The sequence below is a fragment of the Solanum dulcamara genome, chromosome 1 (assembly GCF_947179165.1).
Source record: "Solanum dulcamara chromosome 1, daSolDulc1.2, whole genome shotgun sequence".
Lineage (NCBI taxonomy): Eukaryota > Viridiplantae > Streptophyta > Magnoliopsida > Solanales > Solanaceae > Solanum > Solanum dulcamara.
Genome location: NC_077237.1, coordinates 83,768,975 through 83,829,922, shown reverse-complemented (window position 1 = coordinate 83,829,922; position 60,948 = coordinate 83,768,975). Strand labels below are relative to the sequence as shown.

At 32.7% G+C, this 60,948-nt stretch overlaps 4 protein-coding genes, 1 non-coding gene and 2 pseudogenes across 5 annotated transcripts; 6 read left to right on the top strand and 1 right to left on the bottom strand.

Annotated features, from left to right (window-relative positions):
* Nucleotides 1-333: 333 nt before the first annotated feature.
* LOC129880763 (low-temperature-induced cysteine proteinase) lies at nt 334-4,651 on the top strand. The gene is made up of 5 exons (XM_055954958.1): nt 334-883; nt 2,863-3,098; nt 3,220-3,360; nt 3,593-4,042; nt 4,190-4,651. Exons 1-5 carry the CDS (start codon nt 400-402, stop codon nt 4,283-4,285), a joined length of 1,407 nt encoding a protein of 468 aa, XP_055810933.1. The 5' UTR covers nt 334-399; the 3' UTR covers nt 4,286-4,651.
* Nucleotides 4,652-6,562: 1,911 nt separating this feature from the next.
* LOC129880758 (mannose-P-dolichol utilization defect 1 protein homolog 2-like) lies at nt 6,563-13,347 on the top strand. The gene is made up of 8 exons (XM_055954943.1): nt 6,563-6,923; nt 8,752-8,905; nt 9,285-9,357; nt 9,515-9,581; nt 11,350-11,409; nt 12,062-12,122; nt 12,211-12,252; nt 12,907-13,347. Exons 1-8 carry the CDS (start codon nt 6,768-6,770, stop codon nt 13,008-13,010), a joined length of 717 nt encoding a protein of 238 aa, XP_055810918.1. The 5' UTR covers nt 6,563-6,767; the 3' UTR covers nt 13,011-13,347.
* Nucleotides 13,348-21,675: 8,328 nt separating this feature from the next.
* On the top strand, nt 21,676-24,659 carry LOC129880747 (cyclin-D3-3-like). The gene is made up of 4 exons (XM_055954932.1): nt 21,676-22,323; nt 23,027-23,228; nt 23,329-23,459; nt 24,072-24,659. Exons 1-4 carry the CDS (start codon nt 21,892-21,894, stop codon nt 24,294-24,296), a joined length of 990 nt encoding a protein of 329 aa, XP_055810907.1. The 5' UTR covers nt 21,676-21,891; the 3' UTR covers nt 24,297-24,659.
* A 10,613-nt stretch (nt 24,660-35,272) lies between these two features.
* LOC129889971 (probable carbohydrate esterase At4g34215) lies at nt 35,273-40,110 on the top strand. The gene is made up of 2 exons (XM_055965461.1): nt 35,273-35,986; nt 39,752-40,110. Exons 1-2 carry the CDS (start codon nt 35,396-35,398, stop codon nt 39,956-39,958), a joined length of 798 nt encoding a protein of 265 aa, XP_055821436.1. The 5' UTR covers nt 35,273-35,395; the 3' UTR covers nt 39,959-40,110.
* Nucleotides 40,111-45,998: 5,888 nt separating this feature from the next.
* Nucleotides 45,999-46,771, top strand: LOC129889962 (probable carbohydrate esterase At4g34215; annotated as a pseudogene).
* Nucleotides 46,772-50,886: 4,115 nt separating this feature from the next.
* On the bottom strand, nt 50,887-50,958 carry TRNAP-UGG (transfer RNA proline (anticodon UGG)). Its single transcript has one exon. It is a non-coding gene; the product is annotated as a tRNA-Pro (tRNA).
* A 6,102-nt stretch (nt 50,959-57,060) lies between these two features.
* Nucleotides 57,061-60,948, top strand: part of LOC129895033 (transcription factor MYB44-like) — a 7,137-nt pseudogene continuing 3,249 nt past the window's right edge.

Here is a 60,948-nt window from a genome sequence, read left to right as displayed (position 1 = left end):
AATTTGAAAATATAGTTTTTTTATTTGCTAAAAATAATAAATAAAAGTAAACGAATGAAGTTCTAATAATTTCTAATCTATTTTTTAAAATAAAATAATTTATAATAATTAAAAATAATATAGTACTTAATATTTTTAAAATAAAGTGCTAAATATAAACAAGTAAATAAGAACCTTTTCACAAGTTGAATTCAGTCACTAATTTATGTTTTCTTCTTTCCATTTTCATCTTTTCCTACAAGCCGTGAAATACGTATACACAATAATTATACACACACTTCTACATTTCCAAAAATACCCCTTCTCCTTTCCTTTATAACACTCTACCTTCTCCACATTTTCTCCCAATCCCCTTCTTCCCCAACAATCCAGGGAAAAAAAAATAAATATCAACCAATCATGGAAACTCACAGCTTCAGTACTCTCACCATATCCCTACTTCTTATGCTCCTCTTCTCCATCTTATCCTCCGCCTCCTCCGACATGTCGATCATAACTTACGACGAAAGTCATATTCACAGTCGAACCGACGGTGAAGTTGCGGCGTTGTACGAGTCGTGGTTAATCGAACACGGAAAATCGTACAACGCCTTAGGTGAAAAGGATAAGAGATTCCAGATCTTCAAGGATAACTTGAAATATATAGACGAACAGAACTCTGTTCCGAATAAGAGTCATAAGCTCGGATTGACGAAATTCGCCGATCTGACTAATGAGGAGTATAGATCGATTTATTTGGGTACGAAGAGTTCAGGTGACAGGAGGAGGTTGTTGAAGAACAAAAGCGATCGGTATCTTCCTAAAGTAGGGGATAGCTTGCCGGAATCAGTTGACTGGAGAGATAAAGGTGTGCTTGTTGGTGTAAAGGATCAAGGAAGCTGTGGTAAGTTAATTAGCTACTACTACTATTGTTTATCTTTTTCGTTTATTAACTCTGCATATATTTTATCGTACTCGATTTAGCTTTCGAAAATAGTCTTTCTAAGGTCTGTTCTTTCTGCAGATCTAACTCGTGGGATTTTACAAATTATGTTACTGTTAATGTCTTTTAGTTTAAGATGAAATTATCACGATTTTAATATGTTATCAAAGTATATAGAGATGAGTTTAATATATAGCTACAATAGCAACATACTTGGGATCTTTTTGTAGGTTTTATAAAAATAATTCTAAATAGAGTGTATTAGTAATGCTTGCGTTAATTATAGATAAAATATTTGTTATGCATTGTTTGTTTAGTGTATTAAAAATAGTATGCATTGAAAAAATAGTATGAGGGGTAAGTGAGTCTTTAATCATGTCAATGCGTTCATAAAATTTTGTTGCATTACTAATATCTAAAAATCCATGATACACGTTTTACATAACATGAAAAAGTGTCCCAAACAAATTACTACTAATACACCTAATTAATGCATGCATTAATTTTGCTAATACACACTATCAAACAACCCCGTAATATAGTTTGTAAGTGTATAAAAAGTATAGCCTGTATACACACCTTACTTTTACTTGGAGTGTGTTACTTTCTAACAGCGCACACACAAGTATATGCTTGTTATACAAGTAATAAATTTATTCAAACATGTGAATGTCGAACTCGTAGGGAGTTGTGATTTAGCAAGAATCTAGTTAGATCTAATATCGTTAAATCTAGTATGATTTTTGATCGAAAAATTATTTATGATAGATGATCCCGGCTCAAGAAAAAACATATCAAAGCATATCGAAAAAGAATAATAAAAGTGAAGAAATTATGACAAAATATTATAGAAAATATTCTAAAGAGACAATAACTATGACAAAATTGTGCTACAAAATTGTAGTAAATAGTAACAAAAGTTGAAGTGCATATATTGATAGTGTCAATACAAAAGGATAAACGAGATAAAACTCTATTACCTGCTCCTACCTTATCTGTAATTTTAAAAATAAAATAAGGTAACTGATATCTACTTTTAACATATATGATATTGTAATGTAATTTTGTTAATCCTCTTGTACGGACTAGAGTGTATTTAATTTAAATTCTATAGCGAACTAGTTGGTATTCCATTACTATATTAATTAATATATAGTCTTACCCAACTTACTTATGACTTGAAAATATAAGAAGTATTCTAGTCTAGTCTAGTAGTAACAAGAAAGAGTTGAGATTTTAAAAAATTTATCTTGTATTTTGATGGTGCAAAATAATTTTGACTACACCATTGTATGGTCACAAATAATTGTTAAAGACTGTTCCTAATAAGTTAAATCATAATAATAGCATGCAAATTATTTACAACAAGTCAAATCAAATAAATAAATTAAAGTATTTGAGAATCTTATTGTCCGTTCTCAAAATATTTCAGAATTAATATTTTTTTTGAATAGTGTAAAATATAAACACGACAGATAATTTGAAATATATGGAGTACATCTTTCTATGTATGATACATCCAATAGTAAAAGAGAGGAAAATAATTATGGTGAAAAGCTTTAGTCAACACAACATGATAATGATGGAAAAACTTACTAATTGATGTTAATAGAATATATTCTATATTTAATTTGCAAGTCGATATAAACTTTACATGAAGTGACCCAATAATGTCACTTTCTGCCTTCTTATAAATACCATATGACATTGATATTCATTGTAAAATTAGAAAAATATCAACAACAAAAGAAAAATCCTATTTCAAATGATAGTAATTTGGCAAACTAATTTGTTCTAAAATGGTTTTGACATTTTTCTAAAAATAAATAGATAAAGTTATACCCGCAGCCTCTTTGGCTTGTTCTCTTGTAATCCGTCCTGTAGTAGATTTGTTGTATGGCTGAATATTTGTGTCCTAATCAATCAATGAAATGAACCAGGGAGTTGTTGGGCATTCTCCGCCGTTGCTTCCATTGAAGCAATAAGCGCTATAGTAACCGGGGATTTGATATCACTATCAGAGCAAGAGCTGGTGGATTGTGATAAGTCCTACAATGATGGTTGCGATGGCGGTCTTATGGACTACGCCTTTGAATTCGTCATCAACAATGGAGGAATTGACACTGAAGAAGACTATCCTTACGAAGAACGTAATGGCGTATGTGACCAATATAGGGTCAGTATAACATTCTTGACTTCAACTGCAACTCTTGAAATGAACTAAATACGAGTATAACATTTTCTTTGTTTAAAGTATTGAATTGAAGATTTATTTTTACAATACTATTGTGATGCAGAAAAATGCCAAGGCTGTTAGCATAGATAGTTATGAAGATGTTCCTGTTTATAACGAAAAGGCGCTGCAAAAGGCTGTTGCAAATCAACCTGTGAGCATTGCCATTGAAGGTGGTGGCAGAGACTTCCAGCACTACAAATCAGTAATGTTTCTATTCTCACATTGGCCTTTCAACAACTACGCCTCAATTAATGTCTTTCCAGTAAAATGTAGCCTTTTGATCAAAGACTTGTAGTTTTCTTTCTACCAAAGAATGTAACCTAAAGATAACTTTGGCTTTATTAGTTGACAGACTTCTAATTGGAGGTCGAAAACTATGATATAACAATGATCACATCCAATTATTCACGCGATTATCCTACTTGTAATTTCAGGGTATCTTTACTGGAAAATGTGGTACTGCAGTGGATCATGGTGTAGTTGTTGTTGGATATGGTACTGAGAAAGGCATGGATTATTGGATCATTAGGAACTCGTGGGGAGCTAAATGGGGAGAGAAGGGCTACCTCAGAGTCCAACGTAATGTTGCCAGCTCTAGTGGCTTGTGTGGTTTAGCCATAGAGCCTTCATATCCAGTAAAGACAGGCCAAAATCCTCCTAAGCCTGCTCCATCTCCTCCATCTCCAGTCAAGCCACCTACAGAATGTGATGATTATACTCAATGCCCTGTGGGCGACACTTGCTGCTGTGTCCTTCAGTTCCGTAACTCTTGCTTATCTTGGGGATGTTGCCCACTTGAAGGAGCCACTTGCTGTGAAGACCACTACAGTTGCTGCCCACACGACTATCCTGTCTGCAACGTTCGTGCAGGCACATGCTCAATTGTAAGTAATTTAAATTTGTCATTCGTGCAGCCACCTCAACGTAATGAATTTGGACATCAGTGTAATTTAACTGGTTGTAGATGTTACTAACCCTCTTTCTAAGTGTTTTTCTTTTCTTTACTTACGCGATTGCTTTTCTTGATACAGAGCAAGGGCAATCCACTGGGAGTGAAGGCCATGAAGCACATTCTTGCAGAACCAATCAGGGCCTTCAGAAATGGAGGAAAGAAGAGCAGTTCTTGAAATTCTACAAGCACCATCACTGTGGAGTGAGGTGAAAGCAGGGCCAACAGAGGATGTATAAATTATGCTGATGCTTCACTTGACGACCTCAATTGGTACATTGATTAACAGACCTCATTTTCCAGCAGAAAGGTGTAGAAACAGATAAATGCATTATCAAGATTAAAAGATGATGATTAATGATATGTATATATTGCTTCTTTATTGAAGGATTATTGTTCTACTTTGTCTAATTATCAAGTAAATGGTCCTTGTATCTTATTATGATGACTTCAAGTAATGCCTCCTTTCATCAGGCTGTTTTATTCTTCCATTTGTACTTGGTTTCAACAATAATAACAAAAAGACCATCTCTTGTACCTTTAATTTACCTCATTTGTTTCGTCCAACTATGTTTACGCATTTATGAAACTTTGCTTACTAGTTTGAAGTTGAAGAATATATTTGAGCATTTGACATAGGTGTTTCGGGCTTATTAATCTACGAATAGGAAGTGCTTATTATTGATCAATCATAAGACTCTATTCAAAGTTTAAAAGAACATGAATTTGATGCATTGAAGCACCTCATCAATAATTGCCATACATTCCCTAGAGAAAATTAACTGTTATTGTTGCACATATATAGAGTGTCATGTCCTAAACCATTCAACAGTTATGTTTAGATATCAATACTTTTATGGAGTCAACAACAGAAGCAAAATTCCAGTAGTGAAAGTGCAACATTATTATACAATTCAATTTCTACGTCATCACACTAAAGGAAATTTAGATAGGGAGGATCATCTATCAGGTTGATTTGAAGTTGAAATTGTGTGGATAAATAATTTAAATTTTTTAAGTTGCATTTTTTCTTATAATCATGAAAACCTCGTAGTTTGTGAAAACTATCAAAATTTCTCCAACTCTTTTACAATCTTACCAAATGAGCAAATTATAGTTCATAAATATAGTATTGAAATATCCTAAGGTGTTGAATAATACATCACATAGCTCTTATTCATTTTATAAATAAATATTTGTGATTATATGTTATTACAAACTTTTAAATACAAACAATTTTATAAAAATTTAATGGTCCAATAAATCAACAATAGAAGTAACTATTTATTATTTGATAAAATCTTACCACATGGTACGGACAATCTCTTCATGTCGAACTTGAGTCTTTTTTGTAAAATTAAAATTATGAGTCTTTTCTTGTAAAATATAAACTTATAAGTCAATTTTTATTTATATATATATATTATCATAATTTCGAGTATTTAAAAGACTCTATGTTCAACCATTAAAGCTTCTTTAAAACTTGATTTTAAAATTCAATGTGTCGTAAATGTGAATCATTTAGAGTGAATAATATATCAAAAGACACGAAATCTCGAGAGGAGCCCATATCTAAAATTTGAGACTATTTAGATGAGATTTTGAGTTTGTCGAAGTGAAAGACTCCACTAGCCGTTAAAGCTTCTTAAGGCTTGATTTTTAAATTCGACGTGCTACAAATGTGAATCCTTTTAAGTGAATAGTATATTAGAAGACTCAAAATAAAAATATCGAGACAAACTCTTATCTAAATTTTGAGATTATTTAAAGGAAATTTAAGTTGGTTGGGTATTGAAAAAAAATCAACTCCTTGAAGAAGATGAAATGATGCAATGTAAAAATATTGTATAAACTGCGTTTGTCAATGTATAGGTATACATCATATATATAATGTTCTATACTATTTATACAATATTGACACATTACATTATTATTTATACCGATACATTACATATACATGCCATGCACACCTAATATATGTTATAGTCATCATCATGGGTTATGGTTGGATATTTGAGATTTGTCGTCTTCATTAAAGATCTCATATTGAAGCCCTTGAAAATGAAGAAAGAAATTCTCTTGGAGGAGTCGCTCCAAAAAATAAGTCATGCAATACGTGAATTCAAAATTAGTGGTTCGTCAATACATTTATTAAACATTCAGTGAGAATCTAAAAAAGAAAAGTTGATATATACATGAAGTACTACTCCAATCTCCAAAATAATTGTCATCCCAACAAAAATTACTTTCATTAAAATATCACTAAATATGATATATAATTTATTAAATTATTTTTATTTAGTAGTGTTTTTTGAGAATTAAATACTATTAAGAAATTTAGCATAAGAGTATAGTTGAAAATATATAATTCTTTTTTTTTTTAAATTTCTAAAATAACACTTATTTTATTTTATTTTTAAAAATGATACTTATTTTGAAACGCACCTAAAAAAATAAAATTTGTGGGGGAGCACAAATTGCCCCAACCTAGAAGGCTGCCACCTAACTGTAACCATTTACAATTCTTCTTCTTGAAATTCGTACCCCAGAAATAATTTGTCCCCCCAAAAATAAAAGCTCAAATCATTATCTGAGCAAATTTCTTTACATTAGGGGCACAACCCAGAAGAGTTCTTGATCCATTAATTGATAGATCAAAAATGGTGGAACTAAAATTTCTTGGAATGGACTTTGGTTGTGCACTTGGATCTCTCAGCAATGGTCAATTCCCAGAAAAAGATTGCTTGCTTCCCTTAATTTCCAAGCTTCTTGGTTATGCAATCGTTGCTGCCTCCACCACTGTTAAACTTCCTCAGGTTATTTCCCTTTAATCCCTGTTAAAAATTGAGTTTTTTTATGTATTAATTCAGTGTTGTTGTGATAGTAGTATTGAATTTGCTCAATTTTGGATCCAGTTAAGTGATGGGTGTTTCTTAATTACTATGGGTTTTTAATTAGATATATAAATTTAGTTCATGTTATAGTCCTTTGGTTAAAAATAGTGCCTTGGTGAACAGAGTTATCTGTTGCTGCTGTGAGATGTTAGGTATCCTGTAGAATTAGGGGAGGTGTGCAAAAACTTGTCCCGACATCTTGGTTATAAAAAAGGAGGAGTCTTTATGTATTAATTTAGTGTTGTTGTGATAGTATTATTGAATTTTCTCAATTTTGGATCCAGTTAAGTAATGGGTGTTTCTTAATTACTTTGGATGTATAATTAGATATATAAATTTTTACTTTCATGTTATGGTCCTTTGGTTTAACTTCCTCAGGTAATTTCTCCTAAGCCAGGTAAAAATGGAGTCTTTATGCATTAATTGAGTGTTGTTGTGACTTGTGACAATAGTATTGAATTAGCTAAATTTTTGGTCCAGGTTATGTTATGGGTCTATCTTGAATACTCTGGATTGATAATCAAATATATAAGATTTTAGTTTCATGTTATAGTGCATTGGTTAGACGTCCAAAGGCTATTTTCATTAAGCCCTGTAAAACTCGAGTCTTTATGTGTTAATTGAGTCGTATTGTGGTAATAGTATTGAATTAGCTCATTTTTGGGATCCATTTATGTTATTGGTCTATCTTGAATACTCTGGATTGATAATCAAATATATGAACTTTTACTTTCATGTGATAGTGCATTGGTTAGACTTCCCAAGGCTAATTTTGTTAAGCCCAGTAAATTCAAGTCTTTATGTATTAATTGAGTCTTATTGTGGTGATAGTAATGGGTGTTTATTTGTTACTTTGGGTTTTTAACCAAATATTCTTCAATGTGTATTATTTGTTGCTTCGTTTGTTTGTATCTTGCTGTTTTGCTATCATTTTTTCATGCAATCCTGCGTCGAGAACTTTTCTTTTGAGCCGAGGATTTATCGGAAACAACCTCTCTCTCCCACCCAACAAACATAGGGGTAAGATTTAGGTACATCCCACCCTACCCACACCCTAGTTTTTTAACCAAGTATATACACTTGTGTATAAACTTTTACAGTCATGTACATTGGTCGTTCAATTCAATTGTACCTCTTAGCCCGTTCACGAATTAATCAATCAACTACATCTCTATCCAGAAAATAAATAGTGCGGCTTTATGAATCATCTGTGTCGTTCACTCTATTTACGTTCATTTCATTTCATTATTAAATAATTTTTCTCTAGAATTGAAGATCCTATGACCCGTTCCTATGTGCTAAAAGTACTTCTCGGAAACCCCTTTTGCATTTCTAAGAAGTCTGACGTTTCATTAATTGGTTTCTTTTTGGGAATGTCTCTTTCTCTTTTCCTTTTCGTTTTTGGTACTTTGGGTGGGTGTTTGGGAAGAGAGGTTGTTTGGGTTGTCAATGGTTGTATTAATTTGTTTGTGCATTGGCTATAGTAATGCGTTTTTGAGTATTTTTGTTTTGATTAGAAACTTGTATGTTTGTGTTGGTAAGTGTGAGTTTTAGAAAAAAATTCTAGGTTTAGATAACCCGTAATTCGCCTTATGTATGTATTTATTTGATTAGTTCATTCGCTATAGTGACTACATCCATAAGGATGCCATTTAGTTTCTTGTCCTTAACTTCTTGCTAATGATTCACGGAAATATGTGATTCACTGATTGAACAAGGGCATGCCTTATTGTTTCTGTTCCTCTTGCAGATACTTAAAATTTTGCAACACAAAAGTGTTAGAGGGCTTAGTGTTGTGGCCTTTGAACTCGAACTAATTGGTTATACCATTGCATTGGCATATTGTCTTCACAAAGGGCTCCCGTTCTCAGCTTTTGGCGAGTACCTTTTTCTTTTGATCCAAGGTACATTTTTGACATGCCAATAATACATTAACTGGATTCTTAAGTTCCTTTTGCTATATCTTGATAAACTAGGGCTTTGTAGCTTCTCAAATCTGTATCTTCAGAGGTGGTTGTTTTAATTGATTAGACACCGCTTTCTATTTTTCAATTTCATTGAGCAGAGGGTGCATTACCTTCAAGCAGCTCTGCCAGAACCTTTAATAAATGCTTCTATTGCGATTTTTTATTCTCATATCTGCTATGCTATTCTGGTCAATGAATGATTCCTTTGTGGATGGAGTGCTTTACCTTCAGTCGGTGGCAGTTTAAAATCTCATTTTCATACTTAAATGTGGCGAGCTCAATTTCTCTAATATCTTATGCTTTTTTCTTGTTGCAGCTATAATTTTGGTTGCAATTATCTACTATTTTTCTCAACCTTTGGGAATGAAGACATGGATGAAAGGATTACTGTATCCTAATTCAAACCTGTGCTATCTTTCATGATATATATTCCCATACACATGCACAAAAATATAATTGAGCCATTTATTTTAGATCACTCATGTTTATTGATGTCGTTCCTTCCATGAAGTTAGAATCTACAGTTCCTCCTTATGCTGTAAACAGATATTGTGCTGTAGCCCCAACTGTTTTGGCAGGTCAAATTGATCCTGTTCTTTTCGAGGCTCTATATGTAAGTTATAGCTTTTAACTTTGATCTGTTTCCCTAGCTCTGTTTGTATTGTGGGATAAAGCATTGCAAAAGATTTACATTTCTCTTCATTTAAGGGAGTCCAAATGAACACTTAACCGTTGCTTATGCTTGTCTGAAAATTATGAGAAATTAGAGAAGTGATTGAGAGAATGCATGACAAGTACCTTATGCTAGAAGTTCTTATGAATTATTTATACTATATACATAATACTTCCTGTGTGGTTGAGTCACCTTGAGTTCGCAAATTGATGCTGAAGCATAACACTTGGAACAACTGGTGCTGGTTAATTGCACTACTCATGGTGCAACAGTTGTGGGAATAGTTACTTAACAGAAATAGTTTTGGAAGAATGATCGAAACAGTCTATGGAATATTGATAGAGTAGTGCTGGTGGCTCTAAGGCAGACTAGTATAGGTTTAATGCAATCAGAACAGTCACCGGTAAAGGTACAGTGAAGAAACAATCAACTAGAAAAAGATGCAGCTGTGGCCACGGTAAAGGGACCAGACAAGTGAAATTAGGAAGGAGTGGAAATTTTAGAGGGCTTATACGTTGTGAGAAATAGGGAAGAGATTGGAAGAATGCGTTAACTTAGTATTCCTATGCTTAAGAGTTTTTTAAAGGCATAAAATCTCTCCCTTGAACTATGACCATATTTCCAACCACACACTTAATTCTTCATAGGGGTCCTAATACCTCCTGAACTTTTTTAAAAACGGAATTATTGTTGGTGAGCCGAGGAACCGGAGAATCAAACGCACCAAATCGCTGCACCATCACCACCATTGTTGAAAACACCAGCTCTCTCCTCCATCACTTCTATAGCCCAAGATCCATCAATATTTGCACTACACAAACACACAGAAATCTCCTCTGTTTCACTTCGACGTGAATTTTGCCGGCCACCATCGCTGCACCTTCTTCCCCCCATCAAATTTCACCCCTCAATCCCTTTTCTCATCTTCTCTCTCTATCTTCCCCTCTCTCTCAGAATACCCAAATAAAATTTGAACCAAAATTTAAAATAAAGAACTCGGAATATGTAGTTGTTGGAGTTTTGAATCGCCGGAAAATAGATGGTTGGCATAAAAGCTAGCAATCAGAGGTATGCTACCGAAATCTTAAAAAACAAATATGGAAATAAATTGCGCCCAATAGGATTTGTAGGAGTGACCAAAGGTTGAAAGTAAACAAATAAAATAAAATTATGGAGATGTAGAAATCTGTTGGGGTAGATGAAAAGGTGATATAGGAATGAGATAAGGTATGGAAAGTTTCTGGAAAGAAGATTGAAAAAAATAATAGAAGTGAAAAATACACATGTTAAGCGAGTGTATTGCACCACTTGACGAACACTCTAAGTTGGTATTATTCCATTTTTAATAAGTTCAGTAGGGAGGGGGAAAGGGCGGGGGGGGGGGGGGGGGGGTAGGACCCGTAAAGAATAAGTGTGTAGTTGAAAACACGATCATATCTTAATGCCTTTTCCCTATGTGATGATGTCTTCTGATGTTGGATAATATGTCGAGGTAATGGGTGAATATAGTCCTTTACACATTGAATTGAAGAAAATGACCTTGCAAAGATCTCTTATGTAGTTATGTGTTATTTCATAACTCTTATCTTATAAAAATAAGTTTCTTTCTTAAAAGATATAAAACTAAAAATAAATTTGTAAAGGCTACAAAATCAATTGACCCTAATATATCTGATCTAACAGTCTTAACTAAATTAAATTGTTTCAGGCTTCCCAACATGCAATCTTTCTTTGTGCAAGGATTCCGCAGATATGGAAGAACTTTAAGGTACTCATTTATGCCATGATGATTCTCAGTTTCAAGGTGCTGTTGGTATATGTTTGAAGTAACCTGATTTATTTGCTATGTTTTGAAATAATGAATTCATTTACCTTCTATTATGGCGGTTCATATGTATGTATATGTCACACCTTTTTGTTCTGTTAATTTACATGGAAACTTGAATTTCATACCAAACCAAGATATATTATTGTGGATCGACTGGGAAGTGTAATAGCTCCTATATGCTGTGTAAATGATGCCAATATTATGATGGATTGAATAGAAAGAAAGTGCTGGTGGCTCTAAAGCAGACTAGTATATCTTCTCCTATGTGGTTTGCGAGCTATTGCATAGGAGCAGGGTTTTTACCTTGTGCGCACCCAAAGGGTTGCGGCTGCGGGTTTCCTTGTCATTTAAAAAAAAAAAAAGCAGACTAGTATATGAAGTTGATGATTGCTTTGACCTGAATAGTTATTCCTGACAGAATTGTTATAATCATTCATCAAAATGATTAGCAACCACCTGTCACTATATTTGCAGTCCCCTTTTATTTGACTTCTTTCCGAGATCATTTTGCGGCTTCATCCTATAATGTTCAGTTGCTTTCCTTGTTTCCACTTTATTTTATACCTTTTTTCGACTGTTTTTATTTGAGCAGTGCAAGAGTACTGGTGAACTGAGCTTTTTGACCTTCTTTATGAACTTCGCCGGTTCCATGGGTAAGTTAACTCCGACTACTAATTTCTGCCTGCAGATTCTTTGATACCAAAATGGAGTTCTCATATCCTTTACCTTTATATGTTGCAGTTAGAGTTTTTACCAGCCTCCAGGAAAAAGCTCCCATGAGTGGTAAACTCTCTTACTTTGTTTGATCTGTACCTTCATATGATTTTTCAGACTCCCGACATTTGGAAACATCAGTACCTTATTTCGTTTCAAATTTATAAGCCGACACATTCTTTGTACTAACCTAGTTTTGTCAAATGTGTGTAATGATTAGAATACTTACTGGTTTCATGAGAGTTATGTTACCCACAATGTGACTGCCAACCAGTTTATAGTCTGCGGTTCTAGTCGAGTATGTGATTAGCTCAGTTTTCCCAGTCAAAACATTAAAATATATTTTTTTTATTGATAGTCTTTAAAATATTTAGGAGGAAAATGGAAAAATATTTGGCGTCTTTTGAGATGAGCTTGCAGAGTGATATTCTCAAGATCAAATACATTCGCTTTTTAGTTCCCTCTTACAGCTGCAGCTCACCGATCCCCCCTCCTTCTTGGGCTTACAATTTACAATGATCGTTTCACCATCTAGAATGTCAATTTACCTACTATAACTTAGCCACCATCCTTACCTTGGAACCCAGCGTCAACGGTTCCGTTCTTTTATTGTTTGCCATCATTCAATTTCTTAGTAGGACTATCTATAAATAATTTTCATATATGATAGTAGACCATGAACATTTGAAATGCTTGAACCAAGATTCCTTGACTTATTTGCAGTTGCCTTGGGATCTGTGATCGGTGTACTGATGAATGGTACCATCTTGAGTCAAATTATCATATATCAAAAGCCAACACCTCAGAAAGAGAAGAAGAAAGATTAGATGTTTCAGCATAGCGTGCTGCACCTGGAGCTCACAGTCATGATCGTCGAGCACAAAGAAAAACGGCGATAATTCATCCCATAATATACCCTCAGAATCTGTTTTTCCTTATTTCAAATTTTAGATTGATCAATCAGTTACAGGATTTTTCCAATTTTAACATTTACCATTAGTCTCAGTATGGGATTTTTTATTTTTTTTTACATAAAGTATGCTAACACATAGGTGTAACAATTTCTTTTGTTTCCATTCCTGATAGTTCTTGCAAGGAATTTGGTAAAAATATGCTCATAGGGGACTTCCTTGTGTTGAAGTCACCATATTGTTTTTCTAGTCATCTACTGCTGTTGTATAGTTGTGCATTAGTTGAGGGTATGGATTGTCTCCTTATATAATTTTTTCAAAGGAAAAAGCTCAAACATGCCATCGAACTTTGAGAAAAGGCTCGTCTGTGTCATCTGTTAAAAGTTTGGCTTATTTATGTCATTTCCATCTAAAAAAAGGTTCATTCATGCCATTATTTGTAAACTAAAAATATTTTTCGTTTTGCAAAATTATTTTGTATACGTGGTTAATTATGATTCGGCCACGACATTAAATTATTATTTAAAATGAAAAAGGTTCAAATATGCCATCGAATTTTGAGAAAAGGCTTATATATGTCATTCGTTAAAAGTTTGGCTAATCTATGCCATTTTAGTTAACAAATAATGGGATGAATGAGTTTTTTCTCAAACGGAAATGACATAAATGAGTAAAACTTTTAATGAATGACATAAATGAGCCTTTTGTCAAAGTGCGATGGAATATTTGAGCCTTTTCCCCTTTTTCAATAATGATGGTGGAGTTCGAGTTAGCTGCCTATACTTGTGTTTTTATTAACCAAGAACACATGCACTTTGTTGGCACATTATTGCTATGTTTTCCGATTATGAGCATTGTTGTGTGGTCCCTTTCGAGCGGTTCCTTCTTTTCTTTTTTTGATGATTTAAAGGTGAGAAAAATAAGCTTTTTCCGAAACCAGAACATGAAGACCAAAAAATTTTGACTTTCTGATGTAATTGAAGGCAAAGAGGAAAGATTTCGTGAGACTCTGCTTGGCAAACGAGTTCCATAAAGTCCTCGGTAGAATTGGCAGCATCCCCCTCAAGGCACGATTGCGTGTGCTTTAACTATAATGCTACTTCTCACCAATACAGGTAACATATTATGGCACCACCACAACTATCCATTGGTATTTGTTATTTGATGAAATACCCTCCATTGTTCAAGAAGCTTCTAAGTAAGTTTTTGATAAAGATGGACCAAACAGAAGAGTTGAAGCAGTTTGATACATGTTCAACAATTTTGGACCAAACACATTTGGGCTTCTAAACTTTCCACATTATTGGGCTTATATTAAACTTGGTCCTGTCTTGGGCCTCCAGTACATACCAACTGAATTACTTTCTCTTCAGCCCAATAATGTGATACACAGTATAATTAAGATACACTCTACATACAATATAAAATGGCACTTGAATGAGACAAAGTTAGTTAGGATAATTTTTAGATTTATTTTATTTATTTACAATCCTTGTACAGTATAGAATTTATATTTTCAGTCCCTAGTTTAATAGTATAAATAAATACAACAGTGTATACAATAGAACATACAGAGATATACAAGAAAATATTCCCAATCGTGTTTGTTACTCTCATTTTTTTTCTTTCATTATTTTCACCGATACAGTACCAGATAACTCTAGCAACTATGGGCATATTCTCACATTTGAAACTAAATGTGGTGGTTGAGTTTTGCTTTGGGCATTCTCTAATAATGAATATTTGTGTACTGCAAATTAAAGAAACCTCTGACAGTACCTTTAGTCAATGTAGTAGCTAGGACATTGGATGACCAGCATATCATGTCTGTTTATTTGGTGGGAAGCAGGAAAAGGACTTAAGTAAATATATACATATATTAATGGACTATTGATTAATTGAGATATTTAAGGGGAAAAATAATTAGTACTGGTTTAAATAAAAAGTTTAAGATTTATGCAAAGTAAAGAATTTTTTATATTTTTAGTGTCATTTGACATGTTATAATAAATTACTTACTACTCCTTCTGTCCCATATTAGATGAGCACTTTGCATTTTATACGATAATTAAGAAATCATTAATAAATTGTTTAACTTTACTATTTTGCCATATGCTCATATTAACTAACCTCTTGAAAAAAGAAGTTTTTGGATCTTCAAAATTTGTTTAAACTTCCAAAGCATATTAATTGTAGGGGTAAAATGAGAAAAAATTAATTAATTCTATTTTAATTTAGTAAAATGTCCATCTAATATGGGACGGAGGGAGTATCATTTATCATTGAAATTACCTGCAATTACCTTTTAAATGACTTGATGGCAATGTCGGAGCTAGGGGCCGCAAGGGGTTCATCCGAACTCTCTTTCTTGAAAAATTACATTGCATATAAAACGTCAACATGTTGTATTAGTCGTATTTTTATAGTTATTGTGTTTTGGTTATCACACGGTTTTGTTGTTGTTGTTGTTGTTCCTTTCTTATAGGCTTAATATTGCCTCCCTTAATAGTTGTTATGTTAACTTCTTCTTCGTACTTGAATTTTTCTGCACCTGAATCGAAGGTTTTTCGGAAATAACCTCTCTACCTCTACGAGGTAATGATAAGGTCTCCATACACTCTATCATATCCGGATCCCACTAGTAGAATTTTATTGGATATGTTATTGTTTTTGTATATATAATAGATATTGAATCCCTTTATTGACTTCTTTGTTGTTATTTCTTTATATTTTAAATCTCTTTAGTAAAACTTCTGATTCCGCCACAGATGGTATAAAATAAAATTACAATGTCAAGATCTTATAAGGTTCATTATGTTTGAATATCTTAGTGATCAATCATGCATGCAGGTAGTGGATAGTCATGATAGCCAACAAACTCATGCTCACTTGTGTTTTGTATGATACTCTTAAATTTTCAAAAGTTCTTATGCCTTTTATTTACCTTGACTATGAACCTAGAATTAATGTACCAAACTCATGTTGCAGTTTTGTTCTTTTGTGGACTTTTATTTTCCAAAAGTTGTTGCTATGGTGGACTCTATGATTACCCTCATGCATATTTTAAACTTGAAATTATGAGGACTGTGAGCCTATAGTTTCTTAATAATTAAGATTGACTGAACCTGGCAAACTTGAAAATTTGTCTTTAGTGACCGACTCTACTTGTTTTGATACCACACTTAATTACAAATCAAGTTCATAATACGTATTGTTTGCTTTTAGTTTAGTTGATCCCTCGAAACATGTCTACGAACTTGAGTCATGGCTAATAAACTTTTTTTCCTTTTCTCTCCCATGCATTCTGATGAGAGATTTCATCTAAGATCTCATGTGCACATCATCTTCAAAAGCTTGTCACATCATCTTCAAAAGCTTGTTAGTCTAGAAATCAGTCAGTTCTGTTTGACCCGCCTTCAACAATTCATCCTCTGTTAGGAGTGTCACAATTAAATACCACAATTTTAAGAGTCCTATAGCCTTACAAATAAAATGACATGCATATTTGACTATGGTGCCATTTGGACTTGCGATTTCAAACTATAATTTCAAGTTTTGATAGATTTCTTTCTGTTTTTTGTGTTTATGAGAAAAAAAAATTAAAATCCAAATTGCTTATTCAAATAAAATTTCAACGTTTGTTATATCTTTGATCCTTTATTTTTGTTTTTTCTCATTGGAGATTGAGCCTCTAAAGGGTGGATGAAGAAAAGAAGAAGAGAAGCTCAAAAGCAAAGGTCAAGAAAAGAAAAGAAAAGAAAAGAAAGAAAGCAACTTATCATAGCAAAATAGGAGCTACCTCCCAACACATTAATTTAATTATTATCATGTCTGTTGACTCTAAACATATTGTATACCAAGAAAAGGTGTGCTAGAATTATTTTTAAAAAGACTCCCCACTCAATTTCGAGTTCTGAAAATTAAAAACTAATAAAATCTTTCAAATCTAATTTATATTTATATCATGTCTCAAGTTCGAGTTCTAAAATATATTTTTTTTCAAAGACACTTATTGCCTCGTTTAATGAACCTATATTCAAGATAAATAGATATTATTGATTTAGTTGTCATGTTCGTTGATTTTAAACAGTCTACCATTAAAGATTGTGGTAGAACAAAAATGAGGTTTGACATTTGAAAATAAAAAATATTTTGCTAGAAAGTGCATTACCCTCGTTTAATATATATAAATTTTTCGATGCAAAAAGACTTTATATATATATACATCACATTGTCAATTAAAAACTCAATTGGTGTATTTTTGGTAAATAAAAACCTACCCATATATTCCTTTTTTGGTACAGAGAATGGTAGATACCTAGGGGAGACACAATAACACTTTTTTTACGGGCGTATTTACCATACAAGTTAGGAATTTAATAAAATCTAGTAATTTAGACTTAGATTCTATATTTAAATTAAGAAATCCACTTAAAATATGCAAATATCCAATTTCGTACGCAATAAATTGTAATGTTCTAAAATTTAGAACTCATAATATCTAAATATTATGTTTGCTATGAGCAATTCAACGACGAAATTTGTGGCAATGATGATGGTTTAAGAGTCTACTCTTTGAAGGCTACATATGTTAGGCATGCAGACCAATTTTTGGATGTTTCTATTTCTTTCTCTTCTTTTCTTCTCTATCTTTTTCTTTTATTTATGGCTTATCACACTTTAATCAATACATTTTTTATAAAAGAAGAGATTCGAAGGTATATATGACTATTCCACCATAGTATAGTGTTTTGAAAATATTAAGAAAAAGCGATTGCTTTAACCCCTTTTCTCCTTTCTAAATTAACCTTATAAAGAAGTCAGGAATGTGAGAATTAGTAGATGGGAATTAATCACTCGTCTATATATAATTAAGGTGGGTTCGATATTCAATTTTCTTTTATGTTCGATTGATTAAAATTTATGTTAAAATATTTTTTCATAAATAGAAAGTATTTTCCTTCATATCAAACACACTCTTAATGCGCATTTAGTATTTACATCAAATTCAACATATTCGTAACTATAAAAAACTTGCGAACTTCTCACAGAGGTCCATTGAAAATATTGATTTTCGAGCTTCCAATGGGCCATTGCCGATGGACTCCCTCGAAATACCCTTTAGAAATTTTCGTATTTTAATAGTTATATACAAACACATTGGAAAATCTTACTAACTCAATTGATTGACTATTTGAACTTTCGCTTTTGTGAGGGGCTCGATTCCCCACCTTATAATTTCTTCTCACATTTCCCTTCTCCTACCCCCTTTTTAAAAAAAAATAAATAAAATACAAAATACACACATATAAACAATTATGACACATAAATAGAGCAAATATTCTTAAAGATTATAAGTATATCAATTATGACACATAAATAGAAAGGAGCTTGTTTGGATTAGCTTAAAAGTTAGTCAAACCAACTTTTAAATCATTTTTAGCTTATGAAAGTGTTTGTCAAATTTAAAAATGACTTAAAATAAGTTAAAAATCAAAAGTAGGTACCTCCCTACTTTTTATATTTTAACTTATAAGTCATTTAAGTTTGACTTTTTTATTTTTTGACTTGAAAGCTAACTTTTTCAGACAATCCAAACAGGCTCTAAATATTACTCTCCATGTTCCAAAATATTTGTCATCCTTACTGAAAATAGATAATTCATAATACTTGTCATTTTAGAAAACTAAGACAATTAGTTGTCTGTTTTCACCTTTACTTTAGTCATAAATATGAAAGTGATATTAATATGTTGCAAAATAGGTAATATTAAATAGAGAGGATCAATGAAGAGAGATTAAATTTTAAGATATAAATAAGGGTAAAATAGTCAAATACTTTTCTTAAATAATATTTTTTTGAAAAAACGTGTAAATGAAAATTTTGACAAGTACACTCTCTATTTACTTTTACTTGTCCATTATGAACTTTGTGTCACTATCCGAGTTTACGCCCTAGACGTGACATGGTACTTGAAATCACGAGTGGTCCCAAGCTAACCCTTGACATAACTCATCAAAGCATATCATAAGAAAACTAAGCAGAAGCTGAAAAATATGCATAAAAGGTCTCATTAAAAGATACTATATCCATGAAGATTGAAAATCAATGTCTGAAACAAGTCTCTAACATTTGAACTAAAAGAAATAATTTTTTTGGGACATGGCCTCCGACTACCATTGCTTAGGAACTAACTAAAACTGCTTCATAAAGTCCCCGAATAAGGAGGACTCACCAACTGCTGACTGAAAACTAATGCAACCATTACTAACCATGAGTCTGAGAACGAGTGTCAGAATCTACATCGTAAAAGAATGCAACACAGAGAAAGTATGCGTCAGTACGTGAAATGTACTGAGTATGTAAGAAAACACTACCATAATCATATAAATAACATATGGAGGAGCAATGAAATAGGATTTTCAAAATCATAAGACATAATAAAAGAAGGAAAGAAAACAGTCATAGTTCATGCATAAGTACCAATTAAATCTTCATTTAAAAGCATATGTAAGGATGAGTCTAATTCAGTATTCTTGCATAATCATATTCATAAAATAACATATTTAAATGAACCATATAAATTTAAGAATATATCATAAAAATATGCATAAACTGGGAGTTTCTTATAACCGACATAGACCATGTGAGCCCATGATGTCCAACAGCTAACCCGGTTGGGTGGGAAACTCTATACCTTGTCAGGGTATAAGACCATATCATAAATATGTGTATCCACTAGTATGTGCCTCTCAAGGCCATATAGAGTTGTCCGACAAAGTGATATACCAAGTCCTGCGGTGGCACGTAGTTATGAGACTTAGGAATTGCTACTAAAGGTCCACGGAAGCTAACGAAAACCTTCATCCCTAAAGTCCACTCGGTTCTAAATAGTCCTCCCAAAATAACATAAATACATATTAATGTTCATAAGTATAAAAACTGTCTATATAGCTGAATCATATGTGAGACTAAGCTCAAAAGTCATATCATAAATCACAGGTGAGGCTAAGCTTAAAAATCATATCTTGAATCATAAGTGTTGTGTAGCATACTCAAATATATCTTCCATAAACATATCTTTACTTCTATGCATATGACTTTAAACATGCATATGACTTTAAACATTAGACAACTTACTTGAAATCATGCATAACCTGTAAATACTCAAAAGTAGCTTTCATAACTTCATAAATAATCTTGACACATGTTTGGAGAATCATAATCATATAATAAATTAAGCATATGGTTCATAGCAATTCAGTGAGATGCATAAGAAATCTTTCATAAAAACTCTAATTTTGCATAAAAATCATAGCTTGAAGAAGATTGGGCAAAACCCTAGATTTAAATATAATTCATCATATAATCAGAATATTTTAGCCATGAGAGTGGAAGGAATACTCTCATTGAAGTCTTACATACTTGAGAGAATGAAGCTTAAAAAAAGAACTTGCTTGAAAACCTTGAAATTCTAGCTTTTTGCTTTTCTTGTGGTAGTTTCTGAGTTAAGAAATTGAGAGCATAGAAATTTAGGAATGAATGAGAGGTTTTAGTAATGAAAATTGATTTCCTACATGTTTAGGGCCATTTATATAACTCCCCAAAGGTTTTAGGACTAAAATGCCCTCTTAAAAACTCACTCGCTTGGGTGACGAGCTATGATCCAGATCGTCATAACTGGCCTAAAAATCGACCATTCTGCCTAAGTGTGACGGCCAAGTCTAATGGGCCATCACAGGTCTGACAGGCCGTCACTTTTCTCATCGGACACTGACAGCTTTTAGTGTCTCTAGTAAAATGGTCATAACTTTTTACTCAAAACTCGGATTGATGCAAAATTGGCGGCGTCGAAAAGAAGACTCAAAGAACTTTTATTTGATAGGTCATAGGATACTAATCCTTTATATTCTAGAAAATATGGTAGTTAGAAGTTGACCCTTATATGAACTCATGCGAAACTTAGTCGGTAGGAAAGCTTTGAACTTGACTTAGTGCTAGAGGTTCCTTATGACTCTAACTCACCTATAATATACTTCAATTACTTAGGAATGAACCTTAACATACATATACAACTAATAAATCTTCAGGTTCAGACCTATACGCATATGAAGAATGGTTTGAATCTTTGCTTAGAAATTGTGGGGCGTTACACTTTGCATGCCGATAAAGGAACAATAATTAATAATACCGAATGAGTAAAAATGAACGTAGAGGCAATTTTGAGACATATGACGTATCTCTTTCTCCTTCTTTGGCTTTGACCATATGCCAAATAAAATTAATTTAATATTTTCTTCGTCTCAAATTATATTTTGTGTTCCTTTTTATATGCTTTTAAAAAAAAATCACCAAAGGATTATGAAATGTAGTTCAATGCACAAAATATATTGCCTTGTTAGGGGATTCGAAGGACCCACAATGTCATATTTGTGCAAAGAAAAATGTCCTGGGAATGCAAAAATCTTTGTGGATACCCAATGAGGTTTTAGGGGTACCAATTCAAATTTATCGGACTTTTAATATAAATATCGAACATCAAAAAAAAAAAAAAAAAAAAAATGAGGAAATGCCCTCACGAGTCCACGATAAAAACACAACATTTTCCCAAACAATACCACTCCGCCCAAATACCTTTCTTCTCTTCCTCCCAACTCTACAAACACAGAGAAAACAAAAATGGCTCAAATGAGCCTATTCATCTTCCAATAGCTTTTTCTTCAAACCCCCAAAAAAATAAAAAAAAAATGAAGTAAATGAAAACCCCAACCATCCCTCTTCTTCACAGAAGAAGAAGATGGCTCATTATCACAATCAAAAGCTTCCATTTTTATTAGATTCTTTGTATTGCAAAGATGAAACCTTTCAAGATTTTGAAGTAAATCCCAAATCAATTTCTTTGTTAAATCAAGATTTGATATGGGGAAAAGAGGAATTTGACTCTTTGTTGTCTAAAGAACAAGAAAATCAAATGTATAATCTTGTAATAAACAACCCATTTTTGTCTGTATTTAGAAACGAAGCAATTGAATGGATTCTTGAAGCTGTTGGTTTTCACAATTTCTCTGCTCAAACTGCAATTCTTGCTGTAAACTACCTTGATAGGTTTCTTTTTAGCTTACAATCACAAAGTGAGAAGCCATGGATGAAACAACTTGCTGCTGTGACTTGTCTTTCTTTAGCTGCAAAAATTGAGGAGACCCAAGTCCCTTTACTTCTAAATCTTCAAGTATGCTCTTAACAAAGTCTCTTTTTTTTTTTCTCACTCCATGTCTGGTACTCGTTTTTGCTTTATGATCGGACTAATTTAGATTCGCGAGGCTTAAAATCATTAAAAAGTGAAATTACTTGCTGTTTGGTGCTTGCTTTTGGGTCTAGCCTGACTAATTCAGATTCACAAGGTCTAAAAATCATTAAAAAGTGAAGAACTTGGTGTTTGGTGCTTACTTTGCGGGTCTGGTCGGATTAATTCAGATTGGCGAGGCCTAAAATCATTAAAAAGTGAAATTACTTGGTGTTTGGTGCTCGTTTTGTGGGTCTGGTCTGACTAGTTTAGATGCGTGATGCCCAAAATCAATTTAAAAGTGAAATCACTTGGTGTATGGTGCTGGTGTGACTAATTTGGATTTGCGTGTAAGACCGTTAAAAGGGAAATGCTCCACCATTCCTAGGAACCCAACCCAAGTTCTATGAATAAGAGTGGAGCAATCTTATTCATTTCACCAGAATCCTCAATGGTCTTAGAAAAAAATGATTTTTGTAACAATTTCAATGTTGGGTTATTGATTTGGGTGTTTTCTTGATTTATGTTTAGGTGGAGGGACTTATCCACCCCACCAGAACCCTCGATGGTCTTAGAAAATCTTAACTTTTATAACAATTTCAATGTATGGGGTTATTGATTTGGGTATTTTCTTGATTTTTTTATTTAGTTGGAGGAATCAAGTTACTTGTTTGAGCCAAGAACAATTCAGAAAATGGAGCTATTGGTACTTAGTACACTCAAGTGGAAGATGAATCCAGTAACCCCATTTTCATTTCTTGATTACTTCTCAAGAAGGCTTGGATTAAATGACCACATTTGCTATGAACTTCTTAGGAGATGTGAGAGGGTGCTTTTATCCACCATTACTGGTAATTTTGAATCAGAATTAATTAATAGCTCTTGATAAAGCTAAGATTAATTCTTGGTCCTCAATTATTTGTTAACTGATTAATTTTTTAAAACTAGCAGATTGTAGATTCATGTGTCATCTTCCTTCTGCTATGGCTGCTGCTACAATGTTACATGTTATTGATAAGCTAGAGCCTTGCATTGGAGAAGAGTACCAAGAACAACTTTTGGGCATTCTTGGAATAGTCAAGGTTAGTATGTTTATCACTTCAAGTCTTTAATTCTAGTTAAATATTTCCCAAATTTGTTGTACTAGTTGGTAGTGCTTCACTTGTGAGATTACAGTGGGTATGTTATCGTTGTTGTACTAGTTGGTAGTACTACACTTGATGAGATTACAGTGGTTATGTTGTTGTTGTACTAGTTGGTAGTACTCCACTTGTAAGATTAGGTATGTTTGTTGTTGTTGTTGTTGTACTAGTTGATAGTAGTGGATCATATCCAATAATGTGTTATCGGTTTGGGAGAACCCCGTGCTCGAGGATCAATGTGACAACTAACACCCTTGTTTTTAGTATTTATGTTTCAATTTGTGTTTTGCGCCTTTGGATAATTCAACATTACCATATGGACTTGTTGGCATGGTTTGGGTTGAGAATCGAGGGGCTCGGCTGAGTTTCTGCTGAAACTCAGTTGAAATTACATATTTTTCTAGTGTCAGATGACTCACCCCGATTGCAATTTCATGATGCAATCTCGGTGAAGGGAATTTGTTGTGCATATTTTAATAAAGTTAAGTTGTACATTTCAGAATTCACGACGTTTAAATTCTGTTCTGATGGGAATCAAATCGTGTGAAACAGGACAATGTGACAGATTGTTATAAGCTAGTCCAGGAGGTGGCTTCCAACATTGATTTCTACTCAAACAAACGCAAATTTGGTGCATTGCCAGGAAGCCCCTTAGGAGTTCTGGATGTGTCATTCAGTTCTGATAGCTCCAATGACTCATGGGCGGTGGCTGCATCCGTTTCTTCTTCTCCTGAGCCATCGTCAAAAAAGACTAGAACACACGAGAAGGAAAAATGATGTTGCATCTGGCACGAGATGGTGGAAGTAGTCGAGTAGACAATGTAGCTACCAGTTCCCTTAAACTCAATCAGTGGATTCTCAAAATTTGTCTATGAATTAGTTGCTGGTATTTTATTAAATGGAAATCAAATGTTTATGAACAGAGTTGAAAATAATTTCATGTCAATTCTTCTTTGTATTACTTCATTATCCAGGGGCCATATAAATTGAATTTTTTAAACTCTTTTTTCTGCTACTATTTTCAACACAAGGCCAGGGACTTGTGTGTGAGGAAAATATGATACTAAGGGAAAGGGTGTATTTTGTTCTCATTGTGGGAAATAGTAGTGGAGTTACAATTTTTAATTTACAAATTTTGAATCACCATCTTGCATTTCTTTTAAACTTGTTCTGAAATTTTTTCTTTGAGCTGAGAGTCTTCGGGAAATAACATATCTACCCTCATCCTCTTCCGACCTAACTTATGGGACTATATTGATTATATTATTATTTTTGTTGAATTTTGAATCACAATCCTTTTGGCTCATTGAATTCAGGATATCAAAATAATCTTTTAATACAAATATAAAGTTTGAATCAAAATTATTGAATTCTACTTTTAATGCTATTTTTGCACCTTGAAGGAAGATTCTAGTGTCTGCATGGGGTTCATCCTAACCCTTGTGAAATATTTACATTCAACTATATGCAAAGTTAATTATTACATATTTTTTTTACGTATATTTAATAAATATTGAATCTCTTTAACTTCTGTCTAAGTTTATTTTATTTATATTTTGAATTGTTTTGATAAAAATTTTGACTCCACAATTGATAGTAGGCCACTTATTTATGTGGGAGTTGGAATTGCAATAGGTTTAAGACATTTTTGACTAACAGGCAGAAGAAGTGGTAAATTTAATCTAATAGATTGAAAAAATATATTTTTTAATACATTAAGAATATTTTTGATAATTTTTTGAAATAACAATTATTTTGAAGCGAAGGAAGTAGAAAAGATAAATGGAAAATTATGCATCGGGCTGCGCATAGCGGGAGCTTAAATACACTGAGCTGCCCTTTTTATGCGAGTAAGTAAACATATACTAGTTGCTAACATAGTTATAATTTAAAATAATTACGGCTTGCAACAAACGTAAATAGTTTAAAATAATTACGGCTCGCAACAAACATAACTCTCTATTTACGTCTCTCTTCCTCTCTCTTGCCTCTCTCCCTTTTATACATATACAAATAGAGAGTTTGTATAGCTGGCCTTTTTTGTACATATATAATTCACCTTTCTCCACACTCTGCCCTCTCTCGCTCGCCTCTCTCCTCCCTATTCCAATCTCGTTTGTATATCTGGCCTCTTTTATATATATACAATTCGCCTCTCGCCTCTCGCCTCTCTCCACTCTCTTCCCTCTCTCGCTCGCCTCTCTTCTCCCCTCTCCCAATCTCGCTTGTCAGATATACATATATATATGTATATCAATTATCATTATATAATTTTTTGACAAATATACATATACAATTCGCCTCTCTCCACTCTCCTCCCTCTCTCACCTTTCTCCTCCCTATCTCGATCTCGCTCGCCTTTGTCATCCCTCTAACATGTAGATACGAATCGTAATTAGCAAACTATAGTTATAAAATATAATTAAGATATTTTTGAGTTTGTATATGTGAAAATTTCCATAAAGCAAAAGAGTTGGAAAACAATGACACAAAAGCCAAGAAGAAGGTTTAAAGGGTGTAAAAATGAGTTTATCGAAGGACATAATATATAAATATGATCCTTAACTTGGTTTCAGCTGACAATTATGATCTCTAACCTTATTAATGTACAAGTAGACACTTTAACTTTTCAAAACTTGAACAAATAGACACATTCGTCTTACATGGCATCTTTCATGGTAATTTTGTTTCCTACGTGGCGTCCTACGTGTATTGTGTCATGTAGGACAAATGTGTTTATTTGTTTAATTTTATACAAATTTAAGCGTTTGCTTGTGCATATCCAAAGTTGAAGGACATAAATGTGAACTGAGGCCAATATTTATATATTATGTCTTACAGAAAAGATTAAAAGACTATTTAGATGCAATTAGATTCAATGTAAAAATATGCACGGAGAAAAAGGGACAAAAGGTGAAGTGTTGGGAGTTAATTGGAAAATTGGGGGACATTATATGTCTCTTGATTTTTCTATGATGTGTCATTGTTGGTACTTTTGTTTCACTGTTTTTGGTAGTTGGAATATAATGGACTTCAATTTTCCCAACCACTTAAAGAAAAATGAGAAGAAAAGACGATTCTAAGAAATGGATTGTAGTAAGAGAAATGGCTATTTTAAGAGGGTTATTTAGGTCCATAAATATTTATTTGCATTGAATATTTATATTAAATTAAATTATTTTCTTCATTCACTTTTATTTATCATTTTTAACATATTTAAAGAAATAATTATTTTTTTTACTCTTAATAATTAATTATTTCTTCCTCAAATCATTTTTCAAGATCTAAGTTTATACATTAATTATTATGAGTATTGCGGTAAAATATTCATATTAATTATTACTCTTTCTAATTCATTTTAAATAAATTAGTGAGACAATGCGTATCTATTTAAAAAATAGAACATAAATCGAACACCACTTTTCACTTTTGTCCATTTAGTTATATTCAAACTATTCTTGAAAATAGAAATAATTCAAGATAAAATCATAAACATGAGCAATTAATTTTTTTGAACTTATCACCTAAAAAAATAAATGAAGGGCAAAAATGAAAGAAATTTTCAACAACTCTCTTAAACATTAAACAATAAACTTTATTTTGAACATTGAAAAAAAACTCAAAAATTCACTTAATATAGATTAGATGAAGTATTCTTAAGAGGCGTGTAAAGTAAAAATGGACAAGAAAAAGTGAAAGGTGAGAGTATTTAATAGCCCAAATCTTGAGAGTAGGAATTATTTAACATTATAATTTTGTAATAAATGTTTATACTAATTAATTAATGGCTCGTTTGATCGGTAACAAGTTGTTTCGAAATTAATTATCTCAGGATTGTTACTTCATTTTTATGTGGAATAAAAATAACATTACAATTTCAGAATAACTAATTTCGAGATAAGTTATCCCGTAACTTTATTCCAACCAAACATGAAATAAACTCATTCTAAAAGTAATTTTAAAATTAATTATTTCTTATCCCTCGTACCATACGAGTCCACCGAGTGTTTAATTCCAACGGCGACGAACGTTCCAAAACACCTATTGCCGCAAGCTATAGCTGTAGTAGAATATGACAGTTGCTTAACAAATACTACTATTATGGACTACGTACTTTAGTAGATAGATAAATAAACAAAAAATATTATTCTTCATAAATTCTTCTTACATTTGTAATCTCACTGTCTCAAATTATTTATTGTAATTTTTAAAAATAACTATTTTAAATATTTGTCATTTTTTATTCTACTCCTAAGTAGTAATTGTACAAGAAAACTACAAATATTTAATAAAGAGAAAATTATTATCTTTTTTTTCGTGAAATTGATCCCAACAATATATTGAATATGTTTTTTTTTTAACTGGCAGCCAGCGTGTTATGGTACTTGAATAAGTAGTGAAATGGTTATGTACTTATGTATCGTAGGCAGAATACTTTATTGTACTTGAATAATAATAATGAAACGATTATCCTCTATGTTTATTTCCTACCATTTGTAGAATAATAATAATAATAATAATTGTACATATATAACACAAAAGCATATAATTATATCAACAATATAGACCAGCTTTTTGAAAATAATCCCTACTCTCACCCAATTGCTTCTTTTTTAATCTCTATGATCGAAAATATTTTATTTTTCTTGTACGATGAGATTTAAATATAAGTGGACTTTATTATTATTATTATTATTATTTACTCAGTTGACTTTCTTAAAGCTTCTTTTTACTTCAAAAATCTCCAACATATATTAAGTAATATAATTTTTTTTTTTAAAAAAGGTCTCTTCTCAATTATTATTCAAATCAAAAGCAAGTACATCAGAATTAAAAGCATGAGCAACTTGATTTACTGATTTTCTAACTAAAAAAAAGATCACTAATTAAATCCCCTTCATCTGTGTCTTACCATCGTAAACAAAGAGAATCAAAATTAAGGGTTGTCAATTAAAATTTTAAATTGTTATACAAAATTTCTTAAAAGAAAAGTCAGCATCAACTGTACACTGCAAAAAATATTTATTGAAAAGGGTCCATTTTCTGTCAATGTATATAGTATTTGATTAGAACTGGACACACAGGCCATTTCATCTATCTATCCACTCTTGCCACAACTACATACGAAACAAATAATATTACATCATATTAAAATTATCTTTAAATTGTTTTAGCTAATGAGAACGAATGAAATCAGATGATTCTATTTCTCAATAATATCACAATTAATGATTCAATAAGGCGAGTATCGAAGTATGAAAATGACAATAATAATTATGTGACATGACTTGGTCTCTTTATCCGTCTATGGCAAGTTTATACTACATTTACCCATAGTTTTGGAGACGTACATAAAAAATAAGTTAATGAACTCTGATTGCTATTGCTCATGGTAAAATTCTGGCTAGAGAACAAAATAAGAAAAAAATACTTAAATCCACAATTTATTTTATCATATTTTTAAAATTTTCTTTAATTTGGAAAAACTATAAAAATCACTTCTCTCTTCTATTCTCAAATACATTATTTTAGTATGCCATCATTAAAAGTCAAGATTTTATTAAAAATATCTTGAGGCTTCAATTGAAAAACTTGATTAGTGCTCTATCAGGGAGAAGCAAAAGAATTGAGAAGATAATCGAAAAAGTGTAAAGATGTTAGAGATATATTTTTTTTAGCAAACACACACATAAAAAATTGAAAATTCACAAAATAAAAATGTTAAAATTATAATAAATAGTAAATATGAAATTATAACTTTAAGAATATAATGAGTTAACGCAAAAATATTATAAATCAAACTAATAAAATTTAAATTTTAATTCTGTCTCCATAAAACTTTTATATTATGGAGCTTAGAAGTTTTGGTATTCATCATGAATATTTTTTTGTAGGGATTACACAAATCTCATAGTGTTAAGACTTAATTACATCATATCCAACTCTTTTTTTCAAATTACAAAAATCACTTAAAATTCCAAAAGTGCCCTGATACATCGCGTCTCGGTAACATCCCGATACATCACGTCTTGATTCTGGATATATCACTCAACGTTCCGATACATCACGCATGTCCCTATACATCACATCGATCGATACATCGCGTAAAGTGATATATACGATCGATATATCGCGTAAAGTGATATATACGATCGATATATCGCGTAAAGTGATCTTTTTAGTAAGGATATATCCACTCTAAATCGCAAATTTAAAGGGTATATTTATCCGTTTTCTCTTTTTTTTTTTTGTTTTTTTAATTTGGTGGGGGAGGGGGCAGCAGATTAAAGATTTGGTACCATATCTTGAAAATCCAATGGGGTTGTTATTGTGCTAATGCAATTACTCACTCTCTGCAGGCCTTGACTTGAAAAGTCTCTTTCTAAGGAAAATGCCAAATAAAACATTCAATCTTACTGCAGAACATTTTTTGCTATATATGTTTATATCTTTGTGTATATATATATTATTAATAGTTCTGTTTTTATTTTGCTGGATCCAGTGTGTTTTCTAGTGACACATCTACTGAGATTAGCTCCATTTTATGGAAGGACTACACAAATCACATAGTGTTAAGAGTTAATTATATCATATTTCTACTCTTTTCTAAATTACAAAAATTTCTTAAATTTGGTGGAATCTGAATACATCCCAAAACGCCGTAATACGTCGCGTAAAGTGATATATCCGAGAATATGAAAGAGTAGGGATTTTGCATTTTTTTCAAATGATAGAAAATTTTAAAAAATATGATAAAATAAGTTGTATATTTAGGTAATTCTTTGGAAAACTTACATAAATATACAATATTAAGAAAATATTTACCATCTATACCAATAAAAAAAATTCACTGGATATTTATAATACAGTTTTAATACATATTGCAGAGAACTATTTATAAAACATAAATAATACAAGTTTTATAGATGAATACTACATTTATCACATACTTTAATGGATTTATAATACATTATTTTAGTTTCTTACTACACAAACATAATATATATTTTAAAACACTTATAATACATTTATATTGTATGCATAATTCACTTTTAATACAAGTGTAGATTTATCATAGTATTACTATAAATGATAATAAATAAAAAATATTGCTAAAATCAGTAATTAATTTTTAAAAAGCACTCAATCAAGTAATTTTTCTTAATTTTTTCTTATTTTTGGCAAGGTTTTATGGGCCAGGATCGACGCATGGTCCAATTTGAAATGGTCCAGTATATTTGGATCTTCTATAAGGCCAGGGATTTATGGAGGGAAAAATTACTTAATTGATTGTTTTTTAAAAATTAATTACTAATTTTAGCGATATTTTTTATTTATTACAATTTATAGCAATATATAACAATATTATGATAAATCTACACTTGTATTAAAAGTGAATTATGCATACAATATAATGTATTATAAGTGTTTTAAAATATATATTATATTTGTGTAGTAAGAAATTGACATAATGTATTCTAAATCTATTAAAGTATGTGATAAATGTATTATATATGTTTTATAAATAATTCTCTGCAATATGTATTAAAACTGTATTATAAATGTATTATAAGTATTCAATGAATTATTTTTTTATTACTATAAATAATAAATATTTTTTTAATATTGTATATTCATGTAAGTTTCCTTTTATATGGAGGGTCCTAAGTAAACTGACCCAAAGTTCCAAGTCAAAACAATTATGGAAAAAGAATAGAAAAGAAAAGAAAAGTTATTACTCCATTCAATCATATTCACTTGTCTATATTTGATTTGACATGTCTCTTAAAAAATAATATTCTATTATATCACTCATAATTACTACAAGTCATCTACTTAATAATACTCAATGACTAGTATACTTAATAATCCTTAATGACCAGTATACTTAATAATAAGAGTAAAATAGATATAAAGGGTTTGGAAGAACCAATTTACTCCCTTTGTCTTAATTTTTTTTTTGTCTATTAAAAATATTTATCTCAAAATATTTTTTATTTTAGAAGTTCAAGACAAACTAAATTATGTTTTTCTTCTTTGTAGTAATTGTTTTTGAAGAATATAAACATGAAACACCTCAATTATGACACAAATATACAATGAGGAGCGTTTATATCTTAAGACATAATCAAGGGTAAAATTTTGGGCTAGTTCTGACTTTTGTCTCCAGTGGAGAAGGGGAAATTCATATCAATAAGTGGTAGAAGGTAAGAGTCAAAATACACCGTGGAAAAGAGTTTATTGATGAGCAAAAGGATAGAAAAAATACCCTTCCTAATTCATATTTTTTGAAGGATCATGTAAATAAAAAACACTACAAATATTTTGAACACTAGCACATTGGTTTTAACTTGAATAGTTCTAAAATATTTTTCTAATAATTGGCTATTGGGTACAATTTCTACCTGATGATTCGGGTGATGTTATTGGGCCTCCAAGAAGAAGTGGACTACGAGATTCAATTGGGCCAATGGAAGTGGCATGTGGTAGTGACCTTTTAAGGGAGTCTGAAGTTTCGTACGGGTGAAGTTCAGACATTTTTGTTTGAAATTCATCGGGTTAAAATGGCTACTTCAACGTGAAGTTCATCATGCAAAAATGATTAAATGTCAATCGTATGTGTACGAACTTCAGGCAAAAATATCTGAATTCAGTCATATGAAACATCAGACAAGTCAAACCTAAAGTCAAACATTGCATATTTGATGTAGCTCCAAAGTAAGTGAACTTGTAAATTTTTAAGTACAATGACTGTGAAATGATGATCCTCAAATCGGGTATTTACGAACTTCGGCCTCAAAATTTCAAGCTTACATTGGGCCATCTCTTCTAGTTGAAATATCAACATTATAATTAGGAGGAGGTTCAGGTAGATGCCCAGGTCAAGATCGAAACTGTAAACTGAAAGAACAAGTAAATAAAACTAGAGGGAGTCATCACAATAGTTCAACAGGATTTTCTTAATTTGTCACATTTTTGATATATAACCTTATGTATCTTTAACAAATGGATTTTCTTGTCACATTTTTAAAGAGTTACAATATGGGTCAATTGCACTTTTACTCTTAATTTTTGCGTCTCAACAATTTTTTTGGGGGCATATCGAGTGCGTTTCACCACTTCTTGTCATGATTCTTGTCATGAATCACCACTTCTTGTCATGATTCAGTTGCTTGTAATGGTTTAGAACCTGAAGCCACTGTGTGTGGTTTACTTTATCTTACCAGACTTTAACTAGTTTATATTTTCGCATCATAATATCCTATAAGTTATGTCTTGCATCCTTAATTAAAAACTTATGTCCAGTTAAGCATAAATTCAATTGTGAAGAACAAAATTTAAAGATCAGTTTATTTGAACGTAAAGAATTAAAGATCAATTCATTTGAAGGATAAATAATAATTAGGTTGTGTTTGGTATGAAGGAAAATGTTTTCCATAAAAAATATTTTCATAAAAAACAAGTTGATTTCTTACCTATTTTCTCATATTTGCTTGGTGAATGAAAATTATCTTTTAGAAATATTTTCTAATGTTTGGTTGGTGAATGAAAATATTTTCTAGAAAATATATTTTATTTTGAGTACAGAGTAGAAAATACTTTTTGAAAAAATAGTTTTTGACCTAGGAACCAACACTGATGATCGATTGGGTCCTAGTTCAAATGTCGGATCTCGAATTGAGTGCTGAGATTGGGTTCCAGATCGGGGGGGGGGGGGTTGGTGTCGAGTCCCGGGTCGAAACTTGGGGTCGAGTTCCGAATTAGGTGTCAAGGTTGAGTCCTGAGTAGGGTGTCGGTTGGATTCCGGAACGGTTGACTAGGTTGGGTCTTGGTGTCGAGTCTTAGATTAGGTATTAGTATCGAGTCTCAAGTCGGGTGTAGGAGTCAGATCCCGAATCGATCCTTGGAGTTGGATCTAGTTTCTAATGTCGATGTCGTGGTCTGGTCCCAAATTTGGGTGTTGAGTCTCAAGTGGATTTGAGGTCGGGCCCTAGTTCGGGTATCGATTTAGGATCGGGTCCTGATTTGGGGTCGTTCCCAAGTCGAGATTCGGGATCCGATCCCTACAACTGACTCAGGATTCGGCCCCGACATTAGACTGAAGACTCAATCTAGGATCCTACCCCGACCTCGATACTGGCACGCGACCCCAACACTAAAATCAAAACCCAGCTACAATTTTTGATCTAAGATCCGACCTTAAGACCCGATCCTAACACTCGATCCGAAATTCGACCCCGAACTTGGCATAGACACCCAAATTGGAACCCGATCCCAGACCCGATACTTGACCTTGACATCCCGACCTTGACATCGACACCCGACCCCGATAGGATCGAACCTGAGATCTATCCATAACACTAGATTCGGGACCCTACATTTGACCCCAATGTCGATATTCGACTTGGGACTCGATTCTAACACCCATATCTGAATTTGGATCCGACCTCAATGACTGATTCGTATATCGATCTTGAGATTCGATCATAACTATCGATCTTGGACCGATTCTGACCTCGACACTGACACTCGACCCCAGTACTGATATTTGACCCTAACACTCAAACTAGGACCCGACTCCAACAATCATTTCAAAATTTAATTTCGACACCGGCTCGAGACCCAATCCCGACTTTCAACTCGAGACCCAATACCTGAACTAAGATTCGAGCCCCACTCAACCCAAGACTTTATTTGGGACCTGATCTGGACACTTGATCCGAGACCTGATCTTTGATTCGACCCCAACATCGATTCGAGATCCGACACTCGAACCAAGACTCGATCAATATCAGGGTTAGTTTCCGGGTCAAAAACTATTTTTTCTAAGAAGTATTTTTTACTCTGTTGAAAGAGAGTTTTGAAAAATATTTCCTTATATTTTGAAGGTAAGTCGCTTTTCTTAAATTTGAGGAAAATAAGTTGATTTTGAAAATATTTTCCAAAACATTATCCAACCAAACATAAAAAAATTGAAAAACATTTTGTTTTCCTTCATACCAAACACACTTTAAGAGTTAGAGCCAACATTAGGAGTTTGGGTATTCTAAAGAAGAGAAGCTTTTGATGATAGTAGGGTTTGTACTAATAACTCTAGTGTGGGAAAGCATTTCCATATCCCTTTTCTTACGACTGAGCCATCAATTAGTTTGTTAGAGGATTCACAAGTTAATATACATATATATTTATTTAATTTTATAATACAAATATAATATCTATGAAAAAGCTATTAAGTTTGTCTGAATCCCAATCCCCCACTTAGCTCCGCCCGTGTATAAATGTCACAATATTCTCTAAAGTGCCAAAATCATAATCCTACGAAGTCAAGCAATGAGTCAGCAGTACTACTAATAAAACCAAAACCAAAACAAAGTTTTGCTCTTCACGGGTATTTCAAAAAAGTGTATACAGCACCTTTAAAAATCATATGATTTGTTCCTTCACTTTGGCTTCCATTCTTCTACCTACCTACCTTGGATTCACGGAAATCCAATATACTTTGATCCACTCATATATATATATATATATATATATATATATATATATATATATATATATTTGGTGAATAAAAAGTGATACGAAAAGTAATTTGTTAAATTACTGTATTCCTATGTAATTATGACTTAAACTAGCAAAATTTGAGTTGTTTCCTCTTATAAATATCTAATTAAAATTTTAGTTGATTTAATTCAATATAGCTTCAAGGTTTAGTCAAATTGATTCAAAATCTATGGTCAGACGCTAACTTAATTACCTAATTTTACATATTTTCTTTCTTATATCTCTTTGTCAAACTTAAATAATCAATTCCATCAACAACAAGTCACATTTGCCTCTTATTCAATTTCATCCACCACACCTCCAAGAAAAAAAAGATGTTTTTGCCTTATATTTTCTTGATTCTTTTGGCACATCCCTTTTGTGTCAGACCTGCAGACACAACCCCATCAAATGGCACCAAAAACATATTCATTTTAGCAGGACAAAGCAACATGTCTGGCAGAGGAGGTGTAGTAAACAACATTTTTGATTGGTATATTCCACCTGAATGTCAGTCCAATTCATCAATTCTAAGACTAACAAAAGGACTTTCATGGGAAGAAGCTAAAGAACCAATTCATCAAGACATTGATTTCTATGCAATTTGTGGGATTGGTCCTGGCATGCCATTTGCTAATTTTGTTCTGAAAAATGATCCAAACATTGGTGTGATTAGTTTGGTGCCATGTGCTGTTGGTTCCACAAATATTAGCCTATGGTCTCAAGGTTCATTATATTATAATCAGATGATTAATAGGACTCGGATCGCTTTACAAGGTCGTGGGACGCTACGAGCCCTTCTTTGGTATCAAGGAGAGAGCGACACTCTGAATCTTGAGGATGCCCAATTGTATAAATCAAGATTGGAGAAATTCTTCACTGATGCGCGGAATGACTTGAATGCATCTTCTCTACCTATTGTTCAGGTAATTTAAATGTCTTCTTTATATTGTCAGTATATATATATAATTTATTTATTTTTGCTTTAGAGCCCGTTTGGATTGGCTTTAAGTTGGTCAAAACCAACTTAAAATCCCCTTTTAGCTTTTGGACGTGTTTGCCTAATGCTAACTTTAAGCCATAAAGTTCTTAAAGTCAGTCAAAACTAAAAAGTTAGGATTTCTAACTTTTTTTTTCCTAGTGCTTAAAGCCATTTTGTTTGACCATGGAAATTACTTTTATATCTCTTATATTTTAACTAAATTCCCAAACTACCCTTTTTATTCTTTTAACCCTAAAATTCAAACACTTATTTTCAACATAAGCACTTTTATCCAAACACTCAACTGCTTATTTATAAAAATAACTTTCAGCACTTCAAAGTTCTAAAACCACTTCATACCTAAAAGTTTTTTTTTTTAAGTCCATCCAAACGGGCTCTTGGTTGGGGAAAGCGGGATTTGCATGACTTGCTTACAACATATAGGCCAACATGTGTAAAGTAGATCAAAAGTTATTCTCATTAATAATAGGAAAATGTATAGTTGGTTTTAGAAAATTGTTGGAATTTTCTTTTCTAAAAAAATAAAAGTAGTGCATTTTGATTTGTAAAAATATAACGGAACAATAAAAATTTGAAATGAGCAACAAACCAAAAAAGATTTGTGAAACGTGACTCCCCATTAAGGAAGGAGATTATTAGAGTTCCACATGGGATTTGATTATATATATGATCTTATTCATATATTATTAGAAATTCATTACTTATGAGAAGCTTTTTTAGGAAATTAATCATTAAGATTTATTAAAACAAAGCAATCAATATCTCTCCATAATAAAAATATCAAATTGTCACATATTAAATACACTATCAAATTTACATTTTTCTTACGTCTTGATGTATTTTGAATAGTAATTAAGTCAAAGGGATAATACATCAAATCATTCTTGAATTTGACAACACAATTTATTGTAGCACTTTAACTTTACATGCATTTATTTACCCTTCTAATCTAGTTTGAAGTGAATAAATATCATCCTAAAAATACAATATCAGTTTCACAATGGCAAGTGTATTACACACGCCCACATCATTGCCACGTCAGAATCACATAAGCACCACATCAGAGCCACATTGGAAATTATCTAAATTTTGATTTTTAATTTTTTTATTCATTTCTTCCTTCCTTTTTTCATTATTTTTTCTTTTCCTAATATTTTTAAACACTAATTAATTCCTAATTCCTAATTAGTTTAAGAAAAATTAAGGCCATTAGCTTTAAATTTTTCTTCCGATACTGGCCGGCCACTTACTGCTGTTGTTGGTCGGCGCTGTTCCTCATTCTTATATATTTATATACTAATCAAGTTCTAATTCACAACTAATTCAAGAAAAACACAAATTTATTTACATGAATTTCACAAAACAAAATTTCTTTTTTCTATTTATCGCTTGTACCGCCATTACCAATCATCAACTCTGTAACACTGAAGATCGTCCCGCAAAACCTCATGAGGAGTCTTTATTTTCAAAAAGAATCCAAAACATTTGTAAAAAATCAAATCTTCAAAGTAAAGAGTAAAAAACATTATGTGGGTCTTGAAATTTATGTGAATTTCTATTTTTATGTTGTTAAAGAGAGTGTACATTATGTGTGGTGTGTGGTTTGAAGAAGGAGAAAGGGGATGGGATGGGATGGGGTGGGGGTAGGGTGCGGGGGGGGGAGGGAGGAGTTTGAGGATGGAGAGATAGGAAGGTAGAGGGGTGGTGGGGTTTTGAAGAAACAGAAAGGGGGTGGAGGGGTTTGAAGAAGGAGGTGTGTGTGGGGGGGGGGGGGGGAGGGGTTGTTGATTGTGGGTGAGAGTATGTTTGTTTTTTATTTTTATTATATAATATATATTAGTGGGGCCATTTTTTATTAAAAATAATTTTATGCACCTTCAATTTTTAATTTTTTTTTGCTACATCAAACGTTGGGGTGATATTAAATATATAGATACAAGATTAGGGAGGTGGAGGGGTTTGAAGAAGGAGGTGTGTGTGTGGGGGGGGGGGGGGGGGCGGTGTTGATGGTGGGTGAGAGTATATTTATTTTTTATTTTTATTATATAATATATATATTAGTGGGGCCATTTTTTATTAAAAAATAATTTTACGCGCCTTCAATTTTTAATTTTTTTTTTGCCACGTCAAACGTTGGGATGATATTAAATACATATGATACAAGATTACCTCCCTAATCCCTAATTTTTCTAAACCAACTATAAAGTTAAAATGCTAAAGTAAGTTGTATTGTCAAATTCAGGGGTGATTTGGTGTATTATCCCTAAGTTAAATATGTTAATAGAATAATGGTGTAAAATTGTTTATACCGTTTGTGTATACAGTTAAACCTTTCATAACAACATTGTTGGTTTAGAAAAAATTAGCTCTTAAAACAGTTGACTATTATATACCTATAACAATATTTAACAGTTATATGCAAAAACAATTACGTAAAATCTAATTTTTCATTCTCTAATATCTAATTTTTCATTCTCTAATGTTATAAAAAAATTTATTTAATGTTTGGTATGGACGTAAGAACTTTAATATCAAATCCTAACCTTAAATCACATTCTCTATAAAGAAAAAAGATATTTTAATGATGAAAATATATGTTCAAACAATATTCTTTTTCATAGTTAGCGTATTAAAGTATCAAATTAAACTATTTGGTCAAAATCCCCAAATCTATTAATGGAAATTTAGGATATTCTGTTTCTACAAAAAATGGTTAACTATTATATCACCCAAAAAAGAGGAAGAAGATAGCTGCTAGAGGGGACTAATTAGGGCTGTACAGGGCAAACCGATAAACCGCACCAAACCGACAAACCGAACCAAACCGGAAAAAAACCCCGACTAGTGGTTTGGTTTGACTTGGTTTGGTGTATGAAAAAAAAACCCGACCATTATAGGGTTGGTTTGGTTTTAACTAAAAAAAGTCAAACCGAACCCAAACCGACCCGATTATAGATATACTACTTTTAAATTATGTTATACATAAAAATATTTATTAAAATGTAATTTATAAATATTTTTTAAATTTTTTTTATAATTTTTTTTATAAATTTTGTTTTCTTTCTTACATTTATATTTGGACTTGAGAAGCCCATCTAAATAATATACAAAAAAAAAACATCTTATAAAGTTAAAACTTCAAACAGTGTTCTGCGTCCATCTTATATGTTGATATTTTGTACTAGAACTCTTTTTAAGAAGTACTGCTCTATGCTTTTTATTAGATACTATGAAAAATACGAAAAACCCCAAAAAAAACCGAAAAAACCCGAAAAAACCCGAAAAACCCCGAAAAACCCGAGAAAAATTGATATTGAAAAACCCGACTTTTATTGGTTTGGTTTGGTTTATAGATTTAATAACCCGACACAAATGGTTTGGTTTGGTTTGTAAAAAATCCGAACCAACCCGGTCTATGTACACCCCTAGGACTAATTTTACAAATAGCTATAAAGATGGTTGGTGTTGTTATAGGTAAATAAAACATAACATAAAAAGTCGAATTCTGAAAATTTTTTGGTTGTTATTGTATTTTTTTGTTATATAAGGATATTTTTATAGAGAAGTTTGACTATATAACTCAAAACATGTTTAAATATTAAATCTCTTTTAAATATATTTACCTCGCTAACGAGGTGCTAATTCGGATCTTTCCTTCTTTTTTTGGGCTTTGTTTGTGGATCCACAGGTGGCATTGACAACAACATTAGGGCCTTATATGGAGGAAATAAGACAAGCCCAGTTAGGAATTCAACTTTATAATGTCAAAACAATTGATGCTAATGGGCTCAAAGTGGGCCCAGATTATGTGCATCTCAGTACTCAAGCAGAGGTCCAGCTTGGACAGATGTTGGCCCATGCATTTTTGGAGTTTGGTTCAGATCACAACCCATAATTCTTTGGAGGGATAATTTCACCTCCACAAAAGGAATAGAAATCATTATAACCTTTTTTTTTATTATAATTTTATTCAGAAGATTAGATTCTGAATGTAATTTAGACCAGTTGATATATATGTTGGGAAATTTATTCTAGTATGTGATAAATGATAATTTCTCTGTTTCAATTTACATGAAAAAATTTGTGATACGTGGTTAAAACACTTAATTTTGATTATGAATTCGAGTATAGTTTTCTAAAAATATTTTAAAATTAAATTTACATGTTTGAAAACTACATAAATAATATTATTGGTCAACATAACAAATGTTTTAAAATATCTTTTTTTAAAAAGTTTGAAAAATTATAGCTAAAGAAAGAAATGTTTGACTATCCAAACAATAGCATCAAGGGTGTGGCCTGTTAGTAAATGAACTAGTCGAGTGTCATGAGATCTTAAGTTTAAATTTGAGAGGAGATAAAAATATCAAGTAATTTTTTTCCATCTGTCCTAACTTTAGAGAACAATGTTACCTGGTATTTATTGATAGAAGGAGGTGATAGATATCCCATGTGATAGAACATGCATAGATAAAGCAAGCATAATAAATTAACTCACATGTTTCATTACTCTACATAGACTCTCACTATCTTTGATTTGAATCAACAAGACCGCACCTTTGGGCGGTGCTTTCTCGATCAACTATTTGACGTATTCAGAACGACGGTGAACAACTAGGCACAATATTAAACGAGATTATGAACATACTAACCTCTCAAAAATTAATCTTTGACCGAGGAATATTCATATGGAAAGTATTGCTTCACTTATGGCTGAAAAAAGATCCTATATACAACTATGTCAAGTTCCAAAACATATAGGATATTTTTTCTGTAATAAGTAATTGTACACCTTTTTGAGGTACACTTAGTAACATGTACAACTCTATCCTTCTAGAAGATCAGCCATTTTTGTCCAAAACGTGTAGGACTTCGTTTCTTCCTCAAGAAGATTACTTGTTCTCTTCAAGTTCATTAATTAAATAGGCATAGCAAAGGACCACATATTTAATTAGTGAGACTTTCATGAATTTGTGATATTAATTTACAAAATGAATGAATTAATCCTACCATAATAAATTATAGATTATTTCATTAAAAATCTATAATGACAGTTCTGCTCAATTTAATTTTGAATTTTTTCATTAAATCTTCTATAACTCCTCATGTTAAGATTAAAGATAGCAATCAAATAAATTAAATTCCTGAAAATTTAATTAAGTGACTAATTTAATTTTTTACACTTATGCTCATCTTATTTCATGTTACAGATACAAAATTACCTACAAAATTTTCACATGAAAACTTATAAGCACAATAATAGGGTATCATCAATCACAAGGTTGAGACATGAATTCGATCAACTAATTATCATTTCACAAATGTTATTTGCGATCATTTAATCTACTAGACATATATTGACTCAAAATAGAGTCTTACCCTTTTATAAGTCAAGATAACAAACAAATCGCATTGATCATATTAAAATTAAGAGTATAAATCTATTTAGTGATCTAGAGAAGTTGTTTTCTAAATATTCAGAAAATAACCAATCATCTCTACTCGGTCTGTTTAATACATGCAAAATGTATAAGCACAAGAAGTCAGAATTATACATTTCCATAATCAAGATTAATTTTGTTTAATCTTATACTACAATCATACCGACAACTTTGTCTAATTTTCATCTTAGATTATGAACACAAACGTTATATTAGAAGAATTGACGATTTAATTTTTCGTATATATGCTAAACTCTATACACTAAATCATCCAATATATAAGTACGTGGACACATATACGAATATATAATCTATCCAAATTTTTATTAATATTGAATAAATATTTTTTTTATAACAAATACTATATCTAAACATATATGACTAATAGTAGTGATAAATACTATATGCACATGGTTAATTGTAATGACCTTGAGGGTCATTTTCGAAAATTTACACAAAATTATCATTTTATCCCTATCATTAGTGCTTTCGAGTATTATTTATTTAAGTCGTGCGGTTGAATGTGTTAAAGTCTTGATAGATAGTGAAATGGGCATATTCTTGAGTTCTATAGAGTTAAGAGGTGAAAAAATAATTTTCGATACCAAATGGAGGTACGGATCTCGTAACAGAATTCCGTCAGTTCCATCAGCTCTGGAATGAGAATTTGGTCTTGGAGAGTCATCGGAAACTGATTTGGGGTTGATATGTGAATTTGAGACCTTGAGTTGAAAAGTAAAGTTTTAAATGAGTTGGTTTGACTTCGATCGATCTGAGTGTCGGATGAGATTTCTGTCAGTTTTGTTGCGTTCGAAACGTCGAGTTTGGTGTAGTTGAGCATTGACTTAGAGCTCCGGGACTTTAATCGTCGTTTTGAGTTCTTAGGCCAAAACTTGAGTTTTGATTTAATAAGGGGTCTGAAAGGGTATTTTGGTCAAAACAACTTCTTTTCGGAAATATGACGATTTCATTGAGTTCGGAATATTGAATTCAATGTAGTAGCATTTTCGGTTTATGTTTATCGGACCTCGAATGATTTCTGAGGGTCCAACAGAAAACATTTTTTTGGACTTAGCTTTCAGCTTTAATCTGATTTCTAGTGCAGACATTTTTGTTCATCGCGATCACGATCCTGACCTGCACAGTTTTTGTTCTACGCGATTGCAACTCTTTCCACGGATCGCGATGAGATCTTTTTCGGTGCCTCACGATCGCGAGGTAAGTTGCTCGCGATCGCCATGAGTGTTTTGATGCAAGAACAGTGTTAAATCGAGAAAATCCCTATTTTCACCATTTTTGAGTTTCTTGAGCTTGTTGGGGCGATTTTGGAGAGGATTCTTTGAGTAATTTCGTAGGGTAAGTGATATTTCACTAAAATCTTTCATATTCCATCAGCTATATTATGATTTCAACTCTTAAATCTTTAGTTTTAAATCCTAAATTCCTTGTTTTCTTCCCTAATCCGAATTTAAGAAAATGGTGATTTCTAACTCATTTTGGACTATATTTTTATGGGTTTTTTCAATCATGATTTTTTAATTACTAGTAGAACGTGATTTTTCAATAAAATTCCAGATTTGACCCTTTTCAAAATTAATCAATTTTTGAACTGTTTTACCCCTGGTTCCGAAGCCTATCAATATGGATGACATATGACTCCTTATGACGTGTGTATTTCATTCTTGATAGTGGGTTGTCATTCAGGGCATTGAATTCAAGTGTTGATCATCCGAGGGAGGTGTTCGAGTGAGGTTTCGTCTATCGAGGTAGGTTTGGCTATCCTTCTTGGGGCTGAATTGGGGTGATTAGTCAAATTGTATGTTATGAATTTTGGGATGGGGTAGTAGTATAGTTTGGGACTGATAATTTATATTGTGATGCTTGTGTGGGGAATGCTTTCCGTTGGTCAACAACCAACTAAATCTAGACTTCTTCACTACTCCTACAGGCTTGACGGAGTTAAGCTATATTGAGAGAATCGCTTTGTCTCAATCAATCTTCAATGCTGTGCTGTGTAGCCCGTGTGGGGGCCTTATATGTTATTTTATTTGTGATTGAGACTGTGTAATCCATGACTTAAGTGAGTTAGAGATGTGAAGATGTTATTTGACTTGTAATGCCCGCCTAAGGGGTTGAGTTGAGATTTTTGAGTATGCCTGAGTATTGAAATATTGTTAAGAAAGGGCTGGACATTTAATTTGAGGCATTTCCTTCCCATTACTGTCTATTGAGGGTGAATATCATGTTTAAGTTAAGTTTTGAAAACTTTGAACCTTGTATTACATGTTGAGTTGTAAATTACCTCCATGCCTTATATGATGTGAATGCATTCATCCTCATTCATCTTATCATTGATCATTGGGAAGTTGAGATCTGTGGAAATTCTTTTTGAGAAACAAAATGTGACATCTTTAAACTCTTATATCTTGAGTCCTTGATCGAGGCAATTTTGTGGCAGGATAGTGGATATATTGTGATCTGTTGACCACAAGTAGGTGGTGAGTGGAAGAGATATTAGTATAATGAGTCCTTGGCCACAAGTTGGGTGGTGAGGTAGTTGATACATTGAGATTGTGATGAGGTATATGGTCTGCGAGACCCCCATGGGTCCTGCTTGGTAACACAGCTCGGCAGGTGTATACGACAGGCTGTGCGATAGTCTTGATTCCATCGTACCATCATATCATTGCATCATCATATTGTATTGCATTGCATTGATATCTGTAATACTTGAATTATCTAGGTAATTGTGATTATGAGCTTTTATTATGGAATTAATTTATTCGCGCCATTCTATATAAATTGGCGACACCGATGCCGGAGTGAGACTTTTCTGTATGTAGGTAAAAGAGTTTCTTAGTTTATTTTATAAGTTTGATTAATTCCTGCGTTTCTTAGTTTATTTCGTAGGTTTGATTAATTCCTTACACTCAGTCGGCTAAAACCTACTGAATGTTGATTGTACTCACCCCTACTTTTGTGTCTCTTTTTGATGCAGATACTAGCCAGGGTGTTCAGCGGTAGTTGATTCCAGCGGGTACACTATTCTCGGATCAGTGGTGAGATCTTGGGATTCAGATCGCCGCTAGTCCATCTAGTGTTTTAGTCTTTTCTATATTCAGAGACTTAAACTGTGTATTCACATCCAGTTGTGTATTTAGATGCTCTTTACACTTATGCCATCAGGTTTTAGAAATTTATTCGTTGTTGTTGCCCTTTTATCGTATTTATTGTGGCCTGACTTCCTTTTTAGGAGTTTCGTATGCTTTTATTTTACGGCTTGCGCATCGGGATGGAGTTGGGATGCATGCCATCATGACCTCGGTTTTTGAGTCGTGACATTAATAATATATATTCCAAAAATTTCTCCTATAGATTTTTAACCACGATAATTGTTAAATATATCATATCTAAATGTATAATTAATGATATATACCCAATGTTATAAAATTAATCGAAATCCATGAAAATTGACTCCATGATCATAAAAAAAAGAGGGACTCACGGGGTTTGGAGGGAGCCTTCCCCCTTCTTCCCCCCTCCATACAAATCTAATAAGACTCATATAAGACTCATTCGTATACTTGAGTTCAAGCTCCTACTTCGAAGTAAGCTTATGGGTTATTTTGAAGCTTAGTAGCTAAATCATACTTGCATGTTTAACGGGGTACGCTAATTTGGGCTACTAAATGGACAAGACCATTCAACTGGCCATTTGTACTCTCTTAGGACGCACTCGTAGAAAGCTCTACTAGCGAATGCAGTTCTCCACCCAATAAAATTGATCATGCCCTGCTACTTGGCTCGGAATCAAATCTTGGCTCGGAATCAAATATTTAAAAATGAGGTTGTTAATATTACTACAAGAAGTTATTAAGGTTTACTGCATATTTAATGAGAAAATTAATTTATTTGCTAATTAGATATATAAATTTGTTTTGGGAAAAACAAGAAACAATCCAATTTCAAACCTCATATCTGACTTTCGCCACTCATATGCTCCAAATCCAATCATATTGTTGAAAATATAGATAAATACTCTTTTTTTTTAACAACAAATATTGAGTTATATAAAGGTCCCAAATTGGATACCGTTAAACCTCGTTATAATAATCATTCATTATAATAATATTTTATTACAATAGTCAATTTTTTTTCTCAGGATCGATTTTTCATGTTATATTTACTTCTGTATAGCAACATTCTATCTATAACAACAATAACATTATCATAGGAGTATACTTTTTGTAAAATTACTCCTCTATTAAGCCATACTCAAATATTTAAAAGCCAGTTTTTGAGAACTTGAAAGTATTTAAAGAACAGATTTTCAAAATCTGATCCGATATATATAATGGTCACAATTTAACTTAATTACCTAATGTTTACATATTTTTTCTTCCTATATCTCTCTGTCAAACTTAAATACTCAATTCCAACAAGTCTCATTTGGCTCTCATTCAATTTTAGCCACAATACATCACCAAGAAAAATATGGTCTTGCCCTATATTTTCTTGGTTCTTTTGGCACATCCCTTTTGTGTCAGCCCTGAAGACACACCAACATCAAATGGCAACAAAAGAATATTCATTTTAGCAGGTCAAAGCAACATGTCTGGCAGAGGAGGTGTAGTAAACAACATATTTGATTGGTATATCCCACCTGAATGTCAGTCCAATTCATCAATTCTAAGACTAACAAAAGGACTTTCATGGGAAGAAGCTAAAGAACCAATTCATCAAGACATTGATTTCTATACAATTTGTGGAATTGGTCCTGGCATGCCATTTACTAATTTTGTTCTGAAAAATGATCCAAAAATTGGTGTCATTAGTTTGGTGCCATGTGCTGTTGGTTCCACAAATATTAGCCTATGGTCTCAAGGTTCATTTTATTATAATCAGATGTTGAATAGGACTCGGGCCGCGTTACAAGGTGGTGGGACACTAAGAGCCCTTCTTTGGTATCAAGGAGAGAGCGACACTCTAAATCTTGAGGATGCCAAATTGTATAAATCAAGATTGAAGAAATTCTTCACTGATGCGCGAAATGACTTGGATGCACCTTCTCTACCTATTATTCAGGTAATTTGAACGTCTTCTTTATATTGGTAGTTTTTAAATATATTTACGTCGCTAACAAGGTGCTTATTCGTAGCTGGGCTTTGTTTGTGGATCCACAGGTGGCGTTGGCAACAACAATAGGGCCTTATAAGAAGGAAATAAGACAGGCCCAGTTGGGGATTCACCTTTAAAATGTGAAGTAAAAATTACTTAACTATACACTTTATATATCTATATTTACTATAGTGGCGCCGGGCGCCACTCCAGCGCCAGGCCTGAAATCGCTGTAGTGATAGTCTATAGTAAAATGGTCATAACTATTTACTCCAAACTCTGAATGATGCAAACTTGGTGGCGTTGGAAAAAGGACTCAAAGACCTTTAATGTGATAAGTCATGGAATACCTAATTCGTTATATAATAGGAGATATGGGCATTTGAATTTGACCCTATTTCGGACTCATACGAAAACTCAGCCGATGAAAATTCTTTGGACTTGGCTTGGTGTTAGAGATCTCTTATGACCCTAAAACACATCTAATACACTTCAAATACTTAGGAATTGATCTAACTCATCTATATAAGTAGAAGTCATCGAGTTCGATCTTATACACATATGGAGAATGGTTCGGGTCTTGGTGTAGAAATATTTGGGGTGTTACAATATCTTCCCTTGGGAACATTCATACTCTAATGAGAATCATTAGCATAGAAGGGGACATGACACGATGACTAGCAACTCAACATGAGCAAAATGAAGATTGCAATGCATAAAACATAAGATCTTTAAACTAAGCATAAAACCTGACTTTAAAATTTAACTTCATGAACATGCATGCATATGAGGACTTAAGAAAACTGAAACATAGGAACCTTAAACACTTGAGCATGGATAACTTAGTGCCTTAGGCTTTAGTATAGTGAAAAATATGAGGGTAACGTTTTATTATATCCGTTTCCACTTCCCATGTAGCGCTTTCAATTTGTTGATTTCTCCAAAGGACTTCGACGCAATGGAACTTCCTTTTTCCTCAATCGCTTGACATGTCGGTCTAGGATTTTAACCGAAACCTCTTCATAGTTCAAATTATCATCAATTTTTTGATTAGAAATAATTGTACAAAAACTAAAGTAAAACCTATCTTTATTCTACTGTTATTTTTGTGCTATAATTTTTTATTTTTGTTTATAGAGGAGTAAATTTTACAGAAACTTGGTAGGTAAAGAAAGGACTAAAAAATAGGATAAACATATTGGGCAACTAGTAATATTTTACTGCTATTTTTGTGCTATAGTTGTTTTTTTTGTGGGTGAATTGGAATCTCACCACCTCCTACGACTAGTATTATTTTGTGTCAGTCCTAGTATCAGGAAACTAACGAAAATTTCCTACTTTTACTAACAAAAATTTCCTACTTTTACTTATATAAATTAAAAAAATTATTCATACTATCAAGGGAAATTAACTTCACAAGGTTGACGACGGTATTCAGTTAGAATAAAATTCAAGACGAAGATAAAAACACTATCTTCTTCTCTTTCACTGTGAAATCATTGAATTTCTCCAAGAAGAAGCACAAAAAATAAAGATCATAAGTCAATACAAATTCATTAAAAGGACAATATTGTATTAACTAAAAAGGCATAACAGAATAAGTCCCACTAAGAAGATATTCAAATTGTTCATAAAAGAAGCAATACTTGAAATTTAAATAAATTACTCTAAACTTAATTATCTTCTTGCATCATTTCTAATAAAAGAGCTTTGCGGGCTTCTTTCGGGCATCCTATCAGAGTACGACATGCACTTGCATTTCGGCAAAAAAATATATAAGGTTTTCTAGTCACACGATATTCCAAATTCATCTCCTCCAACATATTTTATATCTCACTCTCAGAAATAGGTAGAGCGGATGAAAGTCCACTAATAGTATTAGCGAACTTGTCCATTCCACGTCTTAACATGTCAACCATGATTTCAAGATGATCATGTTTAGATTTTTTATTTCTGATAGGAGATGGTGCTTCTGGATAGACATTAGGTGCAGATGCATAATCAGTTGCTTCACTTTGCTCATCTTGTCCATATTCCTTAATATTTTCCAAAGAAGTAACATTAGTATAAGTCATTTCATCTACCTCATCAATAGTTAATGAATCAATATTTGATTTTTTCAGATTTCTATGAGTACTCCTTTCTAACATATCTAGGCTAGTCTCAGCCTGCTTTCCAGTGGCTCTATCCTTTCCATATAGCATCATCAGCTTTTCATAATTTCGACATGGCTTGGTCTTCAATTCTGTAGCTGCAAGCTTAGCCTATATATATATATATATATATATATATATATATATATATAATCACATATCCAGAAACTACAGTAAAAATAAAAAATAAATCAATAAACATAAATTTACCTGAATTAACTGATCCCATACTTCAGGTTCAGCAATCAACATATTTGTGATGGGATTCCATGCAAATCCGCTCACCCCCTATCTGGAATATGTCATAGTACTTGGTGAAGTGCCTCTTAATTATTTTCATTCGATTGTGAATTTTTCCCTTGTTAATTTTCTCCTTGTTAATAACTTTATCAGGAAATTTTGATTATAGCTCCTTCAGTATGTTATCCATTGCATGTGTAGAGAAAGTTCCGCCAACCCTGTGCCCAAGTACATTCTCGTGATAATATGCATCAATTAAAGTGTTTGTCACGCCCTGAGAGGGTACCTTAGGCGTGACCGACACTCAAAAACCATCTCTAGCCTCTGAGAGAATCACTTGGTCTCATCACTCATTCGTTCATCAGCGAAAGACTTAAGTGAAAATAAGAATACTTATGTGGACTCTCCATCATCAACATTAAATGAAAGAAATAATACTTAGAAGAAGTAGTTTCAAAAGAGAACTACTCCAATTAAATCATCAAACTGTGTCTATGAAGCATCTAACACTATCAGACGGTGCCGATGACATGACCATGGCTACCTCAAAAGAAACATAATACTCAACAATAATAAAAGGATAAAGAGTTCCTCCGAATACAAGAAGGACTCACCAAATAGTTGAAAAATAATGATATTCAACGATGTGCCTGTTGAGGATCTGTAACACCTGAGGATCTCTAACAATGAAGTAGATAAGGACAACAAACTAATATAAAAAACCATCCTATAGACCGAAAAAGATAACTTATGGAAGAGCCAAAAGGCAATTAAGACTAACTTAGCCACCAAAGAGTTAATCACTAAGCTAAGATGCGAGCTTGAAGTTGATGCTACAAGTTACAATGCTGACACAACTCTTAAATACGAAGAGGTCACTGACTATATGTTGATTTGGAGGAGCTTCCTTAAGCATTCTTTTCTGAAGTAATTTATTGGAGATCAAAATTAGAAGAAAAAGGTTTCTATCTCCGCAATATTTCTTCGGCCTACCTCTTCTATTTTAGCCATTCTATCTTATTTGTTGTCTCATGATCTGTCATACCGTTCCCCCAAAATACTGAGTTTGGATATCTGAATTGTCTAAATTTAGGTATCAAACCCGTCTAATCTTATCTCAATGTCATTCTTGTTTTGGGTGGCTAAATCTAGAATACATATATTCTGTATTACTTCTAATACTAAAATCCTTTTTCTCTAGAGTGCTTCTCCAATGTTTCAGTTGGTTCACTCACTAATTTCATTAATAAACATATGCCTGGGCTGTATTCGAATAATTTTATACAGTAAACGACAAGTATTCGCGGAGAGATAACACTGCTGAAATCATTGGTTCCAGATGTTCCACGGGCAAGATCAGATTGAATTCCATGGGTTGAATCCTTCCAAAAGCCGAGATTCCCTCTCCTCTTCTTCTTCTTCATTCAAGAGCAACTTTTTTGGAGGGTTTTGCAGAAACCCTCCCCTCTAACTCACACTTGGGAGAAGTGGGTAAAATAAGAAATTCGCCACTTAAGTTCTGTCTCACGACCTCCTTCTCTGGCGGCGGCGCCGAAGCAGGACCATCCCGCTCTGGCAGGATAGTAGGACCCAGTCAAGCCAGATTCTTGTGATTTCTTTTTAATCGAAATTAACGAAGGTTCGAGTCGTTATAGGTTGGTATTTTTTTTCCTGAATCTTTAAAAATCAGAAAAATAACTTCTCTAATAAAAGTAAAAAAAAAATAAGTTTTATAATTGCATTAATTTATGGACAAAAAAGTATTTGAAAATAAAATTTTAAAATCTACTCCTCAAATTTATGGCCAAACGTTAGCAAAATACATTTTGTGTAAAAAAATTGCTCCCGGTAAATTCATCTAATTGCAAAAGGGGGCATTCCGAGAATCGAACTCGGGACCTCTCGCACCCAAAGCGAGAATCATACCACTAGACCAAATGCCCTCATACATTTTAAAATCTATTTTTTGTCATTGTAACTTAAATATCACAACCTTCCAACCTCAACTGAAGTAGAAAATGTAGCAGTTCACTAATGTTAAATTGCGTGTTAAACATGATTAAGGTGACAAATGAAAGTAATGAACAATAAAATAATCGACAAGATTATAGAAGTGACAAATATTATTACCTTGTCTCCGTGTCCAGCTACATCGCCTAGAAAACAAAAGTTCATTGATAATCTGAGAGTATTAAAAATTACAAATGAGGGGAATGAGTATATTTTAAAGCTAAACTTCAGGAAAGTCTTGCGTGAATTCTGCTCCCAAGGTGATCCATAACTCTGTACATTGTTTTCAGTATGTACATTGTATGACTATGAAGGATTTGGGGAACAGTTGCACTTTTGGGCTTATCTTAACCCACCAACGGGATGTCCCCCGACCCGATCTTTCTGTAGCTCCAGAACCGAACGACCTCACGTGCTAAGACGTGTATCATATCTTTGTTGAGTCACGTTTGATCTGTCTATAAACTTTATGCGTCACCTTCTGATATGTCCTCCTATCAAATCCGGATTTTGACCCATACAACAATACGTACTTATAACGGTACTACTAAATGATTTGTAATGATTTCAAATTCAAAATTTATACTGTAATAAGTCAACTTTAAAAAGGATACCGTAATATCTATGTTTCTAAATAAATAAATTCAAGACATGCATGTCACGCCCCGGGAGGGTACCCTGGACGTAACCGGCACTCAGAAACTATTTCTGGCTCCCAAGCGAACCACATAGTCTGATCACACATCCGTTCATTCATTCATTCAGCGGAAAGTTTAAAAGTAAAGAATAATTTAGCGGGCAACTCAAATCACCCATCCAACTCGAAGAATAAAGGCCATGGGCCAACAGATCAACTAAAATATTTGTCATTAAAAGTAGTTTGACAAGAATAATTTAAGGAAAGAAATACTCAATCGACCCTTCACTATCTAGTCTATGAAGCCTCTATCACTACTATCTAATTGGTGCCAATGACATGTTCATGGCTACCTCAAATCAAAATAGAAAGGGCTAACTCGACGCAAGAATACATAAGCGGTGTCCTCCGAATGTAGGGAAGGACTCACCAATACGCTGAGTGTGTATAGGTCCTCAATGGTGCTCCTAATGACGATCTCTTAAACCTGTCTCTGCATCATGAAACGATGCAGGTCCAAATGGACGTCAGTACATGGAATGTACGAGTATGTAAAATGGTAGAATGAAACATACCTCGAGGAAGAATAACATCGGTCCACATATCTCAAATCAGAAAGATAAGAGAGACTCAAATAAAGCGTCGTAAATCTAAAGTAAGGATACAGTTTGGACAGAGACCAATCATATACCATACAATCCAATCCAATTATGTATAATACAGTTCAATCAAATCATTTACAATTTGATCCCTTTCAATCATGTACAATCCAATTTATATACACTCAACTCAACAATCAACTCAATAATCAAATCCAATCTAGTCACATACCATTCTATTCAATCCAATCACAATTCATCTATTCCAATCCGACCATATACAATCTACTCAACATTCAACTCAACAATCAGCTCAAAGGACTCAACTCAATAAATATGCAAATTAAATTATGCAACGCTTTACAATTCAACTCAAAGGACTCAACTCAATAAATATGTAACAACTCACTCAAGTGTCCTAAGTCTAACAAGAAATAGTTTAGACAGGACTAACTCATAAGCATCTAGCAACTCACTCAAATGCCCTAAGTCTAACAAGAATTAGTTTAGACAGAACCAACCCGTAAACCACTCAACTCAAGTGACTCGGAGCACTATCAAGACCTAAATGGGAGTTTCTCTTATCCGACAACCATCACCTATGAGCCGGTGATAGTACAACAATCAGACGTTGTTGCCACGTCCGTCCATACCTTGCCAGGGCATGAACGCCTCCCTAATCATGGATACCATCGATTAGTCAAGTCCTATCATTTCAGGACAATAAAAATGGGAAACATCCGACTTTAACGGTTCGATCCCATGGGAAGCATCCGATTTTAACGGTTCCATCCCTACCTATGTTGGCGACGTAGTTTCTGGGGTTCGAGTATGGACTATACTCTCACCCGCTTCGGTGCTCGATACTCCTCCCATGACTCCATGCTCATAAGACTCCCTCTAATCATCTCAAACAAGCCCTCACGGCTAGTTTCATGTGGAACATTACCACCTCATTAACTCTGTTCTCATTTCAACTCAAATAAGTCATAATGGCAAGTCTCATTGGACTCTTTTCAAAACTCAACTCAAATCATCAAACTCTTCTCTTTAAAACTTGTACAATCTCAACTCGATGAATGCAGAAAATATTATGTACGTTAAAACATAATTTCAACCCCTCAACTCGAACTCAAAATAGATACTTTAATGTAAAAATACTCAACTCATTTAAAGGCTCCTCATACTCAACTCATACTTAAACTTCTTTCTAAATCAAAGATGAAACTAATAATTCCTTAGACTCAAAATAGCGTGTAAATGGTTTATGCAAGAAGGCTCACAAATAATTTATTTAAAGCTCCTCCTCAAAAGATAGTTTATTTTCAAAATATTCCTAAGACTCCAATCAACTCAAATTATGCACATCACATACCACAAAATCACATTAGACTCCAATCCACTTCATCACATAACATCCTCATCAATATACCTCTTCATCAATCATTCTACACATATTAAATAAGCACCATTCACGTTATCACTCACATCGTCATCAAAACATCATCATCACATCATCATCATATATTATCATTTACATCATCATCAAACATTATCATCATATCATTGTCAAGCATCATCATCACATCAATCATCAAACATCTACTCCAAAATCCTTATTTTAGTCCTATGTTCATTTTATAGAAGCAAAGGGACATTCTTAACTAACCAATTCATTCTTTTCATTCCAATCAATACATATATACACACAACTATCCATCTCAACCTCAAGACATTTATGACAAGAAATCTCATCTTGGGTTCATGTGAATGAAACATGAACCCATACTCTCAACAAAACTCAACTCAAAAATATCGTCAATACCTATAAATCTATATACAAAGATACATTTGTAGTTAATAATATGAAAAATAACTATTTAGTAACTCAAGTCATTAAAATCATCAATCAACCATTTGTATCTAAAAACATTCAATAGTTTAGGAAAAACTTTCAAGAAAACCTTTCTAGAAGGTGCAACTCTTTCACAACTCCTAACCAACACATCTATGGGCATATGGAAGAACTCAATCCATATTTTAGGTTAGCCTTACATACCTTGTTTGAAGACTTTGAAGGAAACCTTGTGTTGGGTCTTCAATGGAGAACTCAAATCTTGAAGCTCTTGGACCCTTCTTGTTGGAAATGGAGAAGAAGAAGAAGAGAGAGAGAGAAGCTCCTAGGGCTTTTAGAGAGAGAGTGGGGGATGAAAATATGATCTCAAAATAGTCTAGGGTGATACATATATAATTTGGGTAAGTTCCCAGATTACCCCTCCTCAAAAGTTCTGAAAATAGGCTAAAAATGCACCTGGCGCGATAGTGGCGCATCGCGCCCTTGCAGCGCCAGGCTGATTACGCCTAAAACCTGCACACCTTGTAGTGGCGCGCCGCGCCAAGGACCAAACTACTGAGGCACATTCTTGGCGCGATAGTGGCGCGTCACGCCCTTACAACGCCAAGGCCAATATTTTCTGGGTTCTGGAAATTGGCTTGAAAGACCCTGCACACCTTTTAGTGGCGCGCCGCGCCAGAGCCCAAACTACTGAGGCATGTTTCTGGCGCGATAATGGCGCGTCGCGCCACTGCGGCGCCAAGCCCAGTTTTCCTAGCAATTGCAACCCTGGCCTGAAAATCTCTACTGTGCTAGTTCATCTTAGGATCGTCATATCTTTTGACTCTGAACTCCAAAAATTACATTCTTAGTGGCGTTGGAAAGAAGACTCGACGACCTTTAATTTGGTAGGTCGTGGGCCACCCAGATTGTCGTCTTTCAAAAGATAGGGTCATTATAAGTCGACCCTATACACGAACTCATCCTAAAACTTAACCACGATGAATCTTTTGGACTTAGCTTGGTCCTAGGGGTCCTCCATGACCCCACATCACCTCTAACGCTCTTTAATTACTTAGGAACTCATCCTAACTCATGTGAAAAATTTCATGTCCTCCGGTCCGAGTCTACACTCACGTGAAGAAATGTTAGAATCTTAGCGAAAAAAATTCCGGAGTGTCACAATGCATTAGGTCCTGTAAAGCAGCAGTTGCAAATTGCATGCACTGCAACCTTAGATGTATGTATTAGCACTAAGAACATAATTGAAAAAAACACACACATAAATTATGTAATTTCGCAGGTGATGTCTGAGAAGGATATTAGTGTGTATGTAGATTTTGCTCCTATCCAGAAAAGATAAAAATATTATTTTTGATAGATCCTCGACTCACTAATAAAACTTCATTTATGTGTTTTTTTTTCATTTATGTGAAAAAGCATGAAAGGAACAATTATATGAAGAAGTCACTTTCACTGTATATGAAAGGGAAAAAGGTGTAAAATTATTTTACACAATCATGTGATAATAAGTAAATCTTCATAACAAAGATTAATCCGTCACCCGATGAAATTACTAACATGCTATAATAGTTCAATTTAAGCGAATTTAATTATGTGACAATAATGTACCTTTGCACAATATTTTCTATTAAATTTGAGGTACAAAAATCCGAAGAACTACCTTATTAAATAAAAATGAACAAACAAAAAAGAGAAAAATAGTACGTAATAAATATTATGAGCTAAATTCTAATATTGTCATGCATAAATGAAATTATCAATATATATATATAAAGTCATTTTGTGACATTTTATTTAGGAAGTTAAATTTATCTTTCTTTGTAATTTGGTGGTAGACATATTTGGTATGAAATTCTAATGAAATATAATCCCGTGATTTATGAGATTGTTTTCCTTTTTCACAACTGAAATTACTACCCATTTTTCTCAAAAAATTTGAAAGCTGAATTGTATAAATTATTAAATGCACGGGAAATATGCAAACAGAAATACCTATAGCAAAGCTATGGAACATAATAGGCAAACTGTAGATATGAAGCCTAATTAAGTTTTTTCTCTTAGCTATTTATGAAATTTCCTCATTAAAATGTATTAGAAGACTTATTTTAATAAATAATTAAAAAGACAACAAATGTTACTCACTTCGTTTAAAAAAGAACGCCAATCTCTTCTTCTTAATTTCTTTCGGAAAGAATGATCCTTTTTCTTTTTTGGCAAAATTTTAATTTCACCTTTCCAAGTGACATGTTTATGATCATAAGATTAAAGGAAATTTTGGTACATTTTATATAACTTTAATTAGGACCACAAGATTAATTGAATTTTTTTCTTTATTTTCTTAAACTTCGTGCCAAGTCAAACTAGGCCATTTTTTAAAACGGAGTGAATAATATAACCTAAAAGGAGGTAAAGTTAGTAGCTAACTAAAACTAACGGTGGAAAGGCTTATTAGGGTTGCCATCAACTTCTTCTTCTTGCCCGTGACTTAATTATCAAGTTCTATCTCATTTATAGATCAATTGAGTTGGGAGTCTTACATCCATAAGAGTATTTAATTTTTTCTGGACAATGTAGTTTCCATATAGTAAGAACATATATGGTCTTGGTTCTGCCCTTTGTCCCATATGTGTCTGTATACATTTGAACAACAAGCATCGAGTATATGTATTGGAAATCTTATGGAAAATACTTCACCACGAACACTTGTAGAAAATTCTCATAGCTTAAGGGATGTCAAAAGACATTATATTGTCCTTAGGAATACTTCCGCGATATAGATGTATTTCTTAGGATTCAACAAACTCTTCTAGTATAAAATTAGGAGCCAAAAACTAACAAAGAATTTTTATAGAATGAAAGCCCAACATCATGTAATATAGGAAGAAGATCTTGTTCTTCATTATTGTACTTCACAAAAGAAAGGGACCTTGAATATTTATAGATGAAGAAGATCTCTATTCATCTTCAGAATAATAGACATGCACCAACATTAAACGGATATACGTTAACAGCTATAAAGAAAATTAAATGGCTAATCATGAATCAAGGTAATAAAAGAAAAGCTAAGAGGCTAAAGAATAAAGGTCTATTTAATATGTCAAAAGTAGTAAATAGTATCAGTAATTAGGTAGTCAAATTGAGAATATTTCTAATTAAGAAGTCATTTAAGACTAATCAATGGGTCGAAACTGATATCTGAATACTTACTTTTGAGAACTACATTTTATTTTCCAACAATCCCCCATATATCTCAAAAGAATATTAAGAAATAGAGTGAAGAAAGAATTTTGCTGAATTTTCTTATATGAGTATAATGCGTCGAATCTGGTGTTGTATAGACTATGAATCAGACCTAGATAAAATAAGAATGAACTTACAGAATAATTGATGAAGTTTAGAACTTCTATGAACCAATAATTTATTTGTAAGTTTAGGGTCTTATTCTATCACATCATAGTCGTACAATCTTTGCCGTTATCGCAGTTTTGAGCTAAGAGGACATGCGTGTGTCCTGGTATTCATGAATGTTCCAGAAATTTGTCATAATTTTATAAAAGCGGCACCACCCTACACCCGTATAGGTCCAATCATCAAGTGTATTTTGCAAAGCAATACACCACCTATAAAAGATATGATTTGGATTAAGAATTTAAATTAGCCTCACTTTGCCTTGCAGATTGTTGCTCTATATTCACACATCATAGGATGGACATAATTTTATAGTACTTACCTGACCAACTAATGACTTATTTTTACCCATATGAACCTAATTCATGGGATTTCTAATAACATAGATTCGGTTATCATCATTGTTGATCTTTTCAAATTGATAAAAGTCTCACTCCCCTTGATGTATCTATTATTCTGTGAATCGTTAAGATTCATCCCCGACTACAAATAATTTACGTAAATAATTTCATCCATAGCAGCTGTTTTATTATATGTTTTCACAATAACTATTATTGTTTGGCAACTACAACATATAACCACAAAAAATTATTAATTTTGTTCCTATTGGAAACTCACTACGAGGTCTCTTACCCACTAAGTCTCATCACCAACCAACTCCAAATAAAATAATAAATCTAGATTCGATAATGGTTCTACTTATTTGGCTGACCGCATATTCATTGTGAAGTCTACTTACTATCATTTCACCCTCCAGTACAACAAAATTCACTTTATTTAATATCATAATTGTGGTACCGTCAATGATTTTTTTTCAAAATAACGCATCAAGAAACAATATCATTTTCAACAACAATATGTTTTATGTAAACAACAAAATAATAAGTTGAAAATAATTTTCTGTTACCCTTGATACACAAAATATAAAGCTTTTTAATATAGTCTTATTCTTGGAGGGTATATATCTCGTATTTAGCAAAATAATTAATTAAAAAATACTAAAATAAGCTACAAGTGTATCTATATATATATTTGTAATTATTCAAACTTCTACTTTTCCAAACTAATATGATCATCTCTTGATGAATCTTTCAGCACCATTAAACTTTCTTCTACATCTTGATGAACTTGTACCAAATTAATTTGACCATCTGTCTTATAAATCTTACACGATCATCAAACTTTCTTTATCATCTTGATGAACTTGTGATTGACTATTATAAGTACACTTGAAAAAATTCTGAAAAAATATATCTATAATCTTCATCAAAATGGTGGTCATATTGTCACATCACCTAATCTATCATGTCTTTTGGTTACGAGACACATGATCAACGAAAACAATGAAGAGAAAAAATCAAAAAAAAAAGAGAGGAAAAAATGACATACTATTATAATAATAATAATAATAATAATAATAATAATAATAATAATAATAATAATAATAATAATAATAATAATAATAATGAAATAGAATATGAAAATGAGCATTCACAATTCCATAGATGATTGTTATTTATTGATGAGATGTAATAAATATGATAAGATTTTTTTAATTATCAAAAAAATTGAATAATGAAAATAATGAAGGAAAAAGTTCAAAAAAGGAGAAAAAAGATAAATAATTTTATAGGCCATAGAAAGGTGTCACGCCCCGGGAGGGTACCCTAGACGTGACCGGCACTCGAAAACCATTTCTGGCCTTCAAGCGAACCACTTGGTCCAATCACACTTTCATTCAGTTACACTCTATTAGCGAAAGACTCAAATCATAAGAATACTATTCATAATAAAGCCAAAGGCCAACCACATCTCCATTCAACAACTAGAAAAAAATAAAACTAGTCACAACGAAACAATTCAACATCATCCACACTCTAGTCTATGAAGCCTCTATCAACAATATAAGAGGTGCCAATGACAAATTCATGGCTACCACAAATCAAAATAAAGGAAAACTAACTCAAAACTGAAAAGATAACTGCGGTATCCTCCGAAAATAAGGAGGACTCACCAACTAGCTGGAAGTGAATAGATCTTCAACGATGCGCCTGTTGATGATCTCTAGTACCTGTCTCTGCATCATGAAACGATGCAGACCAAATGGCGTCAGTACGTGGAATGTACGAGTATGTAAAATGGCCGAATGAAACATACATCAAGGTGGGATCAAATCAACTCAGAATCTCAACTTAGAAGAAGGTACAACTCAATCAAGATGTTCTGAGTCTAAACAAAATATAATTTAGACAGGACCAATAACATACAATCCAGCCCAATCCGACTCAGAGTACTATCAAGACCTATATGAGAGTTTCTCTTATCCGACAACCATCACTTATGAGCCAGTGATAGTACAACAAGCCGACGTTGTTGCCACGTCCGTTCATACCTTGCCAGGGTACGAACGAATCAACAAATCATAAATTCATAACCAATCAAGTCCTATTATATCAGGACAGTAATTTGGAAAACATCCGACTTTAACGGTCCAATTCCTTCCTACGTTTGGCGACGTAGTTATTGGATTCGAGTTATTACTTACTCTTACCCAATTCGGTGCTCGATACTTCTCCCAAGACTCAATGCTCATAAAACTCTATCCAATCAATTCAATCTAATCATATCGACCAGTCTCGTTTGGACCTCTGTTAATTCATCAATTCTATCTCAAATCAAGCCTCTTGACCAATCATATTATCCAATCAACCCCAATCATATATATATATATATATATATATATATATATATATATATATATATTTTAAAGGCAATCTCAAGAATATTGCTTACTTTACTTTCTGTCATCACCTTTGACTAGAAAGAATGTCTTTCCATAGTGTTCTTTTGCCAAACATTATTATTTAATAACTATCCAAGTTGTCCCAAACCAAACCAAATACTTCACGTAAAATTAGGAAATAAATGATAAAGTTAGCTTTTTCTATATTATTAGAATATATCAAAGTGGAAGTATTATATGAATATACTAATAGGAATATAACTTTTTCTTAAATATAATTTAATTTCGTGATGCTAATGGAATTCCATTGAGGCATCAACTCACAGAAATTGGATTCATGCTAACTAAAAGGTTAATCAAATATTGTCCCCATCTTATTTCTAGCAATTTGGATTTGTGAAGGTGTTAAACTAATGAAAACATCCTAACCAATATTTTAGTATTCTTTCTATGTTCCATCATTTGGTAATTGAATTAAACTGTAACGTACCAACGGATTCCAAGTTACTGCAAGTTAATTATCTATTGCTAATATAACAAAATATGTTTAACAACTCATATCAATCAACTCTTAGACATAACAAAATATGTATAACAACTCATATCAATCAACTCATATCAAACATGAAACATTTATCAATTTCTCAACTTATCAATATCAACATAACAAAATCAAGT

Excerpts from the sequence above, each read along its gene's own strand:
- LOC129880763 (XM_055954958.1), top strand. The coding sequence starts at position 400 with ATGGAAACTCACAGCTTCAGTACTCTCACCATATCCCTACTTCTTATG. Across the intron at positions 884-2,862 it reads AAAGGATCAAGGAAGCTGTG|GGAGTTGTTGGGCATTCTCC; the intron begins GTAAGTTAATTA and ends GAAATGAACCAG. Across the intron at positions 4,043-4,189 it reads GTGCAGGCACATGCTCAATT|AGCAAGGGCAATCCACTGGG; the intron begins GTAAGTAATTTA and ends TTCTTGATACAG.
- LOC129880758 (XM_055954943.1), top strand. The coding sequence starts at position 6,768 with ATGGTGGAACTAAAATTTCTTGGAATGGACTTTGGTTGTGCACTTGGA. Across the intron at positions 6,924-8,751 it reads CCACTGTTAAACTTCCTCAG|ATACTTAAAATTTTGCAACA; the intron begins GTTATTTCCCTT and ends TTCCTCTTGCAG. Across the intron at positions 11,410-12,061 it reads AGATATGGAAGAACTTTAAG|TGCAAGAGTACTGGTGAACT; the intron begins GTACTCATTTAT and ends TTATTTGAGCAG.
- LOC129880747 (XM_055954932.1), top strand. The coding sequence starts at position 21,892 with ATGGCTCATTATCACAATCAAAAGCTTCCATTTTTATTAGATTCTTTG. Across the intron at positions 23,229-23,328 it reads GCTTTTATCCACCATTACTG|ATTGTAGATTCATGTGTCAT; the intron begins GTAATTTTGAAT and ends TAAAACTAGCAG. Across the intron at positions 23,460-24,071 it reads GCATTCTTGGAATAGTCAAG|GACAATGTGACAGATTGTTA; the intron begins GTTAGTATGTTT and ends CGTGTGAAACAG.
- LOC129889971 (XM_055965461.1), top strand. The coding sequence starts at position 35,396 with ATGTTTTTGCCTTATATTTTCTTGATTCTTTTGGCACATCCCTTTTGT. Across the intron at positions 35,987-39,751 it reads CTTCTCTACCTATTGTTCAG|GTGGCATTGACAACAACATT; the intron begins GTAATTTAAATG and ends GTGGATCCACAG.